This window comes from Artibeus jamaicensis, unplaced genomic scaffold (genome assembly GCF_021234435.1).
Source record: "Artibeus jamaicensis isolate MK-2021 breed Jamaican fruit bat unplaced genomic scaffold, CSHL_Jam_final scaffold_916, whole genome shotgun sequence".
Classification (NCBI taxonomy): Eukaryota; Metazoa; Chordata; class Mammalia; order Chiroptera; family Phyllostomidae; genus Artibeus; species Artibeus jamaicensis.
The window spans coordinates 57559656-57631744 of record NW_026522059.1 but is presented as its reverse complement, the minus strand read 5'-3'; the positions used below and the strand labels follow the sequence as shown (position 1 = coordinate 57631744).

The following is a 72089-nucleotide window of genomic DNA, read 5'->3' as shown; positions in this document are numbered from 1 at the left end:
TGGACTGGTTTGGGGCCTGCTTTAGCCCAGAGAGACTAGCCGGAGTCAGGACTGTGTTGACTGTGCTTATTAGTATCACTGCAGCTCATAACCCCTGCTTCCCTAAAAGAAATTGCTCTCAATCTCAGACCTGTTCAAACAGGAGTTCGCCACAATCCTATCCATATTACTTACGATTGGGACTTTGTGCCACTTCCATGGGAGTCAACCCTCCCCTGTGTGAGACTCCTCTTGTGCTAGGGAAACAGATTATTTTCCCTATTTTTGTTGGCCTACTATAAAATCCCTGCATGACCCACAGCCAAGAACACACAAATTTTGAAAATATCCACACAAGTTGAATGTCTAAAAATAATTTATTTCTTTCATCAGTAAACAAGCATTACTGTTCCTATTAGCTATTTCTCCCATATTATAAAGAAGGGGAAATCATTTTAAAGTTCTGTTTTTTCAAATCAAAAAGTAGTAATGGTTCTGTGATAGAAAATCTAAAAATTGCAGAAGAGTCTAAAGAAGAAAAACACCCATTACATTAATAAAATCTACAAAAACATTAATTATATTTGGTTCAGAGAAAATAAATTTTCATGTAGATGCACACATGTGCATTACAGCATATCTCTCTTGGATTGATTTAGTCCTCATATTGTTTGGTTCTCAATGAATATCTATAAAAAGAGAAAGTTGCTGGGCACATCAAGTTTATTTGGCAAAGTGTCTGAAATAGGAAGACAGAAGATCTGGGCTTAATCACTATCTTGTTGCTCTAATTTACTTCGTGACCTCAGAAAAGTTCTTTGCCATCTCTGGACTCTACTCACCTGTGACATAAGGGAACTGAACTTAATACCCTCTAAGCTCTATGTACATCTAAGAACTAAGATGCTGTAATGGGTCTGTAATTTTCTGAAATGTTAATGTTAAACTGTTAAATGAAAATGTTAGCTGAAGTATAACAAAATAGACACCAGATGCAGAATTGAATTATGAAACAAAGCAGCTTATTAAAAACAAAGTGTGTGAGTAGAATGGTGAGTGGAATTGCCATTTGTTTTCCTAAGATGCAGGGTAAGACCTTGTTTTCTTTCTAATGGCATGAGGAGTATCAAAAAGAATGGGAGATAATACAAGGAAATAAACTGTGCCCTAGTGTGAGAAAGTTCAACTGCTAGGATAAAAATATGTTATTCACTTTGATATGCACTAAACAGTCACTGACTGTTTTTGAGAAGCATATGAACATAACTAAAATACTTACGGAAGATAAATCTAAATTTTTTCACCTTTGTTCTTATTGTAGCTGATGCATTTTATTTTTATTATTGTTGTTGTTATTATTGTTATTGTTGAACCTGGAGTTGCACAAGAATGAACTCTCCTGTGGCTTTCTCAGTTTTTAAGGAGTATTTGCTTGATATTTGTATGTGCACATGTGTGTTGAGTCCTATCTAAGAATCTTTATTCCTAAAATGACCTGAAGCGCTTATTTTAATGCCTTCACTACACAGATCCAGGATTAGTGTTATAATTAGGAATCTAATATAATTCCCTGTTACCATTAAATTTTCCTTTGTTGAATTTTTGTCACTTGTTAATTTCTGTCATATTTTAAAAATTCCAATCAGAATCTAATTCAACTACTTTGGTAGAATGCTATCTATCTCCTTAATTTACTCTTTCAGGAAATCGTTGATAATTAAAATGTATTTTTCTCAAATTTTACATCGCATGCTGCAATTATCAAAGTATAGTTTTTATGTTATGTTTGTCAATTAATAAAGTGATTTCCTCTTTTCATTCATATCTTTAATCCTTAGCTAATAATCTTCTCTTTGAATCCCAAATTAGAAAATCTATATATTTCTGCTTTGTTCCTTGCTGTTTTATTTCCAATGGATGTTTTCAGCAGACCCATGTGAAGTCAGTCATAGTACCTAAAGTTATATGCTGCTTCAGCATCAAGCATACTTGACCCTTGAGTTCATATTTCATGAATGACGTGATTTGTGTGTATAGGGTTGTGGGATGGGAAGGTAAAGAGAAGAAGGAAAGACTATGTGTATATTCACATAAGGAATTGGGCTTCCTTTGGGTTGAAACACCTTATAAACACATTATTGTTAGTAAAATTGAAGACCTGGCTAAACTGGAAAACCAGAGGTAAGAAAGACTTTTTGTTTTTAAATATGGAAACAGAAGAAGCCATAACTGAAAATAAAGTGGGGTTCCTGGATAGTCAGTCTTCTGTGTTTCTGGTTGGTGAAAGTCAATGGCATCCTTTCATAGCAAGCAGAAGCTGGCTCCCGGGGCAGCTGACATTGGAAACACAGCACAGAGCTCATGTTTTGTGGAGTTTATTGACTGCTTCCCAAACAGAAGAAATAAACAGAGGACTGGGTTTTTAATTTTAGGATCTATTTGCACCCTATTAAATTAGAGAACCCAAATGACGTCTGCCCAGAGGAACTCCTGGCGGCATCAGCACTTTCTTTCCTAGCTTGACAAAAGATGATTCAGTTCTAGGTAGGCACATACGGCTCATCCTCTTGGTCAGAAGTACCAGTGGCTGGGATGAAACACAAAGTAATGCTGGTGCCATTGTGTTTGCAATGATGTCACACCTTAGCTCTTCCAGCTACTTGGTTTCAATTCAGTCTTAAGAAGTATATGTAAAAAAAGAGTTACATATTGAAAGTCACTAGCCACCAAGTTTGCTAAACTGTTTTGAATTAGGGGGTCCACAGCTTCCTTCTTAAAATGAGACCAAGGTAGAAAATAGATAGGGAGGGCAAGAATAGTATGGGAAATACAGAATCTAAAGAACTTGAGATACATGGTCATAAACTAAAGGGGGGAATAGTGGGGGCAAGGGGGGCAGGGTGGAGGAGAATGAAGGGGGGAATAGAACAACTGTAAAGGCATAATCAATAAAATAAAAATAATAAAATAAAGAAATTTATGGTTAAAAAAAAGACAGACCTGCCCTTTGCTGTTTTCCGAGGCTTATTGCTATGCCAAGATTCTGGAAAAGATAGTGTGGAATAAAAGACATTAAAAAGGAAAAAAAATGAGACCAAATCAATTTTATTTTGAATTTTGTTTTTTAAAACTTACAGAACACGTTCCAAATGCATTTTCTTCTTATCTAGGTTAAATATTTTGTAAATATATTTATTGTTTGTATTTTAGCACTATAATGGAGCTCAAAGAAAATAAGGACTTTTCTGTATTTTATAGTAACCAGGATACTGTGTAGTACATAGTAATTATCCAATAAACACTTTCATAACACAGAAAAGGGACACATAGACACACATACTTGTGAAAGGTGGTGTGCTTGACTTTTAGCAACAAATTCATTCTTTATTGTCATATTTCTTCCATGAAATTTATTAACTATTTATAAAAATATATAATAAGAAATCTGTAAAAGAGCAGGAGGAAATCAACTGTAGACTTTTTTTAAATCTCATAGCATCTGATTTACATATAATTTCATGGAGTTTTACTAATGAATGCTTCCAAATTATATGAACACCACCTTTGATATCCAATTCTCCTGTGTATAAATAAATCTTAGTCAGAGGACAGGCAATGATGCCTGGGTCTCTTAGTTAAATGTTTTATGCAATGCTGATGTTTCACTATCATTTTCTTTACTTGTGTGGCAAAATAAAAATAAAAAATTACAAAGTAGATTTTAAGAGACTGTTTTATTGTAATGTCAGAAAGACTATATAATTCAGTGAGAAAATGAAATTAGTGTTCAAAATAATGATTCAAAAGTCTTCCTTCTCTTCTCAAGTGAAACTTTTTTAATAAATTATGCTTGTGGAAGTATTTTTATGTTGTAGGGCCAGCTGTTCATTTGTATTTAAATGACTTCTTCCAAGATGCAATTCAAAAATTCACAATGTAGTATGTTTCATACAAAGACTATCATGTATGTGTTATTATATATGTATTAAATGCATATATATTTAGCATATATATAATCACCAAAACCATGAACAACAACAACAAAAAGAACACACAAGTTGGACTTATTTGAAATAAAAATGTTTTGTGCACCAAAAGACATTATCAAGAATATGAAAAATAAATCACAGAATGATAACAAATATTTCCATATATATTCATATATCCAATAAGGGCATAGCATTCAGAATATGTAAGGAACCCATACAACTAAACAAGTATAAGGTACACAACTCAATTAAAATATGGGCAAAGAACTTGAATAGGCATTTTTCCAAGGAAGACATACTAATGACTAACACACACTCAGTATCATTTGTCATTAGGAAAATAAAATCAAAACCACAAGCAGTACCATTTTATGCCCACTAGTATGAATATAGTCAGAAAAAAACAAAAAATAACCAGGATTGGGGAGGCTATGAGAAATTGAAATTCTTGTACTTTGCAGGTGGGAATGTAAAATGCAGTCGCTGTAGTGGAAACATTTTAGCAGTTGTTCAAAAAGTTAGAAAGAAGATTATTATATGACCCACAAATTTTACTCCTAGGTATATACCCAAAAGAATTGAAAACAAGAATCAAACCAATATGCACATACATATGTTCATAGCAACACTGTTGAAGCCACCAAAAGATGGCAACATCCCAAGCATCCTTCGGTGGCTGAATGGACCAACAAATTGTGGTGTCTACACGCAATGGAAAATTATTTAGCCATAAACAAGAATAAAATGCTGATACTAGTTACAGTGTGAATGAACCTTAAAAACAGCATGCTAAGTGAAAGAAGCCAAACATAAAAGGCTACATCTTGCATGATTCCATTTATAAAAACGATCTGGAAGAGGTAAGTTGATAGAGACAGAGAGAGCATTGGTGATTGCCAAAAGATAGGGGTAAGGAATTGGGAGAAAATGTTTAATATGGATGAGGCTTTATTTTAGGGTGATGAAAATGTTTTGAAACTAGATAGAGGTGGTAGGTGCACAACATCATGAATGTATTAAATATTACTGAATTAGTCATTATGAAATGGTTAAATTTATATGAAGCGATTTTCACCCCAATATTTTTTAATTGGTAACTTCAAGCAATTTTTAATTTAAAAATATTTATTGAAAATAGCATTTCTGCATTGTGGTGTGCTCTCATAAATCACCTCTGTTTATAATTTCTTCATATATCAGGCAATTTAAAGGCAAAAACAAAGCATTCTGATTTTTAAATTGCATATACCCTTTATTAAGGAAAAACTACTAGGCTAAGACATTGATTTAAGTTTGGAGTTCAACTTACTATTGTTTAGAAAAAACAGCATTTTTGCATCTCCATATCTTATCCCAAAAAATAGGAATAATATTACCTATTCTATCCATGCCACAAAGTTCATGTAAGGATTAAGCAAAAACTAATTTGTATCAAAGTACTTTTAGAACACTAAAATACTATATTAATAAAAGATAGTATTGTATTCAGTAATACAATTAAGTAGTCATTAAATCCAAGCTTTGGGATAACTTTAAGAAGCAAAACACTTTCAGGAAAAAATGCAGCAACTAGTCAAAATATAATTTAATTAAAAATATTTGATGCTAATATATATCAGACAATATTTAAGTACTTAAAATATGGTGAACAAAACAGAACACTGTCTTCAGGGAGCTTGTATCTTAGTGATGTTTCACGGGGTGTTTGCTTAGAGAGTGTGGGCATCTGTGTCAGAGTTGACAGAGAGAAAACAGATGGTTACTTTAAATACTAAATGTACTGTTTCTTCTCTATGAGAGCTAGCTTAATTCATAGCAAATGGAATATGTAGGTCTGGACTTTCTTACACAGAGATTTGTCTAAGTAGGGGGGAAATGAGTCGAATCTTCAAAACCTTTAAGTCTATTCTGCTTGATTAAATGAATTCATGAGAAGCCATTCTGAGTTGAAGATTGTGTGGAGATAGTTTTACGTTCTAAGATGAGTGTATTTGAGTCTCTTAGTAGAACAGAAAGCCTGAAAAGGAGGATTAGAGGCATAACAAGTTATAGAAGTATAAAGCAACCTGGCTGGTGTTGAAGGCCCTGGGGAAAGATACACAGTGAAAAGTTCAAGTAATGTGATGCCTAAAGGACTGTACACAAGAACTTACAATCAATTACGAATCGCTTTCATTGCTTCCATGTAAATGCTTTCCATTTTCTAGACTAAGAAAACTGCTATACACAAAATTTTTAAGGTTTTCAGAAAATTGAAGAAAAGTGAATCCCACCCCCCCTCACATCTCTACTAGTATGGAGCAACATAAAAATAAAAACAGTTGCAGGAAGTGAGACACTGAGTGAAACTGAATGTTCAGTAGGACCTGAACTGGGTGGGATCCAGAGTCACCATAAAAGCATTAGACATTAGAACACACAGAAATCTAAGTGAAAACTCTGAAATACTACCCCTGACCTTTCTTAGACATATAGAAACAGAATATAGGTCTCTGGGCTTGAGCCAAATTTATTCAAATATCATGTAGATTTAAATGGATGGCTTCAGTCAATATGTTTCTTTATTATTATTCCTACAGGAAAGATTTTCTAAAACCAACAAGCAGAGGTTGAGAGGTGAAAAGCATTCTGCAAATTGTGGAGGTCTAAAGGCACTTTGGTGTCTGAGGCCAGAGTAGTAAATAGGAAGGCTAATTGGAAAGAACTCACTTCTTGGAGACAGAGAGCTTAACATGGATGAAGGAGCTTGGAATACCAAACAGGCAAAAGAGAGCCTTACATTTCTAAGCAGGAAAATGATGGATCAGATTTATGACTTAGTAACACCCCTTGGCATTGTGGATAACACATCTACGAAAGGGACAGGTATATAGTTTAAAGAAGATCCCTCATGATTAGCAACTCTCTGGATATCTAACACCAGAGTGATTTCATTCAAAATTTCCTTCAGAGGCTTAGCATCCCTGCCAGAGTAAAGCACTGAGGAGCAAGAAACTGCTGCCTAGAAAAATGGAAAGTCAGATTGAAGTTAAAAAAGACAAAACCACAGAAAGATGATTTTGGTGTTTTTTTTTTCCAACTAATGAAAATATCAGACATTGCTAATACCCACAGTTTCCAGAAATCTAAGGAAGAAAGAATTGCTTGGCATTGGGGCTTTTCTGCCAAAGTTTTCTTCTCCCCCACTTTTTAAAAGAGAGCCATTGGGGCAACCAGTATTCCATAAATCCAGTATTTGAATAATTATTTGTTTTAGCTTTATAAATTTTGTACAAAAAGTGTATTATATGTGTAAGAAACAGCATTGACAATTGAGAATAAGACATTAAGGTAAATAAAAATATAGTTCAATATATTCAAAAGATAGACAGGAGCATCTTTAAATAGTAATAAATGGGGGGAATCAAAAATTGAACTTAGAGTCACTGAAGGTTAACTTTTTTAATTCCCTAAGAAAAATGTTAATTTATGTTCTCAGAAATGAGACAAACAAGAAATGGAAATGCTCAGTGGTTAAGTTAAAAAAGATCAGAAAGAAGGCAGATTAGTTCAAACACTATTTTTTTTAAAGTTCCATTATCAGGCTGGTTAGCAAAAGCAATTAAGAAAAAAACAGATTCTTCTAGTGTATGAATACAGAATAATTTTTGATATATTTGTGCCATCTTTGTCGATGTTTCCTAGTTTTCAATATACAGATCTTTCACCTCTATGGTTAAATTTATTCTAAAATATTTTTTGATGCTAGAATAAATCACAGTGTTTTCTTAGTTTTTTTTCACAAGGTTCATTGTTAGTGTATAAAACGTCAGTGATTTTTGTGTGTTGATTTTGTATCCTACAACATTACTTTACTTATTAGTTCTCAAACTTTTTTGGTGGTATCTTTATGATGTTCTATATATATAAGATCATGTTGTCTGTGAACAGGAATAATTTCATTCCTTCCTTTTTTATTTGAACACCCTTTATTTCTTTTTTTTGCCTGATTACTCTAGCCAGGATGTCTAGTACTATACTGAATAGAAGTGGTGAGAATGAGCATCTTAGAAGAAAAGCTTTTAGCTTTCATCATTGAGTATGCTGTTAGTGTTGGGCTTGTCATAGATTGCTTTAATTATGTTGTGGTACATTCCTTCTACATTAAGAGTTTTCAATACGTTAAGAGGGTTTTTTATTATGAAAGGGCACTGAATTGTGTCACATGCTTCTTTTGCATTTGACAAAATGCCATGATCATATAATTTTTCCTTCATTATAGCCAATGCAATCTTGAGTGAAAGATACTACAAAGCTGCAATAATCAAAACAGCATAGTACTGGTACAAACACAGACCAATGGGAGAAATGGTCCAGAAAAATATTCACACATTTACAGTTAATTAATCTTCAACAATGGTACCAAGAACACACAATAAATGTTATTGAAAAAACTAAATGTCCACACCAAAGAAAAATAAAACTGAATCCTTATTTCACATTATATACAAAATCAACTCAAAGTGGATTAAAGACTTAAATCCAAGACCAAAAACTGTAAAACTACTAGATGAAAACTTAGGGGGAAAACCTTGATATTGGTCTTGGCAATGATTTTTGCATATGACTTCAAAAGCACAGGAAATAAAATTAAAATTGGATTATGTTAAACTAAAATGCTCCTGCACAGCAAAGGAAATAATCAACACAGTAAAAAGACAACCTACAGAATGGGAGAAAATATTTACAAACCATAAATCTGATAAGGAGTTAGTATCCAAAATATACAGGCAACTCAAATACCTCAACAGCCAAAAAAAGTAAAGTAAATGACTCAACCCCCAAATAGGCAAGATTCTACAATCTACAAGATACATGAATAAATTCCTTGAAAATTACCCTAATGTGTGAAATGACCCTTAAAGTCAATCTAGAGAATTTTTCTTCCCAAAATTAAAACACAGTTTACTAATTCCAGTGCCAAAACTACAACCAGAACAACTTCTTTTTATTTTAATCATTAACTTGGATGTTGAGATAGAAGGTATTAATGTTCAACAGTATATAGTGCCCCTTCCTGGGGAAAGATTATATTTCTCTGCATGCCTTAAATAAACTCAGCCAGTGGCTCTGGATCATAAAATGTGAGCAGAAGTAACATGAGTCACTTTATAAGGAGAAGTGTTAGGAGCAAAAATATTTCACTGTATCCTCTCTTTTCTTTAGCAGAATTAGCAGGTATGTTTCAGACAACACTTTGACAGAGTGAGTCCCAGAGTGAGGGTCAAAACAATGCACAAGAATGGGTGCATCTCTGTCCTTACTCAGGACTTTGATATAAGAAAGACCTCATGAAGATTTTGTGGAATTTTCAGTGTGTATATGATTAATAAGTTGATCTATTATATTAGCTTGTTTTAGAGTCCTTAAGATATTTTTAATACTAGAGATCATAACTCCTCTGAACAAAATTGATATTACTTTTCTTCTGGATATGATGACTAGTACATCTTTTCCTTGCCTTAATTTTATTTTAGTACAACATGCAGAAGAATAAAATTGGATCCTTATATCACACCATATCCAAAAGCCAAATCAAAATGGGCTAAAGACTTATACTTAGGACCTGAAACTGTAAAGCTATAAGATAGAAAACAGCTTCTTGACGTTGGTCTATGGAGTGATTCCTTGGATATGACCCCAGAGGCACTAAACAGTACAACGTTTAACAGAAGTAGTGAGAGCAGATATCATTGCCTTGCCCTTGCCCTCAGGGAAATAGAATGCATTTTTTTACCAAACATATTTTGAATTTCTGAATTTTCTACATAATTAGACCAGTTTTGTTTCATGTATTTTGAAGCATTATTACTAGATGAATATGTATTTATAATTTCTATATTCTTTTCATGAATTGATCCTTCTATCAGTATGAAATGGCTCTTTCATATTATATGAACACCAATATTCTTTGTTCTAAATTCTACTTTATCTGATATTAATGTAGCCATTCTGGCTATCTTTTGATTTGTATGTATATGACATATTTTCCAGGTATTTATCTTTAATAAACCTGTCTATTTACATTTAAGGTGGTGTTCAGTAGATGGTTCACCTTGCTTTTATATCCAATCTCACAATAAATAATTGTATGGCATTTCAAACTACTAGTTGTACCTCTATAGTGTTTTTATCTTTTCCACACTAAATTAGTAAACATTAGGAAATGGGTTTACTAAACATCTAACTAGTCTCTGCCACACATAATAATATTTAGCCAGGCATATTGTCATTCAGAAAAAAATCACATTCCCAGTTTCCATAAGGCTAGGAGATACTATGTGAGAACAATTCAAACTAACAGAATGTGAACAAAAGTAAAAGGGAAAATGTCCTTGTTATGATTTGAAAGACAGAATGCTTATCCTCATCTTTGTTCTTTCCCCAGTAGATGAGAATCCAATAGATGGGTTGAAATATGTTCACATCAGGGACACATACTTAACTGTACAAATGGGGAAACATCCAAGAAAAGAGCAAAAAAAAAAAAAAAAAAAACAAGGACACAACAGGAACCCTGGTCCTTGAATGAAGGAGGCAAGACTACTTCCCTAGACTGACACTCACTACTAATGAAAATGGCATTGATATTGACCCATGCAGTATATTTTTCTCTTTTAAAAACCATATGATTTCTAGCTATAGTGACTTTAAACTGACATGATGCAAAAATCTAAAAATGTAATCTACTCTATTCATTTATACTTACTTTTCAGAACAAAATAAAAACAACATCTACTTTTTAGTTTAGTAACTTCCAAGAATGGCAAATATTCCATACATACTGAATCAAGAGAAACTGAAATTTTGTGGCCTCTCTTATTTAGAAATAGTTTCCATATGATCTAAATTACCAATTTTTTTTCATTCGAAACCAAGCAACAAGATCATGTTACCACTGACCTGGTTTGTTATGCACTAGAAAAAAACTTATATTATTCTTTCAACAAATGTTTAACATTAATTTTCCATTTGTGGACCCTGAGAAAGAATTAACACAAGGAAGGGCTCCATATAGCTAAATGGGCTCAAATTTAAAAAACAAAACCTAGCTGCCATTTCTAAACAGGGGCCACTTAATGCAAACTATGATTCAGAAAGAGGCCTGCACTCAACTGCCTACCTCCCACACTGAATTGCCTGCTTTCATTGTGTTCCTGCCTTCTGAGTCAGCCCCAGCCCTTACAAAGGAGTTCCTGGGATTGTATTTCAACCAATAGGACTGAGATTTTCCCAATCCAATATACACAGCTATATCTCCATCAGTGTGTTCACCAACCAATCAGAGCAGCTCCATTCTGACCAATCAGGACACTGTTTTTTGAGTCAATGAAAGAATCTGGAGTTCTCAATTGCATAAGGACAAACCAATCAATGACTGAGGCAAGGACTTCTGTCTATTAATCAGGTCCTTGCTGGCTTGAGGAGCTCACTTTTCCTTTATACCGAAGGGAAAAGACTGCATTTCCCTAGTGGAAGCCAAAACAACAAAAACATCTCACCTAGACCAGAATAAAGAAGAGAAGGCAGAGGAAAGCAGGACAGAGCAGAGCTAACTGGCATGGAACAGAGCAGGTGGAGCAGGACAGAGAAGAGATCTCTAGCTGAAGGGAAACCCCACTAGAGAGTCACCTAGCCCAGGGCTTCCTCCCCACGAGGCCTCCTCCCCACAGGGCCACCTCAAAGCCATGCTGTTCCACAACCATGCTGCTTTCATAATCCAACTGTAACACTATTGAGCTGTTCTCACAGCCCTGCTAGTCTCATAGCCATGCTGTATCACAGTTGACCTGTTTGCACTGAATAATGTTTTCTTCTTCACCTCACCCCAAATTGGGAATTCCTGTTGGCTCTGAACTGCACCAACAACCATCAGTTAACACATTAATGCAAAATAAATGATTGCAGAAGTTTCATGTCTTATTGTGATGAGACACAATGAAAAAGGGTTAAAAGAAAGAAAAAAGTAAAGAGGGTGAGTAAACACACAATGGTAAACATGTAATGTTCTTTAATTCATAATCTATACCAAATCGAGAAAACCAACAATCCAACTCTAAAGAGGCAAGTAGAAATCTGTCAGGGAGAATGGATAGAGGACACACACGCATATTTTGACAGAGAACTGCCAGACCGCCTTACAGAATGGTTGCAATAGCCAGTCTTTGCACCAAAAGAGGTCCATAATCCCCCTCCTGCCCACATTTATCATTTTCCAGTTTTCTGTTTTTTCCAGTTCAAGAAGTATAAAGTGATATCTCATTATTCTTGTAATGTGTATTACTCGCTTTTAACTTAGAATGTGTCTTCATATTTTTTAATTATTTTATAGTGTTCAGTTACAGTTGCCTGCCCCTCTGCCACTCACCCCCAACCCCAGCCAAACCCACCTCCCTCCCTTGCTTACACCCTCCTCCTTGGTTTTGTCCATGTGTCCTTTATAGTAGCTACTGAAAACCCTTCTCCCCACTGTCCCCTCTCCCCCTCCCCTCTGGCTATTGTTAAGATTGTCCTTAATTTCAATGTCTCTGGTTATATTTTGTTTGCTTTTTGTTGTTGTTGTTTAGGTCCTAGTTAAAGTTGAGATCATATGGTATTTGTCCCTCACTACCTGGCTTATTTCACTTAGCATAATGCTCTCCAGGTCCATCCATGATGTTGCACATTTTTCTTGGCCATTTGGATTTCCTTTTTTGTAAATTTTCCTTATTATTTGCCTGTTTCTGCACTGGGATTGTTGTATTTTATATAATTTGGGGGGGATTCTTGCATATTTTAACTATTAATCTCCATATTAATCATTAATCTCATTTGGATTATTTATTATTAATTTTTCCTATGGAATTTCTTGTTAAACAAAACATTTTAATTTTGGTATGATTGAAATAATTTGGTTTGTGATTTTTAAGTTTTAAGAAGTTCTTTTTCCTTTTGTTATAAAGATATAATCTCTCCTGCAGTTTTCTTATCTTTAATATTTTATCTTTCATATTTCGGACATTAGACATTAATTAATCCACATTCATCTATAGATGTTAGGTTAAACTGGAATGCATTTTTTAATTTTCATATCATAATCCAGTTCCCCTAACACCTTCTAAACAATTCATTTTTTTCTTATTGATTTGTTAGAACTGAGTAATATTTCATTGTCTGGATGTATCACAGTTTACTCACTCATTCACTTACTAAAGGATATTTTGGTTCCTTACAAGTTTGGACAATCATAAATAAATTTGCTACAAACATCCATGTGCTTATTGTGTTGATTATTATGTGGACCTAAGCTTGTACTTCATTGAATTTTGTTCTTTAACATTACTCTTATCTAAACATTTTTTAAACATTGTTGTTCAAGTACACTTGTCTCCATTTTTCCCCCCTGCTCTCCTCTGCCCCAGTGACCCCCACTTCCCACCCTCAGTCCTACCTCCCTTTGGCATGGGTCCTTTATACACTTGACCACCCTTTCAGTGTATGGTGTTTTTAAAAATCCAAGAAAGCAGTGGTAGGTGGCTATGAATTATATATGAATATTTCTCACTTTGACTCATCATTCTAAAATTTTAATTTTTTATTTGTTTGGAAAAGGATTATCAATTCCTTTTCCCCTGTATTTTCCTGAACTTTTCCATTTCTCCTCTTTTACCCAAGCCCAAGTTTTCACATCTATATCTGTTTCTCCTTCCCAGTCAAGTACTTCCAGTGGGCAAGGCTGCCAGTAAGCAAAGATTTACTCAGCATGTGAGGACATGGAAGAATACTTGGCTGGTACATGCCCTGGCTAGCTTTCTCTGGCAGTGCTACACTGAAGACTACTGTCAAACACAACATCATATTGACCAAAAGAGCTGGGGAAGAGCCATTAGAATCAGCAGAAATTATCTGTGGGTTGGTCTAATTTTTTTTTCACTGTAAAGGAACCTTTCTTTTTTTCCTTTAAGATCATTATACTCCTTTAGTTGACACAAGGAAAATGTTCAAATGGTTTAAATAAGATATCTTCTATAAAGAAGGAACAACCATTTAACATATGCAATAAAGTCTATATTTAGCAGTGCTTTATGGTAAAGAGCAAATAAAGGATTTCCTATTCATAGTTGAGTTTTCAAATGTTTGCAAAAGAAATATACTGTAATATATGCTGAATGCCATAATTTTGACATTTATGGAATTGTGAGAAAATAGTGTGTGCAGATAAAGAATAATGAATATCATGTGATACATGTTATTTGTCTTGTGTTCATACATAAATGGATCTTAATATGTATATACTGTGTGTATGTATTCTTGTACATAAATAAAAATGTGCAAGTATTTACTGACACTATCCTATTAATAAAAAATATTTTTCAATGATTAAAATATGGCAGTAGCCAACTAAACCCTGATTTATAATGCAACAGGTTGCTTAAAAACTGTAATACCTTCAAAATAAATCTTCTTTGCAATGAACTAACATTCCCTTAGTAATCTTAGGTGGGTCTACATCAGATCACATTTCTTACTACTTCTTTATATATAGCTGTTAGAAGGCCAGCCAGTTCAACTGCTTATACTATTTCAACAAGAAGAGGAATAATGATAATCTCTCCTACAGCAATGTACACAAACTAAACATTAACACACTTCTGGCTGTCTATCCTACAGAAGTCTCCTGGGCTGTTGTACCATACATTCGTTTATCTTTGACATCACGGGCAGATGAATCTATTCAGACTCAATCTATTCTGGATCCTCACTGTTTTTATTTTTATATTATGTTTACCTTGCTTTATTAACTTTAGATTTGCAGACTCCAGTCTAACTTACCAACCAAAAACTTATGACCACTATTATTTTGATCCCTCATTGGATTCCCCAAATGACCTGAAACTATGAAAGTTCTCAACTCTTAGCTTGTTGTGAGCAGAACTTGATAATTAGCTTAAATATCTCAGCAGTTTTGAGCTTGGTTTGATAAGATTGCCAGGTGTCCCGAGCATTGCAAACAAAATAGTACAGGTGGAGGGGAGAGTCCTTGAGACTGTGCTGAGAAAAGAGACTTTTGTAAAAATCTTACTAAGATTGCCATGTGTGCTGAACATCACTGGCAGGAATTGCACAGGTAATTGCTAGGAAATGGGGGCCTATGCTGGGAAATGGGGACCTGAGTAACAATTTCACTAAAACAAAGAACCTTTACTAACATTCTGAGGGGGAAGGAGGGAAACCTAGAGGTCAGCTAAGATACATAACCCCTGAACCCCAGCAATCAATGTATTTAGATGAGATAAGTACCTGCTTGTAGCCCTGGCTCAAGTATATAGAGCAAACTTATTAACAAATTTACTAATAACTTAATGAGTGCCTGCTTGCAGCTTTGTGCTCATGTGTTTTGTGAATGAACTTGCTATCTTGTTTCCACTATACTGTGTTTGTCTCTTGCTTGAATTTGTCTCTTTCAGCAAGACAAGAACCAAGGCAGAAAAGAAGGCCTCCAGACTTGGGTCTCTCTCCTCATCCATAACAAAAATATTGAAGATTTTTAAAAACATATAATTGAAGTAAGAATAGCCCTTCTAAGCAAGATGACACAAAAGTCAAAAATTATTAAGGAAAAGATTTAATAAATTTAACAACATACAAATACAAAATTTAAAAATAAAAAACTGACCGGTGAAAGTGTTTTAAGTTAATAAGTGTTAATCTTCTAATTAGAGTGGCATAATGGTTAAGAGTTCACATGCATGTCTGTACAAGTTTATAAATACATGTAAAGACATGCATATCTCTGATCATAAGTGCATATAAAGCTTTGTTGAATTTACAATGAATAACTAGGGTCAAAGTAATTTACTTTTCATCATATGTCTTTTGAATTTCTGAAGTTTTGAAGTTGTTACCATGGGTCATGTTACCTTTTATACATAAAATACAATTTTTATAAAAATAAACATTTGTAGCCTTCTGGTTCCAGACATAGTAGAACAGCTTGTTTTCAACTACCCTTTGGCACAAAACAACTCAAAAGATGAAAAAGTCGATGAAACATGAATTTAAAGAATTTGGAAAGCATCCAATGTAGGCCGGGCTTGAAGGCTAAAATCCTGAGAGAATGGAAATATGCAATGTAAGATTCACGTTCTTTCTGGAAGAAAAGACTCCACTGAAGTCACCTACGAGGGGAATGGAGCGGAAGCGGGCAGCGTCAGTGCTGAGAAGACCTGAGGGCTGCCACGCTGGGAAGACGCCAGGAAGAAGGAACCCTCAGAGATGGATATCAAAAATTAGTAAACGGTTCTCCTCTAAATCATCAGCTGACTTCTATCCTAAACTGCACTTATAGGGAAGCCTCAGGAAAAAAATGGAAAGTGTAGAAATGGTATCTGTGAGGTTAGAGTGCTAAAGCAGAGATGGCAGCAGCCACACGGGGCTGGGAGAAAGGTTGGTGTCCAACCCTGCCATGGGGGGGTGACATTGGTAAGTACCCAAGGCTTTGATCTGAGATCCCAGGAGGGCTATGCTCTAATAGTAAGGGTCACACCTTACTAAAAGATAAAAACAACAAAAAGCCAAAGAAAAAAAAGAGAGATCTACAGATGATTGATATATTTTATATACCAGTTAGTTATCAATCAGGCTGACAAGAAATGAAGAGAAAAATTTAAGAACAAAGAAAACAAAATTTTGCTTTGAAATGAGCAAAAATAAAATGTATAGCTTAATGGTCATCAATATTATGGAAGTCAGAAAACAATGGGATATCTTTACAGTCATCCAAAAGATGATTTATCTAGAATTCTCTCTCTGGCAAGATATCCTTCAGAAATGTAGATGAAGTCAAAATCTACCAGATAAACAAAAATTGAGCAAACACATGATCAGCAGGCCTGTATTCATGGACAGTATAAGATAGTTCCTTACAGTAAGTAAATATGACACTCTATGGAAACACAGAGCTTAAGGGGAAAAAGACAAACATTGGAAAAGGTAAAGATAAATGAGAATTGACTACTTCAACAAACAATGTCTTGTAAAGATAGATCAAAAAAGTAGAAATAAAATTCTGGCAAAGGAGCACAAAGTGCAGAAATGGGGTAAAAGGAGTTAAGCTGCTTGAAGAGGCTGACATGGAGAAGCGCCAAATGCGCCCATTTAGGGAGGACAGTAGTATACTAAATATGCATAGTATAGTTTCTAGGCATTGCCAGTGTAAGAAAACTTAAGGAACACAGTCAAAACATTAATGAAAAAGAGAAAAAATGAAATAATTAAATATACCTGATTCATCCAAAGAAGGCAAGAAAAAAGGGATAAAATCAGATGGGCAAAATCATATACCAAGTGCAGGGGCCTCAAGGACGATCAGAGCAGATCAAGGAAAAATATACAAGCACAAGATGGCAGGAGCACACTGAGCTTCATTGGACAATGCTTGGACAGGCTTGCATGGGGGTGCCCCTCACAGCTGAGACTGATGAGAGGCTAAGCTGCAGGAGAGAAAGACAAAGAAATATAACCAAGATGCCAGTGTAACTTGCAGGGGACTTACAAGATCTAGATGATGTTTCTTAGCAGCTTGGTAGGGAGATTATCTGCCTGGTTATTGGAAGCTTCTCTGCATAGGTGACTTCCTCTGTGCATTTGATTCTGACATAAATATCTGCACATTTTGTACCAATTTTGAAAAATATATTTGCATTCCAAGATTAAACTCCCTATATACCAAATGAAAAAAGCAGAGGAACTAAAGGGATAATTTAAGAGTTCAAATCTTGACTCCAGTATTTATTTTCTGGGTGATTCTGAGAAAGTTACTGAACCCCTCTTATCCTCTATAAAATGAATACAACAGTAACAGTACTCTCTTCACTGAACTATTGTGTGGATTGTCAAAGTTTATGTATAAACTGCTTAGACAGTGCCTGGTACAAAATAATTGTGATCTGATAATGGCTATTATTAGTGCTATTTTAGAAAGCGTTTGATTGGCTTCTGAGTATTTCACACAGAAATGCCAGTTGTCTAGTATCTTTTTTTTAAATTTTATTTATTTCTTTATCTTTAGATGGGAAGGAGAGAGGGAGAGAAACATCAATGTATGGTTGCCTTTCATGCATCCCCTACTGGGAACTGGCCTGCAGGGAACCCGCCTGAAACCCAGGAATATGCCCTGACTGGGAATCGAACTGTGATCCTCCGGTTCGCAGGCCTGCGCTCAATCCACTGAGCTACACCAGCCAGGGCTCTAGTATCTTTTAAATGTCTTTCAGCATAAAGATGTTTTTCACTTTTTAAAAGTGTTTCAATGTAACAAACAGACATGTTTCTAAATTCACATATTACTTTAAAGTACTTAATTAGGTTCCCTTCTATTATCATGGTACGTACATGTAGACTGTTAGTAATATAATCACTGGCTTTAACTTTGTAAAATTTGTAAGGATGTATTCAAAGTATTTAGGCAATAAAACGCTAACATTTGGTTTGTGCTTTATTCTGGCTTTATCTCAGGAAAACACAGAAAATATCATTGGAAATCTGAAGAACTTAATTTGAAATTAGTTACAGCTTTTTGTGACTTTGGCCAAGTTAGTGATATTCCATTTTTTCCATCTGCAGAGTGACAGAGTGAATGGTAGTTAGAGAAAAACTAAGATGTTTATCTAACACTCTATCAGTCTGTGAAAAAGTGTAAATTTATACACATACATAAACACACACCAAATAGGCAGAGGTCGTCCAACCATAGTTCTCAAAGGAGCGTTAGATTTTGATTTGTTTTTTCAATTAAACCCATATCAAAGTTATGGGACAATCCCCAGCACATCTGTTCTAGATAACATTCCTATAATTATTTCCTTCCATTGAACATCTTAGCAGTGCCAGGCAAATAAGCCAAGTAAGGAGCACATACCTTATTAAGCAGTAACAACAGTCTCCAATTCTTTTCTTCCTCTGATGTATGGTAATTGAAGTCAGTTAAAGACTTCTGATGGAATTCTTTAAGTTAAAGCAAAGGTTATTTGAACTTAACAACTAAAAATGCACACTCACCTCTCCGCTAAATGCAAACACAGGGTTTGGCTCATTTTTCTAACTGCACGCACGGTCCAGCATGCCACCCAGCAAAGAGTGGTCAGTGGAGGGATGGTCTGGGCCACAGGCTAGGACTTCAGGACCACACACCATGGTGCCAAGGTCCAACCTGACCCATAAGAAAGGTGCCTGTACCCCTGAAGCCAGATCTCAGGAGACCCTTTTTGTCCTGCTATCCATGACAATGTCAGAAAGTCAAATGGTTATAGAAACACTTCCTAGAGCTGAACCCCACAGACAACCTGGGCGTCTTTCCTGCACAGGCCATTAAGGGGATGATGGCTCAAACAACCTCCCCCACTCTGCTCCAGAAGTACATTGGGAGAACCACTTGGTCCCAGAGATGGTCCTTAGGGCAGAGTCAGCACCCGTTTGCACAAGGCCCCACATTTCTGCCACTCCTGGATACCGGAGCGCAGGTGCATCTGGGCTGGAGCCAACTGCTAAATTGCAAACACATACTCTGCTGACTTCCTGGCTTCCTGGCAGACTGACATCCAGGCTTCCTGGGTATGCCCTGGGGTCTGAGCCGAGCCACAGGCCTGGATGTCTCCAGGATACCCCAGAATGCTGCACAGTCCTCCTGTTGTGGAACACAGTTGCTTCTGCTAAAGTCAGATCTCTCAGGATCTCTGCCAGATCTCAGCAGAACTGGGAAGCCATCCCAGATCTGACCAGACCTATGTGGGATGGGAGATACTAGTGAATCAATTGTCAGACAGGCCCAGAGTTCCATTAGATCAGCAGCACCAGATGGGCTCTGAGAGTAATCACCCCTGACTTGGAATTGATGAGGAGTGGGAGGGCTGGCTGGCTCCAAGATTTTCTGGTGGGAGACAGCCTGATGACTTGAGTGTAGGTGGCAGAACTACTGCACTCCCGCTTTCAGAAAAACTCAGCCTCCAGTCTCCCTGTAGTGTGTCCTGGGTCTGGGCCTTGTAGTGATAAATAAATGGGCCTTGAGGCAGGAACTTCTAGGGGACATACCAGGATGCCAAAGTCTATCCCTATATATAAGAGAGATGCCTTTTCCCCTGTAGATCTCCAGGGATCTTTGTGCTGCCATCCAGGATGTGTAGGGAAGTCAGCTGACTAGAGACCCCTTGGAGACCTGACTCCCGCAGAGACCCTGGGTATCTTTTCTGCACAGGCCACAAGGAGTCTGCCCAAAGGATCTTCCCCACTCCACACTAGGAGGGCTGTCGGGGAACCACTGGCACCATGAAAATGAACTGCAAAGATTGTTAAAGTTCAGTAATTTTGATAGGGTCACTTACAGTGTTTGCTTAATACTAATCCATCCACATAAGGTAAACTTCCAAGACACTAAAAGGAGAAGTCTGAGAATAAATTGAACCATTTCCAGAGCTCAGGAAATAATCAAGCTCTTATCAACTGGAGTGGAGATTCCTATATCACTGGGAACACATAAGAGAGAATCCAAATAGACCAGACCTTAGTTAAGAGGCTAAACTATCTCTACACAGTGATAAAGAGAAAAATCTTAAAAGCTGCCAAGGAAAAAACTATCTAGAGATGAATACAAATTGAATGACTGCAAAAGTCTCTTCAAAAAAATAACATAAATCAGAAGTTTTTAAAATTATATCTTTAAAATGCAAAAAGCAAACAAATATCAACATAGAGAATTCTATATCTAGTAAAAAAGCTTCTTGAAAATGAAAGCACAATGAAGACTTTTGAGAACACCTGTAATAACAAATTTTGAGTGAACAAAAACATAATTAAGTGACTGAAAAAATCTATAATTCAAGTACTATCAAGTACTGGAGACTCTTATCAAAGGAAGACAAATACAATATTTTCTCACTTATATGTGGAATCTAATGAACAAAATAAACTGATGAACAAAATAGAAATAGAGGCTTGGAAACATGGAACAGACTGACAGCTGTCAGAGGGGAGGCAGGTGCAGGGATACTGGATTAAAGAAGGGATTGGCAAAGAACATAAGTGCATAACCTACAGACACAGACGACAGTGTGGTGATGGCCTGAGGAAGGGGGAGGAGTGAGGGCTACACAGGCGTGGGCAAAGCCTGGGGGGAGGGATTGGAAAATCTGTAATAATGTCAACAATAAAAAAAATTAATAAAATAAAAATAAAAATGCTAAAAAATCATCTATTGGACCATAATATGTTATCTAAATCTTAATGACTTAATAAGATAGACAATAATTTTACCAAAAATAAAATTGGTACATGGATGCACTTTTAAGTGTCCTCTGAGAACTATAATTATCTAGTGAGGTAAGCAGCATGACATCAGTGTGGCCTGTCTAGTGCATAGAAGTGAAAATAGGTGGCAAAAGAAACCAGAGTAGCAAGACTTGGGACAATTCTATATTCTTTAAAGGCCATTAACTATGGACTTTGAGAGATGCCTTAAATAATATTGAATGGATTATTACTTCAACTGTTACAGCATTGCTTGGTAATTCAAGAAAAGAAACACCAATGTCCAAATTGCCTTTAATATAAACTATTTTTCTTAGCCAAGCACCCTATGCAAGAAAAAAATATTATTGATGCACCATTGTAAGAGTTTTTTATCTACCTTGTCCCCAAAGTCTATGTGCTCTCTTATTCTCACTTGGCACATCTTAATAAAGTTCCCCAGCTTTTGATTAGAAATTTGAGAGGGAAAGGTTAAACCTTCCAGTGGTAAAAGAATGAATTTCTTCATGACTGCTTTGCCACATGGAGAAAATGTTGGATATACAATTCATACCACAATATATAAAGGCATATTACATTTATATTAAAAACCTAAGGGTAAAAAGTAAAACTATACAGCTAATAGACAAAATTATAGAAAAGTATTTTTGCAACCTTGGGGATTGGAGTAACTTCTTAAGCAACTATCAGAAGGTAGAATAGTGATTGTTTTGACTGCATAAATAAAAAGTATTTCTATTTAGATATGATATCATAAGCAAAAATAACAGAAAAATAGATTGAAAAATTATTTAGATACAAGATGGTAGAGGAGTAAGTGGAAGCGACACAAACCTCCTCCCAGAACCAAACTGTAATTACAACTAAATTATAAAGAAACCATCCTGAACGATCGGCTGAACACTAGCTAGAGAGCAGCCTTATAACCAAGGACAGAAAAAACCACTTCACCACAGCGTGACTGGTAGAGAGTGCAGAGGAGGCATGAGAGGGCTGGCTGGGCTCCCACAGGTGGCAGCTGAAGTGCCAGAGGGATATTTCAGTAGCAGAGGGCTTACTGCTGAGAAGTATATGGTCTAAACCCCAAGTTAGGATTCCTAATCTACCAGAGCCAGGAAAGAAACCCAGATAGCATCCAGCTGTGAAAAGCAGAGGATTCTGTCCACCCAGGAAAGATGGCTGGTGATGCAGAGAGTCTTTTAAAGGGCCAATGCACAAAATTCTGTTTGCAGCCAGTTATCTGGATTCTGATAGAGGTGGGGCAGATGGACTAAGATGCATAAGGAGATTCTAGGGCAGGTGACTCTGGGGAGAGAACTGAAGGAACAACCAGGAGGATTCCTGTGCTGAGTCAATCCCATACTGTAGGAGCCATCTTTCACAGGCGGAGCATACCCTGCAAGTGGCACCAGCCTGAGAGGAAGCCATAGTGCCATCCACAGGAATTACTCTGCCCCACCATGTGGAGCTAAGTTGGGCTACTGAGGAGTAGAGCTGGAGATTATTTTGGTGATTAAGTTTAACAACTGAAGCAGATCTTTGGGAGCTCAGGCTTTAGCTGACTTTCCCCCAGGACCAGTGCTGGTAAAAGTCTGCATTGGTGTGCAGCTGGTCTTTCCACACATACCCAGGTCCTGCATAAACAGCCACGTGCTATGGATCACTGATAGTTCCAAATAGGTTGCCCAGGGCCAGTCACAGTCAACATCTGACATAGGTCTGCACCAGAGTCTTTGTGAATTTGCCTAATACATGGAAATAAACACAAAAAAGGCAGCAAAAATGGAAAACAAAGAAACAGGCCCCAAATAGAAAAAACACAATAAAAAAGGGTATCCTCCAGAAAATGAACTAAATAAAAGGGAGGCAAGCAATTTACAAATATAGAAAAATTAGAGTAATTATTCTAAGGATACTCAAAGCATAATTAAAGACATAAATACAATAAAAAAGTACTAGTCAGAAATAAAGAATTCGGTATCTGTAATAAATGATACACTGGAAGAATAAATAATAGTGTAGATGAAGCAGAAGATTCCGTCAATTTTTTGGAAGACAAGGTAAAAAAAATATTCAAGCAAAGTAACAAAAAAGAAAAAAGAATTAAAAAGAATGAGAACTTAATAAACCTCTAGAAGAATATGAAGCATAATAACATCTGCATCATGGGAATACAAGAAGGAGAAGAGAATGAACATGGGATCAAGAACCTATTTGAAGAAATAATGACTGAAACTTTCCCTAGTCTAGTGAAAGAAAAAGAACACAAGCTCAGGAAGTACAAAAAGTCACAAACAAGATGGACCCAAAGAGACCTACACCAAGACACACAATTTACATAGCAAAGCTTAAAGATAAGGAGAGAACCCTAAAAGTTGCAAGAAAAACAGGAAATTAACTTCAAGGGAGCTCCAATTAGGGCTTCATCTGATTTCTCAATAAAAACATTTTAGGCCAGAAGAAAGTGGTGTGAAATATTCAAGTAAATGAAAAGCAAGTACCTCCAACCAGGGCTACTTTACCTAACAATACAATCATCTAAAATCAAAGGATGAATAAAGAGCTTCTCAGACAAGAAAAAGCTAAAGTATTTTGTTAATACCAAACCAGTACTGCAACAGATGTTAAAGGTCTTGCTTTAAGAAGAAGAAAACAGAAAACAGTTTAAAAATAAAATGACATTAAATATGTGTCTTTCAATAACCATATTAAGTGTAAATTGCTTAAATACTCCAACCAAAAGACACAGAGCAGCTGAGTTGATAATAAAACAAGACCCATATATATGCCTTCTCCAGGAGACCCATCTCAGATCAAAAGATACAGACTAAAAGTAAAGGGATGGAAAAATGTATTTCATGCACATGGAAAGAAAATAACATCTGGGGTACCAATGCTTATTTCTGATAAAATAGACTTCAAAACAAAGGCTATATATAGTAAGACACACAGCATAACACTACATAATGAAAAAGGGAACAATATAACAAGAGGAAATAACCATAGTAAACATTTATGCACCTAACTCAGGAGCACCTAAATATGTAAAGCAAATCTTGATGGACATAAAGGGAGAGATAGACAGAAATACAGTCATAGTTAGGGATTTTAACAGCCCACTGATTTCAATGGATAGATCATCCAGACAGAAAATCAATAAGGAGGCAGCAACCCTACATGACACACTAGATCAAATGGACTTAATTAATATGTTCAGAGCATTTCACCTCCAAACAGCAGAATATACATACTTTTCAATGACAAATGGAATGTTTTCTAGGATAGACCACGTATTAGGACACTTGTTTTTTATGCTTTAAAAATTTAGAAGATTAAAATCATATCAAGCATTTTTTCTAACCACATGCTGTGAAACTAGAAATCAATTACTAGAATCCTGAAAAATATGCAAAGACATAGAAGCTAAATACAATGTTATTAAAGTATGAGTGGGTCAATAATGAGATCAAGGGAGAAATGAAAAGATACTTTGAACAAAAGAGAATGAGAACACAAAACTCTAAAATCTGTGAGACATAAGGGAAGTGATCTGAAGAGGGAAATCCATAGCATTATAGGCTTATCTCAAAATACAGAAAAAAGCTCAAATAAACAAACTAACTTTATACTTAAAGAAACCTGAAAAGGAATAACAAACAAAGCCCAGTAGAAGGAGCAGAAGGAGATAACTAAGAGCAGAAGTAAATGAAATATTGTCTTAAAAAATGAAACAAAAGGCCAATGAATCCAAGACCTGGTTCTTTGAAAAGATAAACAAGATCAACAAAGCTTTAACTGGACTCATCAAGAAACAAATAGAGAAGACCAAAAGAAACAAAATGCAAAATAAATGAGGAGAAATAATAACCTCACAACAAAGAAATACCAGAGGGTTGAAAGAAAATATTATGAACAACTGTATACCAAAAAATGGACAACCTGGTTGAAGTAGATAAATTCCTAGAAACATACAACATTCCAAAACTAAATCAGGAAAAATTAGAGAACCTATATAGACAGATTACACCTAGTAAAATTGAAGCGGTAATAAAAAAAATCTCCCAACCAACAAAAGCCCTGGACCAGATGGCTTCATAGATGAATTTTACCAAATATTCCAGGAAGAGCTAACACCCTTCTTTCTCAAACTATTTCAAAAAATTGAAGAGGAGGAAAAGCTTCCAAGCTCATTTTATGAGACCAGCATTATAGCAATTCCAAAACCAGATAAAGACACTATAACCAAAGAAAAGTGTAGGCCAATATAACTAATGAAAATATATGCTAAAATCCTTATCAAAATATACCAAACCAAACACAGCAATACATCAGAAAATCATGCAACGTGATCAACTGCAATTTATTCTGGGAATGCAGGTTGGTACCACACTTGCAAATCACTAAATGTGATTCACCACATAAACAAAGTGAGGGATAAAAACCACACAATCACATCAATAGATACAGAAAATGAATTTGATGTCAGCAAAGTGAAAATGGGGAAACATACCTAAACATAATAAAGGCCATATATGATAAACCCACTGCCAGCATCATACTCAAAGGGCAAAAACTACTGCCCATTGTTCCCCTAAAGATAGGAAACAAGACACAGATGTCTGCTTTCACCTCTCTTATTCAACATGGTACTATAAGTCTTAGACACAGCAATCAGACAAGAAGAAGAAATAAAAGGCATCCAAATTGGAAAAGAATAAGTGAAACTGCCTTTATTTGTGGATGACATAATACTGTACATAGAGAATCCAAAGATTTCACCAATAAAATACTAAAACTAATAAATGAATTCAGTACAGTAGCACACAAAATTAATATCCAGCAATAAGGGGGATTTTATATGCCAGTAATGAACTAACAGAAAAGGAAATTAAGAAAACAATACCATTCACAGTTACTTCAAAAAGAATAAAATGCCTAGGAATAAATCTAACCAACAATATAAAAAACCTGTACTTGGCAAATTACAAGACACTAGTGAAAAAAATTGAAGAAGATACAAATAAGTGGACACACATTCTATGTTCATGGAATAGAATGAATTAGTATCATTAATTTGTCCATACTACATAAGTAAATCTATAGATTGAACAGAATTCCCATCAAGATTCTTTCAAAAATTTATATGGAACCACAAAAGGTCCCACATAGCAACAGTGATTTTGATAAAGAAGAACAAAGTTGGAAGAATTATGTACCTAATATCAAATTTTACTGTAAGGCTATATAGTAATCAAACAACAAGGTACTGGCATATAAACAGACACATAGATCAGTGGGCTAGAATATAGAGCCTAGAAATAAACCCACAGCATTACAGTCAATATTTGACAGAGAAAGCAAGCACATACAGTGGGCTAATGATAGTTTATTCAATATATGGTGTTGGGAAAATTGGACAGATGACATGCAGAAAAATGAAACTAGACCATCTTCTTACACTTCACCATAATAAATTCACAATGGATTAAAGAGTTAAATATCAGATCCCAAATTATAAAAGTCCTAGATTGAGCACAGGCCTGTGATGCAAAGGGTCACAGGTTTGATTCCCAGTCAGGGCACATGCCTGGGTTGTAAGCCAGTTCCCAGCAGGGGATGCACGAGAAGCAACCATACATTCATATTTCTCTCCCTCTGTCCTTCCGTTCCCTTCTAAAGATAAATAAATAAAATTTTAAAAAATGAGTAAATGATTTTAATAGACATTTCTCCAAAGGAAGAAAATAGCCAGTCAAAACCACAATGAGTTAAGATTTTATACCCACTAAGATACTATTATTAGAAATGTAGATAATGGCAAGTGTTGTCAAGAATGTGGAGAAATTAGACTCCTTATACCTTACTGATAGGAATGGAAATTATGCAGCTGGTTTAAAACAACAATTATACTATCTGGAATATGTGGTTCCAGAGATGTAATGTATAGCATGATGATTAGAGTTAAAAATATTATATTGTACACTTGAAATTTGCTAACAGAATAGATCTCAAGTGCTCTCACATGTGCACACAAAACAAAATAGTAACATGAGATATAGATATGTTAACTACTTTGATTTTAGTGATAATTTTGAAATATATGTACATATCAAGACATCAAGTTCTACTCCTTGAATATATATAATTTTTGTCAATTATAATATCCTAATAATGCTAAAAAAGAAAACAAATAATTAAATAAATTGGATATTAACTTATATCATTTACATAATTTAATTATATATACATACAATTCATTTGTTTTTTTCCATAATATGGATCTAGTAGCACTTATTTGTCTGTAACTTCAATCAAAGCAATTTTGTTAGATAATATTGCGCCAGCTGTCATATCAGTGTGCATTTAATAAAAACATCAAAATTGGTCAATTTTTGTGTAGCTATTTAATATTGAACATGGAAGAAAATATGCTTTATTATTTCAAAAAATGTAAAAACACAAGCGAAATGCAAAGGTTTTTGCAGCGTTTGGAGAAGGTGCTGTTATCTCATCAAATGTGTCAAAAGTTGTGAAGGTTTGTGCTGGAGATTTCTCACTGGACAAGGCTCCACAGTTGGGTAGACCAGTTGAAGTGGATAGTGATCAAATAAAGACATTAACTGAAAATAATCAACATTATTCCACACAGGAGAGAGCCAACATACTCAAATTATCCAAATTGATAAATTTATTGCTGAAAGTGAAAACTTTGTCTTTTATCCTATGGAAAAAACTAAATGTACTTTTTGGCCAACCCAATATATTTAATAATTATATAAATTATTAACTATTTATACAAAGTAATATATTTAAAATAATTGATTATATCTATTATAATTATATAAATATGTAAGTACATTACCTATAAATTCAATTTTTTTCAACATTATTGAAATAAAGTGTCCAGAAATACACATACACACACACACACACATATCAGTTGATTTGTAACAGAGTATCATGGTAGTTCAATGGGAAAGGATAGTTTTTTTTTTCTAAAATTGTGCTCGGAAAATTGGATATCCATATGGAAAAAAATAAACTTCCACTCTTACATTATATGATGCATAAAAATAACTCAAATAAATTATACAATTAGTCTTGAAATATATATATATATATGCACTCATGCATATGTATATATGGACAAAGATCTACATAAAATATATTTTAAAATCTTTTACTATTATGAATCAATTATAAAAAAGCAATGAATCTAATTTTAAAATGGGCAGAAATTTTGAATAGACACTTCACAGAGTAGATATATAATGATACATGAAAAGATGTTGAACAGTATTAAGCATCAGGTAAATGCAAAGTGAAACCACAGTGAAATAGCACTACACACATGTTGAATAGTTAAAATTACCTCTAACAAATTTTCTACTTTGTTTTCCATTTCTACATATCTCTTAAAATTACTATTTTTAGACCACACAACAACATTGAAGCTTTCTTTCTTACTTTCTGGAGTTCAATAGCTAACTCTTAGGTATTCTAATCTCTTCTAAGACATGATCCTTTTCTTGTTTTGTTTCTTTTCCATGCTAGCCTGTTCTTGTTTTATGAGTATATCTTCTAAACTCCTCTTGAAGATATTAATGATAATATGTTTAGAGATACACATCTCTGAAATGTCTGTTTTGTCTAGTGTCAACTGAGGTGATATTTGTGCACCTATCTGTGTATATCAGACATATGTCTGATGATCCCATGGTCTATTTGTATATAGGTTTGAAGAACTTGTTGGGTTAACATTAAGTATGTCTTCTTGTCAACCTGTTTGCTGAATGAAAAGGGTCTTACTTAACACTATTTGTGTATGGTGAAATGTTTATAAGTTGGAATCATTTAAGGAAAGATATGTGGGCAGGTCAGGGTTGAAGAGTAAAGAATAAATTTGGAGAAGCCAACTTAATGAAAGCAAGAAAGCTTACTTCCATCACTTTTGTTTATGGCTCTACCATTAGGAGAGGTCCTGCTGTTAGCTACAGCCTTCTCCTGGGCAAGCTCTGAACTGCAGGTCCACGTGCTCCAACTCAGTCATCACTAGGATTCCAACTGTCATCCATTTTCAGGATATTCATGCTTTTATGAGTATATTATATTTCTTCCTCTTTGTTATCTTTTGAATGAATTGGAGGAGGGGAAGTATTTAATCTATTGTTGTGAAACAGTAGTCCACTGGTTCAAAACCTATAGATTATAAATGTCTAGCAGGGGTGATCTAGCAGGAAAAGCATGGGCTTTGAAATTAGGTAAATGGAGACCCTAGACCAACTCAAGACCCTAGACAGTGTTACTTAACCTTTTAGAATCTGTGTTCTAATACGTAAGTTTAGAAAAATAATCTTGTTTCACCATTTCCATACCATTTGCCCCTACACACACCTTCTTCCACCTCCACTCACCCCCCCTACTCCCTGCAGTCACCACACTGTTGTCCTTGCTCACGAGTTCTTTCTCCTTTTTAACTTTCTTGTTTGATCCCTCCACCCACCCAGTCCCCCTCTACAGCTGTCAGCCTGCTCTCCATGAGTCAAATGAACAAATTGAACAAGAAAAATAGAGATAGGCACATAGTCAGAGATCATTTTTGCTATAAGTATATCTACAGTGAACAGCTGGTCCATAAGCAAATTGTAGGAACGCAGCGTTCTGGGGATGAATGAAAGCAGAAAGTTTCAGGAGGGACTATTTGCTTATTTACTTGTTTTTCATTATAGTGTTTCTAACCAAGTTTTTCTCACATAGATTAAAAAATCTTTCTTTTAGGGTGAGTAAAGAGTCCAGTTGGGTTGTGATTTTTATATTTCCAACGTTATTTTAATTATTTCTAACGCTTTTTAGTATTTATCCTTGATTTCCACTTAATTTTTTTAATACATGTTGCTTCTTAAAACTGAGCTTGTCAAATATAGCTTTGTATAGGGTCTCTCTTCTTACCTTCACAGCATAGTCGTAAATGTATTGAAAATGGTTTTTAACTAGAAATTTTTAGTAATTTTATTGAAAATTTTGTTTTCATGACTTAATGGTCTAATGCAAATATGTTTGCTTTTGGCATTGTTTTACACTCTGATTATATGGAACAGGACATAGGCATCGGATGATAAGAAGAAAAGAGTATCTAATTGCTAAGCATAATAATAGAGCTCTAAAAAGTTGGCTTGCTTTTTAAAAATCTGACTGATATGATTTAGCTTTTAATTCTAACGAATTAGTGAAAGAGGATCAGATTATTTGGCTAGACTATTTCCTTAGCTACTGAATATTACGGTGCCAGGGCTGAAATGTCACCTCAGATAAGTATTTCAAATTAACTTAAACAATGTAATTCTTTGTGCAATAAAAATTAGCTTAAATTCCAAATGTGAAGCTTGCTATGTTTGCAAAAAAATAGCTCTGTTTCTTTGCTTAGCCCAACTGTCAAAAGAATTCACATTAAAAAATATTAGATATTAGAAATGCTAGAAACATTCAAGTTTTCAAAATATAATATTGAATTTTAAAAAAGCATATACTATAATTACCAATTATCTAACAGATTAGGAGAAAAAATTTTAGGAAAATTGTTTTGCTTGTAATTCAGATTACTTTTTATTAGATATAAAACATTAAAGAAATAATTACAATGTAGTCTGGTAAACTTGAAAAATAAATTAAAGATTTTAATATTATTTTATAAGTATTGAGGTGGGGAGCACTGGGGGGACTGGGCTGGGATGGGAGTAAAAGACAGAAAACTGTACTTGAGCAATAATTAAATAAAAAATGCTTAAAAAATAAGTATTGACCCCTTCTTAAAATACCCATTTAGAATGTTTATCAATCAACTACTTTCATTAGCTATAATAATGTATCTTTTGCTCTTATAATATGCAAACATATTCACTTATATCATCAAAAATAAAATTAGGTGTTATTGAATATACACTTGGTAATATCGACTCAACACATATGGTAAAAAATTCACTGTGTCTCTGGAGTAGAGAGCTCGATAAAGAAAATTACTATTTTCATGGAGCTTATCCTTAAGTTTAAGGAACTAAACATAATACAAGACAAAGTTTAAAAAATTAATATGGTCAAATTAAAAGGGCTTGAGACCATTATTTAATTATTGCCAAGATAATTGCAGGAAAATTCCCAGAGGATCTCACATTTAGTGAATAACAGGAGAATAATAGATGCACAGTTTCCCCAAGATAAATAACAATTATAATATCAATAAAAACTAACATATTTTGACTACATATTATGTGTTTGATGTTTTTTAAAATACACTATATGTAATATTTCAATTAACTCCTACAACAATCCTATGAGGTATTATTTGTTCCATTTTTCAGGCGAGATAATTGAAGTATTGAAACTTGAGTAGCTCACTCAAGACCACACCTGTGTAGAAGAACATAGAAAAGCAATACATAAGACTACAGAGGTCCTTAAACGCTTTTATAAGATGGTTTGATTTTCTTTCTTTTTTAAAAAAAAGTGGGGGGGATAATTGTGCAGCTCAATAATGTCACCAAAACATTCTTATTAAGTCATTACGCTTTAGATTAACTTTTACAGATACTTTCAGGCTGTACTTAACCATGAGGGATCAAATAAAGCAAAGTCCTCCAGAATTCTCAGAGGTCTCGCGGCAAAATGGGGCTCCATGTGGGAGGAGTGTCTGTGACCACTGAGTTGTCAGTTTGGTTTTCTTGAATACTGTAATGGCAACTTAAAGAAGAGAGTGATTCCAGTGAAACAAATTAAGGATGCATTGAAAATGAATGGAAATGAACAAATATAGGGGGCTCTCCTTGGAGACATTGAAATAGTATGGAAACTTGATGATGAATATCTAAACTAGTGATAATACTAGAATCCTGAGTAAATTGACGAGGCTTCCTTATTGAGGGAAGAAATGAGAAACAGAAGATGAATCTGGCTAAAGTTTAAATTTCTATAGTACTATTTAAGCAGGTATAACCTGTCTTTTGGGGGAAAATGTTCCCACAAATTTGCTTTAAGTTTTAAATTTTAAATGTGTAAGTGCTGAAGTTTTTTTATTACCTACATTTGAACCATTTAATCTCTGGCCAATCTCTGGCTAACTTATCATGATGTTCATTTTTCACAGTTTGTTCTCTAGCAGCTGTTTTGATGAGTGCTTCTTTTCTTTTTTTTTTGTATTAACCATCTGTCTTGCTTTCCCTCATCTCTGAGTGTAATTTACCTCTATTCTTTGCTCCTAAACACCAAATAATTTATTTTCTAAAAAATATTTGAAGTGTCTATTGTCTTGTTGATTCTTTTATAATTAGTTTATATTTTTCAGATTACTTCCTACTAGTTTAGAAACTCATTTCTCTCATTGTATTCAAGTTTTCCCTTAATATAATGCTTCTAAAGTTGTGATTGCTTTCCCTTTCACATACAAGTACCTAAATAGGTTGACTTTGCACACTTTTGGTATTAAGGATGTTATTTATGTTCACATCAATAACCCAAATTAGAAGGCAATAATTTTGTAGATTTAAAATGAATTCTAAATCAAAATAAGAATGCAGCCCTGGCTGGTGTAGCTCAGTGGATTCAGCACGGGCTTGTGAATCACACGATCACGGTTTGATTCCCAGTCAGGGCACACGCCTGGGTTGCAGGCCAGTTCCCCGCAAAGGACTCACGAGAGACAACCATACATTGATATTTCTCTCCTTCTCTCCTTTCCCTTCCCTCTAAAGATAAATAAAAAAAATTTTAAAGTCACTTATAAAAAAATAAGAATGCAATGGAGACTGAAAATAATACTTTGAAACATGATTATTTTAATATGTTTATGGGAAGAGTAAATTCACCAGCAGGAAAAAAAAACAAAACCAAAATTAACATTTTTCAGATATTAGTCTCAAAGCACAATACATTTTTCATAGAAACAAGTACCAGTACATTACCATTATAGGTACCATAATATGGCAACATTTATACACATAGCCATTTACCATTAAGAAAATCAGTGGCAATGGTGATGCAATACATTAGTTTATCTTTGTTAAAAGGTTTGCTATAATACTTCCTGGCCTGCAGGAGTATTTGCCAGGATACAAAAGAGGACTTGACATCAGTGTGAACAGTATGCAGAAAGCTCTGGCCGCCCATGCATACCTCTTTGCTTATTGTATAATCACTAGGAATGCCATCCTACCACCACTCTGACTTCGTTGCAGTTACTATTAAAGCCATTCCTAGAGAATCAAACTTCCTAGAGAATAGATTCATTTGGATATTAAGGAATTACTTTATACAAAATAAAAAGTATAGCATCAGGATATCCCATATACCTAAACTTAACAGAAGAGAAAAACTATACAGGTAATAGGTGAAAGACAATTTGAGATTATTTGGAGTCGATATGGCATAGTATTAAACTGGGGACAATGTAATAACATGGTTTCTTTCATTTTTACAGTTATTATTTTTGTCATTATTGTTTTTGAATATGCCAGATGATTGCCTGAGGGCCATTCACATTCAATGTTTAGATTCATTTTATTAGTGGCATATACAAAGCACCATGTGATATAACATATAAAAGGTAGAAGAGTTATGACTATGTAATTAACTGTAGAAATAACTGCTAAGAAAATATAGCAATATTTAACACAGGATTTCTAAAACCATTACATGTTCATTACTTTTTCCAAAGCTAATAATGTCCCATGTTTTATTTTACAGACTATGTCTATTAAGATTTGTATGTAGCTGGCACTTGGGGGGGGCCTTAAAATAGTTGCTATGTTCTGTACAGTATATTTTACAGTTTTATACAAACTTCAGAAATATGGCATTTGGAATAGTTTTTATGATCCTCTTCCAAGTGTTCTATTTCACACAACAGCAAATACTCTGAATGCCTTTCCTCCTGGAGGATTCTGTAAACTGCAGAAATACAAAAAGCATATCGATGTCATCTCCACGTACAATACCTCACTACGTCATGCTTTCTTATGATATTCAGGAAAGCAGCTCTGTGAATCCAGCTGGCCAATTTTCCTAGGCTACTGTAATTTCTAGTTATTGGAAAGCTTGAGTGAGGATAACAATTAATCTTTTAAATCTTGTTTGTGTGCTGAGCTGCAAGCTCACTAAAGAAACTTAAAGTGCACAGTGGTAAAATTATATTTTATATAAAACTTCACTGACCCCAGATCATGATTTCATATATCACCATCTTTGATTCTAATAGAGCATAGTTAGCAGCTGTGATTCAGTTTCGTTTGGGGCATATGGAGATGCTGCTATTCAGTACTGAGATCTAGGTTTATTGCCTAACTAACATGGTTAAAAGTTAACTGCAAGTGAAAAAAAACAATATTTTAGACTACCAACATCATTTTCTATGCCTGGCAAAATTTATGTTTTTTGCTATCATATTTACTAATATTTTTAATATCTATAGTTTCACAAAAGATCTTAAAAAATTTCATGATCAAATCTGAAAGATCCCAAGAATTTTTCCATTAAAATGAAAACACTCCTCTAAAAAGAGATGCTAAATATAAATCTCTATCTTTTATGAAGATGGCACCCACATAATTACGTGGGAGGCAAGCTAGATACCCTGCAGGGCATACTCTTTAATGTCCTTGAAAGAAATCTTACTATAATGTAAAACTTCCATTGCAATTTGAAGAACTCACTAAATATCTAAAAGCTAGGGAGTTTTCTCCATCTATACAAAATATATGAGACTTAATATGATTTCCACAAGTACCAGTGATTTGAAAAGTCACTATGGGTTCTTTTCTCTTAACTTTTATTAGTACTTGATAAAGTAAGCCAGATGTATTTTCTCAAAATATACACCAAAATATATAGTACTAATGAGACAGATAATATTGAGATAACCTGAAAGAGTTCATTTATGTCATATTAGCCACCCAAAATCCAATCAAAAAGAAACTTTGGTTCTGAGGAAAATCAGACTCATTGTTTTTGTCAAATACTTTGTCAGATAACTGGATTAGAGAATTAGTCAGTGCCTTGCTCACCTAGAAAGAATTACATGTAAAAACTTAATCTGGAAAATTCAAAAGAGGATAAAAGATATTTTTGTATTATAAGATCGATTAACAAAAGAGTGGTTCTGACTTGTAATCCGATTTTCATTTTGATTTTTATAAGCCTGCAGGAGACAGGTACCTCTGGTACTACAACCTCTACCATCCCTGGAAAACCTACTATTACAATCAGCAAGCGAAATACCGGCTCAACCACAGAACCTCAAACCCACACGGAAGTGAGTTTGTTGTAAAGCATGCATAAAAAGACAAAATATAGATATGATTTTAAATTTACCTTTCTGAGGAGACTCCATTCTGAAAAGAAGCAGTGTAAGCCTTTCTTTTGTCCACAGGCATAATGTCAACATAACCACCATGATTTCGAACCACTCCAGCGTGCACTGCCGCTCTGCAGATACTGGACAGCTGAGGGGACAAGAGCAAACCTGCCGTCAGGAAATTCCTGCTGAACTCACCCAGCTTACGCTCCTGCTTCACCAAAGTCCCTGATATGTCTCAGTGTGGATTCTCAGTGAGCAGCTACAGGATGACGTTTTGTGAATAAGGGAATGTTTCAAAAATTGCAAAGGTAAAGCCACTTCTGAGCAAGTGTGAAGGCAGAGCTTAAGGGTCGCTGCAATGCTAAGATTCCCCTTACCATCTAATCTAGCAAACAAACACACGCCGAGCCAAATAGCAGGCTTTTTCTGTTGTTGAAGCAATAAAATGCAATTGGCTCCTTTTATTATTAAGTTTCAGCCTACTGGAGTCACTCTGACCTAATGTTCACTTTTGACTTATAAACAGCTCAGACGTAGTTCTGTATATCCTTATGGTCCTTTTTCCAGAATACAGGTATATATTAAATTGGGAGTTTTCCACCCTGTTAAATAAATATAACCTCCTCAGAGAAAAATTGCTTAAAAGAATAACTCCACCTCCCAAAAAATATGAACAATCATGGCTTCCACTGGGATTTGCAATGTCTATCATCACCCTGGTTTGAATGGTCTCACACGAGGTACTGGCAAATCATGACATTGTGCCAGTTATATAATCTGAATTGAATGGGATTTCTATGGAGGAGAAAAATATTGTTTCAGGTCCAGCACTTTCAAATTTTTAAAACCACTGACTCCTAGAAGTCAACTCTTTCTTCACGGCCCATAAAAGTCTTCTCTGGATTTTAACATTTGATTTCATCTAAATGCTCTGCCAAAATTTGTCAGTAGCTGAGTACAGCCCCAGGAAATTTCATAAAATGAAATAGTAACTGTTTCAGGACCAACTGATCCACCTCATTTCCCCACGGGTCTTTTCTGACCCCACTGGTATGCTCTTTTCTTATTTCCATGCACCTGTGAGTGGCTTAATGTGCTTTTGAAAGATCACATGACCATATGCATCTCACATGACCTTGCTTTTTTTACTATGCTCTGAACCCTGTGGCATCAGTCAGTACTTATTAGATCAGAGAGCCTGAATGCCAAGCTGGTTTACCCTTTTGCCCTATTACAAAATGCCTTATATCTAAGACCTCGTATCTTTATAGTTAGGAGGCATTTTATTCACCAATTAAAGGCTCTTTCTGAATTAATGTTTGCATCCATTATGGTTCATAACAAATGGAAATAAAAATAATTCTATACACATTTCAGTATTTATCTTGCTCCATTATAAAGGCATAGTCAGCATTTTTCCCAAGGAAATAACAGTGCTTAGATATAACTTTCACTAAATTTAAGCACTTAATATGTTTTCAAACTATTGTTTTGCCGATAACTATTCTGTCAGCAGACATTCCTATTCAAGTTCAAAGGTCAGAAGAGATTTTCTGTTCATGCCTACACTTTGTAAGCATTAATATACCATGAAATAAAAGAATTCATCTGTGAAACCAGTGGAACATTTTTAAAGAATGCAGAAATTAACTTTATCTGTCACAAATGGGAAATAAAAGTTAAAGCAATAAAATTGTATACCTTGTAACTCTACAAGTAGAAAGAGAGAGAGGAAAAGAGAGTAAGGTGGGGGATGGAGGGGAGGGAGAGAAAAGGGAGGAAGTTAATGGGTTGGTTCTCATCTGTCCACATCTTCTACTTAAAAAGGTAGTAAGATTGGCAGGCAATAGTTGAATCTCTTTCTCTGCATTTACCAGTGATAGCCAACTCTATATTCCCAATTTATCTTCAAAGGGTCTACATAATAATACATAATTATCTACCCTACCATTTTACTGAAGTAAGAAGACAAAATGATCTCAGTATCAAGCTCTAACAAATCCTTCACTCTAACAAAAGATGGCTAATCAGCACAGAAGTATGTAGGATATGGTGAAAGATTTTCATCAGACATAACTAAAATTAAAAGTTTTGGTGCTTCAAGGGATAATCTGGAAAGAATGATTTCTTTGGAATTCTATGGTGATCTAGATATGCTCATCCATATACACTTATTAATGTTTTTTCCACAAATATTTATGTGCAAAATATTTGTTCGGTTCCTGATATTACTTATGCTCTAAGTTCTGTTAAGTCAGGAAGCCAACCTGTCTTGTTCCCAGCTTGCCACCCACCAAACTGTTGACGAAAAAGTGACACATGAATTGCCCACCTGCTGCCCTCAACAGACTTAAAAAGTAATGAAAGAGATGGGGAAGCAATCACAATACTTAATGGAATCAGCGAAGTGCTAACAGGAGAAAACAAAGAGCTGAATGAAAGGTAACACCATCCTTGGATTAGGAGATCTGGCAATATACTTCACAGAAAGAGTGATGTGAAGAGTGATCATGTTTTTGACCAATAGAAAAGTAGAAAAAGGATGTTTTTAAATAAAAACAATAAGCTATGAACAAATGTGAGAAATAGCAATTTAAGATACCAGCAAGATTAAGCTGCAGATCAGAACATTGCAAAGCTGGACCTTGGGAGAGAGTTAGATTTGGAGAATAGTTTCAATGGTAAGGCTGAACTGAAAGGGAACACCTGGATCTAAATGAACTTAGCAAGAGAAAAAAGGTGTCAGCATACGTATTTCAGGCCGCTCTCCACAATTGTTATATCCATAGTATTCAACTGAATATATGCATCAAGAGTATTATTATCTAACTTTGATTTTCTAACTTGCTGGTTTAGAAATCTGAAAGTTTCTAAATGTTTGCCATATAAAATATAAACTCATCAGCATGCACTATGAGTTTCCAGTGAGATGTTTCAAGAGCTGGGTCTTTCTCCTGGTCCACTAAACTGGCTGCAGGCATGTTGAGTTTGCATCCTCACCAGCTCAGAGATAGCATACTTACATGCTGTGCCCCCTTGCAGCTCAAGTGATCTCCCCTGCAGCCTCCATAGATGCCACTCACCCCCTCCCATTACAGCCCCCCCACCACACCACTACCCTGCCCCCACCATTCCACCTCTAGAATGTGCTTAATTCTCTTTAGGAGCCCATGGTTGACACCTGGCTCAAGAAGCACTAATCCATACTGAAGCTATCACAACTAATGTTCCATGTCCAGTCCCAGGAATGTCATCCATTACAACATCTTCTCAGCTGATTTCCTTTTCTATGTATTCTAATGTATTATCTGTTCATGATTTTGTGATTCTATTTTTCCCTTTTTGTTAAATTTATTGGGGTGACACTGGTTAACAAAAGTATACAGGTTTCAGCTACAAAATTCCACAACACATCATCTGTACATTGTATTGTGTGTTCACCACCCCAAGTCAAGTCTTTTATCAGCATTTATTCCCCCTTTACTCTCCTCCACGCCCCCTCCACTTGGCAGGCCCCACACTGCTGTGTTGGTGTCCATGAGTTCTTTCTCTCCTTTTTTTTTCTTTTTTTTGCTTGTGATTCTATGCTGCTTTAAAAATGCCCCTTTGGCAGTGAAGATACTGTTCATACATTTGACAAATTCTTAATTATCCAGTTTGTACTTAAAATGCTAAAGAACCAAAAGGAAGATTAAAGAAAAGCAACATGCATTTTAGTTCCCAAAATGCTTCCATACTATTAAGTGTTTGATATAAAATATATGGGTAGGGTATAAAGAAAAATTGAATCCAACTATATTATTGTGTACCCATATTTACATATGAATATTCCTTTCTGTTATTATTAATGGTTAACTCTTCTGAGAATTTGTATACCAGCACAGAATCTGTTTCCTTATTCTGTACAGTAGTCCCCCCTTATCCACATGTTCCAAGGCCCTACTGTTCCAAGGCCCCCAGTAGATGCCTGAAAGATCAGACAATACCAAATCTTGTATAATCTATATATTTCCTACATATGCACTATGATAAAGTTAACTTTACAAATGAGGCACAGTGAGAGATCCATAGCAATAATACAGTAGAACAACTATAACAATATACTGTAATGAAAGTTATGTAAATGTGGTTTCTCTCTCCCTCTTCCCTCACCTCTTCAGAATATCTTACTGTACTGTACTGTACTCATCTTTCAGTTAAAGGGAGCTGTTTATGTCTGTAAAGCGAGCTGTTTACTGTAAAGCGAGGGTGATTTGAACAGAAGCACCGCCATGACAGTTGATGTGATAATAGTGACTAATGGGAGGGCGGCATCTACAGCATGGACACGCTGGACAGAGGAATGAGTTGTGTCCAGGATGGGACAGAGCCAGACATGACAAGATTTTATCGTGCTACTCCAAATAGCGTTCAATTTGAAACTTATGAATTGTTTATTTCTGAAATTTTTCATTTAATATTTTCAGCCCATGGTTGGCTGCAGGTAACTAAAACCATGTAAAGTAAAACCCTGGATTAGCTAGGGGGCAGAGGGGCTACTGCATATAAATATACCTATACATTTAAATGCGTGTGTATGGAACCTATGGAATCTACGATACATACATATGCACGTTCACACACAAATGCTGAGAACTGCATACATTAGAATACTTACATCAGAATAAACTCGAGTCCCAATTACACGAGCGTAATGTGGATTTGCCTGCATACAGTTGCGAGGGCAGTATACTCTGAAAAATAAATATATATTTATAAATACCGAGTAGCTGGTTATTTCAACCTTTCTTATTAGTAAGACTACAGACATGTGAACACAAAAGTAAATACTCAGCATTCTAAACCTTACTAACTTTTTTCTTCTCAACTAGGTCAATTGTAAAAGGCACAGGCTGGACAGAATTTCTTCTGCTTGTACTATCCACTTCCAGCAAAAATGTGTTTCCTTTTAACCAGAAAGCTTTCTAATGTAGAGATTCAAAGCAGAAAGAGGCAGCAGAAAGTATTCTGAGTATCTGGGTATTTACCTCTCAGTCAGAGGTAATCTCTGGTGAGAGGTCACCTCTCTGCCAGGTATTACAGTCACATTGGTCTGATGGTTACGCCTCAGGGTCTTTACACTTATCCTTCTCTCTGCACAGAATGTTGTTTCTCCAGTTATTCTACAGCCTGCTTTACTGATAACTGATTGGCTTCGTCACTTTTAAAAAGGGCCCAGAGCCTTTTTATTTAAACATAGGGTCCAATTATCAGTGTTTAGTCAATTACATGATATTAAAAAAAATCACTCCCAGAGTTTAAAAAACTTTCAAGTGGCACTTTCTTTTTTTAGTTGATTGGGTCTTCTGAGTTTACTTTCACTTCCCTTCCTTTCTTTCTCTCACTCTGTCTCTCTTTCATACAAAAAAGCTGGAAAAAACACTTTACATATCAGCAAAATGACTAAAACCATTCTTTGATGAAGACATTGATGATTTTCCAAAAACTATTCTAAAAAATCCAATGCTGCTACCTTTTCTAATTGAAGCATTTTAGAAATAATTACATTTCTTATTTAAAATTATTTATTTTTTAATTTTAATTGTTCCAGTACAGTTTTCTGCCTTTTAATTCCATCCCAGTCCTCCCCACCTCCCTCCCATTTCCACCCCCTTTGTTTTTGTCCATGTGTCCGTTATGCTTATTCCTGCAAACCCTTCCCTTTTTTCCCTGAAATTCCCTTCCCTCTTCCTTCTGATCAGTCAGTTCTTTATTTCAGTGTGTTTGGTTATATTTTGCTTGTTTGTTTTGTTAAAAAAATTCTTATTTCTAAAACGTATAACACTGTACAATCTAGAGTGAATATACTTTCTATAAATCTAAACCAGAACCATTTACCTATAAGTAATAAATAAGTTTGAGTTTTTGTAAGTTTGAACTAAAGGTTTGATTTGTGTAAGGATACTATTGGGTGTCCCTGTAGGATGAAGGGTGTCCCCACTGACTGTAAAATTTTCTCATATTTAAGAACTGTTGGGTGTTCAGTGACCACCTTATGGTTGTAAAACTATCTGCTCTTCTCTTAGGATCATGCTGTGTGGGATCTACCTTGACCTTATTTAGTTCTTGGTTTATGGAACGTCAAGGTCAATAGCTCCAAACTGGATTAGTTTTTACTTTTGTGATTTCTAATCAAAGAAATAGGGGAGGAAGTTCTTGCTTGTTTGTGTTCTAATCTGCGATTTTAACACCTTGATGCTACTTAGAATGTAGATAATGATCAAGTAAAAATGTTCCTTTATCTACAAATTACTTGTAAGTTTTAAATGAACATGCTGACAAATTTTAATAACTGATTTTACATCATGAACATGCAACAGGTTTTAAAAATCTAATTGTGTATGTGTATATATATATATATATATATATGTATATACATCTATACATATATATATATGGATAAGATTGCCAATGACACACACACAAGCACACACATTTTCTCCAAGGTCATGGTACTAAATATGAGAGACAGTTTATTTTGGGCTGATCTGCTAGCTATAGAACCTCTCAAGGACATGTTGTCCAGGTAAATCTTGTTTCTTTGTGCTCAATTTTAGTTAATATCCTTTAATTTATCTTTTCTTGGCATTTTCCCCCTAAATAGATTTATTCTTCAACTCATTAAGTGCTGTAAAATTCTAAAACAAATGCGCCATCAATATGATTCCTTAAAAGTCATAAAATGTCACACAAATAATACCATTATAAACTAATTTGTGAAACTATTAAAAATTTAGATGGGGGGAAGAAAACTTTTGTTTCACTGGGAGGGGGGAGCTTTCCAGTCTAATTAAGGTCAAAATTATGGATAAATCATTATTTCTGCAGATTTATTAAATTGGTGACAGTGAAAGTTAATTTTTAAAAAATTATATCATTTCCCTTATGGAAAGTAGGTCCTTATATTTCTCTTCCTGAAATAAGGAAATAAATAGAAAACTTATTTATTAATATTTTACTTGAACAATCTGTTCCTTTTGAAACACAATTGCCATTATTGCATAGATATGTTCCAGGGTGATTCTTACTATTTAGTCCTCATAAACCTTGTCACATGATTGAGATAGAGTCTAGCATAATACTGGAATGTAGTAGATACTTAATGAACATATAAATGAAAATTTCTTTTGCTTTTTTTTCATTGTATCACAATGCTGAAATTTCCAGGGTTCACTTATCAATGTTTTTTTCTCTATAAAAATACAATCTGTAAATATAGGGGTTTGAGATACCTGAAAATTTTTCCACAAAATTTGCTAAGATTATAAAACACACCACGAGTTTAATTAAATTTGTAAACCTAGTAAGAGCATAGTGAGTGAAGCTCTGGGAAGAGATTATACTTCTATAACAAAGATATTTGGTCTGTGCTTATAGCAGCCCGAGCAGATGAACTCAGAACTTTCACAGCCTATACGAACATACAGATTATAGGCATGAGCCCAGCCACCTCAGAGCAGCAGAAGGTACTTGGCGTGTGGAGAAAGAACACTAAGCATGCCGGGACTGCATGGAGCTTGTGACGGCCCATGACTCCCTGCTGCTTAACAGTTTGAGATCACACCCCTTTGAGCCCTAGAGACACCAGAATTTCAGTTAGAACCAATTACAACAGGACGAGAGCACCATGTGTGTTCACAGGTAAAAGACAATGGGGACATTCAGAAACATTACCTTGGGCAGTGTGAAGCAGGCTTATGGAACGGGCAGAGCTGCTCCACTGTTGTCTCACAGGTGACAGCCTGAACTGCAGAATTCAAGCACAAAACAAGGAGCAAATTCTTTGGAAACAGTAACATGCAACACAGGAGTAAGAAAGTAAGATGAAAAAAAGTGCTAACCTGTTACTTTAGAGACGGTGAAGGAATTAGCAGAATGATATTTGCTGAGGATGAGAATAAAAAATGTCAATCACTTTTTTATAAGTATCACCATCTACATAACTTCTACATAACATCACAGGACCAGATGATTTACTTTTTCACAGTAGTAAATACAAGGTACTATTGTAAAAATACTAAATAATAAGTACCTTATAGTAGTGTGCATTATTTAATTCCCCTAGTAGGCAGTAAAATGTCTACAATGAATGAGTGAACTCTTCATTACATGCATTAGTAAAAACTAGGAAAATAAGAATAGGTATACCATTAAATATCAAAAATTTCACTGGTTTATCTATATCCAGATTTTCAGAAATCATCTGTTGCACAAGATAAGGATTATTTGTGGTGGTACTTTAATATTATACACATTTCTAATTTCAAGAGAATTTACATAATGAACATAATAAAAAAGTAAGTTAAGTGAAAAAAATGAGATAAATGTTTTCACCAAAATCCAGTATTTGGCTTACTGAAACTGATCATTAATATTTATTATCTATTCAAGGAAGTTAATAAATATTTGCTGAATGAATAAGTTAATAAATGTTCCTATGAAGCTTTTGAGAATGATGGCTAATGATTGAAAACTATACATCAAGCCTTTCATCAAAATTGTATGTAAGGGAGATCATTCCACAAATTTGGAATAATTTTTAATAAATTCTTATAATTATGAGTTCTGGCTTTACTGTGAATTTTCATGTAATTATATATTTACTGAAGAAAGAAACTATGTTCTAAGAAAAGGCATTCCCTATGCAGTTCAGTAATTTTTTCACAGAAGAGACACTACAAAATATTTCCAAAACCCTAATTTTTCTACTTTTTATAGAGTATATATAAAACATATACTCTATAAAATATCTAGTATATTTAACGTGAGAAACATTTTAAAGGCAATCAATGCTTTCATGTTGGATTCAATTACATTTAAATGAACAAAAGAAATCTGATGTATTACATACTTATCAGCTTTTCAAAATGCTCTTTTACTCTCTAATCTAAGTTTATTAACAAAGTTACTGTTGCAGGAAATAACCTATTCTCCCTTATTAGGGCAGGGAGGATATGCAAATCAGTTTTCCTTGCAGTATTTTCTGTTGCAGTAGAAAAGTTTATTGGCTCCCATTGGAAATAACTGTAAGTTTGTACATTCTTGAGGAAACTCTAAAAAAATTGGAGTTTCAGCAAGCTGTTTAAAAGCAAAAGGGTTCAACTTTAATTTAGATGATTTTTCTTCTTTTGCCTATGGAAATCTTGCAGCCAAAATGAACCTCAAAAATTACCACCTTCTCTCTTCATAAATTCTATGCTTTGCCCCAATAGAATCTACCCCATTGTTACCATTTGAAATCACCTTGTCCAAAAGAGCATTTGGGTACTTACCCAATTGTTTGAACACCATTTCTGTTGGATTTGATGAAATAATGTTTTCTTCCTTGTCTGGTGATATCTACCCAACCACCATCATTGTCCACTATACCATAATGAATTGCAGCTCTACAAATACTGGATTGCTTAGTGAAAAAGAGGGAGGAAAAGATATTAAAATATTAGAGTTCACATAAAATACAACTAGTTTCTATTTATATGACTTTAAATTAGACAAACTTTTATGAGCAAAATACCTATACTTAAATTATTTTTCAAATTAAAAAAAAATCAAGGATTATATGAAATAACTCTACCCCTAATCAATTGTATTTACAATACTTACCATTTCATAATATACACTGCCAATAACTTTAGCTTTACTATCCAAACAGCCAGCAGGGCATTCATATCTAAGTGAAAGAAAATGGGGACATTCTCTGAATGTCAGTATACACTGAAAATATTTCTTACATTTTGTCAGTTAATTTTGAGAATAATAATAGATATTACCGATTGCAAGTTGTTCCTTTGCACTGATCTCTTAATCTTACTTCACAGGAAACAATTTGGGCTAAAAGAAAACAAATTAACTTAGAGAATGTAAAAGCTGCTCTAATTCTTCACATTCAGTCTAGTGCCAGGCTTTTACCGATCTAAAACTATGAAAGGTAATAAAATATCAATGGATATGCCACCTCTGTAAGCCTTAGCATTTTCGTAAATAATGCAGACATCTTACACATTTGTTGAGTGCTTATGACTTCATTTGTATTAGTATCATCTGCTCTCGTCCGAACATGGGTGTCGTGGACTTCTGACTGCTGCCGTTCGATTTCATTGGTTTCTTCTTCTCGAGGAGTGTAGTACCTGTCTGATCCTTCTGTTAGACAGAACGGGGTTAAGAAATATGAATCCCATTTAAATGTGCACGAATTACCAAATAGTGCTAAATCTTTACATGCCTGTTTAACACTTAAAAATAGAAAAATCAAAATTGTTTTTGGCACCAGTTTTGATTTAAGGAAGTGCTCTTAATGCACTACATTGGAGTAAGTGAAACACACATAAAAGCCTTGAATCCTTGATTTATTGATGCTACTTTTTGGCCAATGTTAAATGGAGTCATTTCTAAACTTTGCTTATATTTAAACATGTAATCAGTGATTGGTTTTCATAATAACAACATGATGTCTACACAGTGATCTAATCAAGTCAGGATTTAGTGAATTTGAATTTGTTTTCCCAAATTAAATCATATCATTAATATTTGGGGGGGAATCACATTTAAAATTCTCCTGTAAGGAAATTTGGCCTAAAGAAGGGTTGATATGCCCTTGTTATTTATTACAGTATTGGTTTTCCTGAAAATGTTCTTCCCTTTCAGAAGGAAATTTAATGCTCAGAAATTTAAACTTGACAATGAAAACTAATGTCAGACTTTGAATTTAATATTTTTCTAGTTGGATTATATCAAGGATTTGACACTGGCACATTTTGGGTGGTTATTTTCATATTTGTCTAAGGATGCAGAACCTAGAGAAAGAAAGTCAAATACAGTCAGGCTTAAGTAAAACGCAGGGGCTAGTGGTGAAGAGGCAAACAAGTTGGAGGTTTGGGAGTAAAGAGGACAGAAACAGACAGAATGACACACAATGAAAAATGCTTCCAGGAATTAGAAGTGGCTCATGTAAGAGAGTGAAATATATCACAGACAAGATCACTTCTTGTCTTAATGAGCACTGAGTCACTAAAGGGAGATACAAAGGCCCATTCCCTTATGAGTCCTGAAAAGGGAATGCATGTATTCATAGATTTTTCTAATACACTTAGTCTGCATTAATCTTCACTTAGATATCATTAACAAAAAAGCATAAGAAAGTAAAAAATGCTCATATGGATGGATACCCACCAAAAGCTTGATGACTTTCACAAAGCTCTGTCATATACATTTTATCTTCCTACTATATAAGTAGGACACCATATTTGTATCTACCTTTAAGACATCAAATATGTTTGAGAGCACTATTTTTACAATAGTTTTACAACACTATTATACTTTTTTATTATTGTAGCATGAAATATTGTATACCCTACAGTGAGAAGCAGGAAATCAGTACAATTCATTCAGCATGGTTCAAGTAAGAATTATAATATTTGGGGGAAAACTTTTAAAGTACTAAAAATAAATTGTGTCAAATTGTTAACTCCTTCAAAAATGATTAGTTTTAGAAATGACTCCAATCAACAATATATGAAGATGGCTTTTAAGAAGGTAAATATAGCTATCACTTTGGGATACATTTCAACTACAGTTAGAAGTTACCTGGAATAATCATGAAATTTTCCTTTAAATACATATTGGTCCAAAAGGTATTAATATTATAAATATATTTGGAAATATTCTAAATGGTTTCTTCAGAATATTTAAAATACAGCTCTAGAAACTTTTCAGGTAATTAAATACAGATTCATTTTTTTAAGAGAACTTAATGTGTGAATTAGATTAAAATATCAATCAAACTAAATAGCCTTGCACAAGAGCACATACCTTTGTAGCACAGATTTTCTCTACAGCCCCCTCCAAAACTGGGTGGACAAGCGGAACAGGGTCGTCCGTGTTTGTAGGGAGCGTGGCCCCACCAGTTCCCCCTGAAAATAAAAACAGTACTCTTTTAAGAGGTAATCTAATAGCATCATTTATAAGACATTGCAAACTATTACTGTATAAGAACCTCCTAGCCCTGGCTGGTGTAGCTCAGTGGATTGAGCATGGGCCTGTGAACCAGAGGATCACGGTTCGATTCCCAGTCAGGGCACATGCCTGGGTTGCAGGCAGGTTCCCTGCAGGCCAGTTCCCTGCAGGGGATGCACTAGAGGCAACCATACATTGATATTTCTCTCCCTCTCTCCTTCCCTTCCCCTCTAAAGATAAATAAATAACTCTTTAAAAAAAAAGAACCTCCTAAGTGATGATTTTGAGGTGCAGATTTAAGACATTTATATCTTTTATCTTTTGTTTACTAGGTTTTAGTATAAAATGTTGCCTCATTCTTTTGAAATATACTAATTTGTTATGCATATCGTTAAAAATTATCAGACCAAACTTTTGCAGAACACCAAACTCTGTTTTGGGATATTCATCCAGACCTGATTTGTTTTAATAAGAACGGATTTTAGACTTAGCTTTGACCCTACATATGATTTCATAATATTTTCAATGTATTAATTTGAATGGACTTTACATAGGTAAATGCATTTCTCAGTTAATCTGTAGTTGTGTGTATCTAGTAAATCAAAATTATTGGATATTTACATAATATAATAGTTCATTGGGCAAAACTGAAGGCATAAATATTATTATCCCTGTCTTTATATAAATCATATTTTCAACTTTTAATTCCTTTTAAGTACTGATTTTATGCATCTAGAAATCATAATTATTGTCATATTAAGAAAGATAGGTCAAAACAATATACTTCATTAAAAAATGCAGACTAAAAATTAGAAATGTTAAGTAATTTTTATATTATTAAGAAAAATTTACATATGAAAGTAGTGTTTTGTGCACTTACTTTGGGGAATAATTACACACCAAGTAGATAGCCTTGGGCCATATCTGCCCCCAGATGTTCATGTTATGACACAAATTAATGGCACAACCTATTCTGCTACTTGTTGCCCACACAACCTACATTAGAGAAAAGAAAGGCTCAAAAAACAGAATTTGAGATGAAGACACAACATATCAAAGAGAAAAATATATAAACAAAACAAGTTAAGGAATAAACATTTGTCATTCAAAATGAAATGAAGCAATGTCAAAGATATTTTTCCTGAGGCTTTGAGAAGTGCTTAATTCAATTAAAATAATAGATCTACAGCTCAATAACTCAATCTGACTATAAAATGTAAGCATCTTCAAAATACAGATTTATTCAATAATTCAAAGTTATCTCCTCACAAACCTAAATTCTCTATTAATATTTCCATGACAAAATGTGCCTAACAAAAGAATAGAATTTCTCATCTTAAACAACTGAACCTAAAAAAAATTACAAACAAAAGCAAACTAAGCAAACAACTAGAACAGCAACAGAATTGAAGAAATGGAGATCACATGGAGGGTTATCAGTGGGGGAGGAGGAGAGCGGGGGAAAAGGTACAGAGAAGAGTAGCGTAAATGGTAGATAGAAAATAGACAGAGGGATGGTGTTAATATAGGAAATGTAGAAGCTAAAGAAATTATATGTATGACCCATGGACATGTACTAAAGTGAGGGTATGTGGGTGGGAGGGGGTGTGCAGGGCAGGGTGGAGAATCCAGGGGGAAAAACGGGACAACTGTAACAGCATAATCAATAAAACATATTTTAAAATAATGAGAAGTGCTTTTTTTGCACACATGTAAATACCAAATATGACTGGTAAATAAAACGATATTTTCAGTTTTTGAAAATAAAAAATAGTGATACCTGATTTTGAAGATAGTGCATTTCTCTCCACATGCATTTATTGGGACCATATTAAAAGTGTTTCATAGGTAAAATCATTGCAATAATGTCTTTTTAAGTATATGTTTGGACATTTTTTTCTGATCGTTACTTTTATTGTTTACTGAAATTTCTACGCTCATTCTACAAAGATCAACAATTAAATAATTAGTAAGCATAGCAAAGGACATAAGAAAGACACAAGTTCAGTAGGCCAAGTTCCCCCTTAGTTATACAAAGTCAACTTAGGGAAATGAAATATAATAAACCCCAAACATACCTGTGTATAATGAGTGCATACAGGACCAGAACATCTGAATGGGCAATACGGGTTGCATTCGTGGTCATATGGGTAGCTAAAGTCCCTTACTTCATCATACCATGCTTGTACGTGAAATGTCGGGGGCCTATACCTGTTGGGAATAAAATAACCACAAGGAGCAAGTAAAATTGGAGAAGATTTAAAACCAAATATTGCAAATAGATTGATAAAGAAGGAGAGAGATATTTTTGTCTAAGTTACTAATCTTAAATAGTCATGCCCATTGTATTACTATTATAGTAGTAATGTAAAACAAAAATAAGTCTAATGCTGCTTATCATTCTTGCATATGTATTTTTTATTATTCATATTGTTGTGATTGCTTGTTTTCCTTTCAGGTACTAAGCCCTTGAAAATGAGCAACATGAGTAAATAAGCATTTCATTTCAAACATGTTTTCAGAAACAAAATGTTACATTTTAAGCTACCTTCCCCAATGTGCTCCCAAATTCTGTCCTATTGATGGAAGCAAACTTGCAGGCCCATGTTCCCACAAACAGGTTTCGGCCCAGGACTCTGCCGATCTCTCCAGCTCGACATCCCATGTCTATAGTTTAAAACAAAAACAATATATAGATATAAACGTTTAATGTACGTGTATAGGTTGGACATTTCTTCAAAATACAGTGCTTCTCAGTTCCTATCTTTTTCTCCCTCCTTACCTATTTATAAAGTGAACATCTTAGTCTGGGTTCTCACCATCTCTCGCCAAGATTTTTAGACTTAGCCTCCTACTTAATCTCTTTGCTTCATCTCTCATCCCTTCCAATCTGCTCTAACACATGTTTGGAATTGTCTGAGTGAACACAAACACACTTAAGTGACTCTTCCGTCTGAATACACGCAACAAATCCCTGTACATGTGAATTCCAGGATCCGTAAACCCACTGTTCCCTGTCACAAACCCTGCTATTTCCTGTTCTCAGTGGCATTGTTTCCTTTGCCTAAAACAACTTCCCCGTTATTTGTCAAACAGACCTCTACTCTTCCTTCACAATCCAGCTTTCTGTGACACATTCTTGAGACATTTTCAATTCTCTCAAATGCCAACTATTCCCTTCCTGGGGCTCCTGAAGCTTCGTTATACTCCTTTGTTTAGTAACGATTACACTGCAATGTTAGTATTTGTGCATATGTTTCTCTCTTCTTGAGCTGTGAGTTGCTTCAAGAAGTTACTTAAGTCATGCTGGTGTCTTTGTCCATTTTCTGTGTCATATGGACAAGTTGGTTAATAAATGTTGAATGCATGAATGATTAATGAGTCTGAATCTTGTAAAATATATATGCATTTTCTATACAAAAGTCAATGAAGGTGATTAAGCTACACTTTAAATAATTTGCAAAGGAATATTTAAAATTATAAATTATTACTGGAATGATTTTTGCCTGCCTTGGGTTTAATATTTAATTTGTTAATTTGATAAAGAGACAGTGTATTGAGTGTGGTGGCAAAAACACAGGTAGAACGGGGTTCTGTCTCTGCACAATACCAGGTGTTGGGCACGTAAAGAGGAAAGGAAAAGAGTCCTGGAACAAGAACATGTGAACACAACCTCAGATGACAGCAAGGAGATGGACAGGCAGACAGACTAAACTGATGTTTAGGAATTTAAAATCCTAGAACTTGATGAACGACAGAACTTGCTAGATGATGAGGGGGAATGAAGTGTAGACTTATGAGGTTACCAAGTGGAGAAAAAGAGAATACATTAAGAGAAATAGGTTGTGGTAGTGGAAATGTATGTCTATTTCTATGCACATTTTAAGGGTGAGGGGTGAAGTGTCTGTGCTACATGCACTATACATATCACATAGAGAGTAGAAACATACTACTGGGTTTGGGAATTAAAATATTCTCAGAACATACAAATTTTAAAGTTATTCATTCAGAGATAAGTTTCTTCAGGAAGATGATATAGAATGAGAAAAGAAAAGAAAATTCTGGAATTTCCAAATTGAAGGGGAGTAAAAACAATGAGTTAGTAAAATAAAGTAGGAAAAATGGGATCAGAAAAGTTTGGGGAAAACTGAAAAAGGATTAAATTATAGAAGTGAAGGGAAAGGAGATTCCAGAAAAAGTTAGTCTCAGGGTCAGTGCCAGAGAGGGGTCAAGAAACATGAGGTCTGCCAAGTACTAATCCATGATTAAGAGCAACTTCCCCTTCATGCTAAATAGGGAAACAGGAACACAGAGGGTTAAAAGAACAAGAAAGAGAAAGTGGGGAAAGCAAGTGTGGTGTGTTTGTTAATAATATTTTAGAGAAAAAGAAAGGAGAGGGGGCAGAAGCTGAAAAAGATAAGATGCCAGGTTTAGGGAGAATGTGTTTCCTGGCTTTCAATTTTAGAGGATGGCAGAAGCCTAGTGATGACTAAGCTGAAAGGAAAAGACACTCGAGAGAGAAAGAAAGAATGTGTGGAAGTTTTTTCATTCACTCATACAAATTTGTATGAACACTCCTACTCATTCAATTGTGAATCTGAAATATATAAATTTATGTTTTTAAAGCCAAAATTAGAATAAGGATATTTTTTAATACCGTACACCTTATTATCTAGCAAAAATACAAAAATATATATTTACATGTAACTAAAAAGTTAAGAGCAGCGAAATGCAAATATTCATAAAAGCTTTAATTTTACTTTGAATTAATATCAAATATTCAAGATGAAGGCTTTGTGATATAAGCAGTTCTTTATTTTCCAACCATGGGCATATTATTTCTTAAATTCATTATATATAATTAAATACTTTATGTAGTTATACAAAGATATAATTCAAGTTGCAGTCATTATTACCCAAATATATTAGTTAAGAAAAAAAAGAATTTAGCTATATAATCCCAGAAAGTGAGCAAGATGTTGATTTCCTGTTGTATCCAGTAGGCTGTAGAGAGACTCATCCCTCAAAAGTAAGCAAGTTTCCAGGTAAAATTTTCTGAAAAGTAGTCTATCATTAAGAGAGAAACAAATTCTTGTATTAAATCTTGGAAATCAGGTTCTTGTATAGTACTTTGGTTATAGGTACAGTGAAACTACTCTTATCCATGGGCTTCTAATCTAGCAACTGCATATTCAAAGAGCAGCCAAGAACAAGAAAAACAAACAGTTCCTAGATGGCTTTAAGAAAATGCCTTGAGAGCACTGTGACGATCTTCAAGCACAAAAGGTGGAGCTGAATCACCTCCCCTTCCTTTCAACTTGAGCTGGACAGTGACTACCTTGTACTGAATAGACGGACACTGAGAGGCTTCTCAGGCTGGATTAGAAAACACAGCCTCTATCTGTCTGGTTCTTCCTCTTTTAAGACACATATCTTGGCAAAATGGAGCCAAAAAATTAGGAGCCCAGCTGCCCTGCAGAAGTGTCTGGAAAGATCACGTGGAGAGACCACCCAGAGACAGAGAGATGCAGGAGGAGTCCCTTGTTTGTGTTTGCCCAGCCCAGGCATGAGACCTCTAGTGAGCAGGCCCAGCTCACTGCAAACATGCGAAAGACCCAGTGAGAACCACCCAGCTGAGACCGGGGAAGAAAACTTAAGACCCGTATTCAAACTCACTTTATTCTTTTCTATACATGATGCTACAAACTTAGATGTCAGTTTTTCCTATGAAGTTGAAGATGGATCCTTTTTGGAGAGGATATGCATTCGGCTAGTCCCAAATTCACAAAACATGTTATATTTAAAAATGTGTTTACATATCTGCTGTATAGAAATTAAAATAAAATCTAAAACATTATTGAAATCCTTTAGGCTAAGTTTTCTTACCTGTAAAATGTATCAGTTAAAATAGTAGATAACTCAGGCCCCTTTGAGGACTAAAATTCAATACTTACATATTGTACATAAGCTGTTTTTATGGCATAACAAGTTTTACAACTAACCCATTAGAAACAAGGAGGAAAATACATCAAATGAACTATAATAAGGCTAAAACAGGGGCATACGTTAATGGAAGTACTGAGGCAGGGAAGACTATAACTAGAATTTACTATCAATATTTAATAAATATACATTGGTGGCAATTTTAAAAGTAGTTATCTACTTAAAGTCTAATTAAGTATACGTGCTTAGGTCAATTTTAAGACTACAAATTAAGAAGTTCCTTTAAAAAACATACTAAAAGTATAACTGTCCTAGAAAAAATATCACCATAACATGACTGCATGGAATGTATATTTTATGCTACAACATTATATTTCAGGTTTTAAGACCACTAGTAATTCATACCAATCCCATTTAAATGTAGGTTAGTCTCTATACATTTCTATTTAAATTCAGGTTTGTAAATTAAATCAAGATGGCCTGAAGGGCTTCTTTTTATCCACTCTGAACTGTTCACCCAGCAGCAATTTAAAGCCAAACCACAGTTAAAATTGTCATTGCTTCTTAAGACGGATCCTTGAGGTGCATCGAAATAAAAAGTACTCTATTTTCCACCTACATCCTAAGATGTTCCTTCTTAGAGCACAGTAAAGCATTCAATGAAGTTGTATTACTGAAATAAACAGAAAGTGATTGACATTCTTTGTCTTCAATGATATTTTTAAGCCAGTTCCACATGGAGGCTCTGTCATTGTGTGTGTGTGTGTGTGTGTGTATGTGTATAAGAATTCTTAAATATTACCAAGGAACTTTCAAAAGTAAATCTGGAAATATACAGTAATTTTAGTACTGAAATATGATACGTATGGAAATTGTAAATTGTGTAGTTATCTAGAAATGTACAGACAATTCCACTGACTGCTATACTTTGGAAAGTGTGAATGAGTATGTACAGTTCTTATTCCTATCCAAATACCTGCTATATTGTTTTAATTAATAACAGACAATCTGTCATGGCTGGAAATCACTCAACAATGTAGTTTGAAAGAGAATTAATATGAAAAGGGACTGAAATAAAAATGGAATTTACTTGATAAAAATTGTGTATTAACCCATATCCTTACGCTTTTAAACTCCCTCTCCATCTGATGCAATACACCTATCCAGAGGTTTGTCCACTGCTCAAAACAGTTTTTGAACTCATTGATTTTGATGCCTTTAGTGCTCTTGCCATTTTTCGTTTTACCTCTTCCACACTGTCAAAATGTTTCCCTTTAAGGACTTTTTTCATTCAGGGAAACAAAAATAAGTCTCTCTGAGGGTGATATCAGGTGGACAGGGAGTGTGGGATGTGGGGAAATACCATTTTTGGTCAAAAACTGTTGAACACTAAGCATAGTGTGGGCAGATGCACTCATAACTCATCCATCATGAAATAGGCAAATGTGCTGAGTCTTCAAAAAAAATTCACTGAAGCTGAACACAGCCTCTCACAGAACACCAGCTGGTACACTGATACAGATGCGTTCCTAGAACCCTCACCTGTTAGGGGAAGCCTGGACTACAAGGGGCCCACCCTCCAAAAGACAATTCCATTTTCGCCCCTCCCCCACACTGCCGGTTTACTAGTACAGTACGTAAAACCAGTCCTCTGCTTGGGGCGATGGGAGCGCTATGCAGTGTGGAGGTGATGTTTTATTGAGTTGCATACTTGAAACCTGTACCCCAATAAACCCAATAAAAAAACAGTACTATGCACTAGGCAAAACAGCCATTAGTAATATTAACTTTTCTTTCTCTCTGACATGGCAATAGTTTTTTTCTCTTAAAAATGATTAAGCATTTTCAAATACCTCTTCTCCACCACAGTAAATTTACAGCCATTTCCAAATTTATATCATTTGAAAATTCATGTCCTGGGAACTGTTTAATCTTTATAGCTTCAAAATTATTATAGTGCATTAAATAAGAGTCGAAAGCCAATATCATGTAGTCATTAAGGATTTGTCTAAAGATGAACATTTTCTTATAATTTATGCTTCAAAATATTAGTAAAAACTACAGTGAAACGTAGGCTATTTGCAAATAAAAATCAACATTAATTCACATAACAGTTAATGTTAAAAATGCTTTGTAATCATTATCATTTTAGACTGTATTAAAGCACATGATGTACAGTTTTGTGAGATTAGGTGTTTGATGCACAGTCATGTAATTAAGACTTCATATATAAACCATCCCAGTGGGGTGATTTGGGAAAAGATAACAAGTATCAATTATTCCAAAAAGTTACTGGGAAGCACTTTATAGTGAAGATATCATGATAAGTAGTCTAACAAAAAGACTAGCCCAGTGAGTATGACAGTGAGGTTGTTAAATAGCTTATTTTATAGTTAGATTCACCAATGAAAAATATATAAATGAATAAGGAAATTTTAATAGGAAATTGCCTGTCATGGTCTGACATGTTTAAATGCACACAGAAATAATGTATTGAATGAAAACTCTCAAATAATTACATAATTTAAATGTCATTCTAAGTAAGGAAATATAGAATTGCAAGACTTTTACCATTCTAGGAAACCCACTTAAGTGGATGAAACTACCATAGGTCTTTCCAAGACATGCTGAGAAAAATTGTCTTTAAATAATTAAGATATACTTTTTAAAAAATGGAAACTAGTAATTAATATAATTAATTATCTAACAATTTGAAAGAATATCTAAATAATATAGAAATAAAGTTTGAATTTATTATATCTTTTTGCAAAACTGATATAATGTTAATGGATTTCTAAGATAAATAAAAAAATTATTGGTTTTTGGCTATCATATCACTAGGCAGCCTAATTAAATTTCTGGCAACACTAGTTCCATGATATAATTTGCTATTTAATGTGGACTTTTAAAATATGCACTGCTCTCTGGCAAAGTAATAACATGTAATAACAGTGGTGTTAGAAAGGCGATTTCTCTGGAAATCCAAGTCTAGACTGGAAGCTTTGGTCTTACCTTCCTACTACTGAAAACTACAAGTGGCGTCATTTGTAGGTGAGGTCATTAGTGATAAATTGTTCTCTCCTTTTCTTATGTAGGCAGAAATAACAGTATGCTTGCAGTTGCTCAATTTATGGATAGATACATGATACACCCTGGAAGAGCTCTTTTTTCATTACTATCACAATTGTATATTTTCAAATTTATGTCAATGATTCTGTCAAGTTTGGCTCGTTTCCTTATCTGTAACACTAGGAAGCAGGAAAAAAAATCCCTTCAACTTCTTTTAGCTTTAAAATTCTATTATTTGTACTCAGAGTCTCTTATTAAATGTCCCACATTGCTTATAAAACAATGCAAACTGTAAAATAATCTTTCTTTTGATAATTAAGAACATTTATTAACTAAGAAGCAAAAGCTGTTCTGTGGTTTTCAGGACTGTAAAACCAAGAACATTTCGCATCCTCCAGTTACATGTTTAGAGCAGAGCTTGACTGTTTCTGAACCACCTCTATCTGAGAAGGTTTTAGTGTTATCAGTTTATCAGTTTTATCCAAACTGATAAGGTTTATCAGTTTTATCCAAAACTGATAAAAACAATGGAATGTAACTGAATAAGACAAGAAAATATTCTCAGTAAACAAACAATACCAAGCCCCTCTTCAGTTTAGTCCTAAAAACCCAATGGAAAAATCTTTGAAATAAAGCAGTTTTCTACATTTGGGGGAAAGTAATTTCCCCCCACACCTAAAAAGAACAGCAGAAATTTTCAGCCAAGTCATGAACAGAAGTAGTTGGACAAAATCAGACATACAGAGTCATCTTTCTAAATACCACCCTTAAAAAATCATTCTGCTGGGACACCACTTCTGGAAAAACAGGTTTGCAAATTACCCACTCTATGTTAAAATGAAAACATATCCCAAATCACTGTTGTGATTTAAATCACTATTTAAATTAGAAAGTGTAATTCAAAAATCAAATGGAATAAGTGTCAGTGTGATCCCTCCAACAGCAATAACTTGACCTTCATGAATCAATTTGTTATTTTATGGAAGCAACACATTTGATAGTTCGTGAGATTTCAGATTTAAATTTTAAATACACCACCTCATTATAAAATATTTAAAGACAACTTCTTTTCTCTCTGTTGTGGCATTATAGAACTATAAAGAAACTGACATCAACGGAATAAGTCCATCCACGCTGCCAGCGTGCTTGATGATTTTGTGCACCAAGTCATCTGGTATGAAAAGCATCACGGAAAACAGCAGCGATACATTCCTGACGACTCAGAAATGACCTCAGGTGTTTAACTACTCTGCTTCACCTGTTTTGAACAGTTTTTGTTGTCACAGGGAAAATGCACCAGACTCATATTTCAAAGGGGACACCTGTGTTACTGGGCAGACAGGACTTGCCAGGTACTGAGAAAGTAGCATTACCTGGGGCAATGCACTTATTAGGGTCTCCTGGAAGTTAGAGGTGTGAGGCAGATGTGGCAGTACTGTACCTAAAATCCTCTTTTAAACAAGGCCTAAAAATCATAAAAATGTAGCAACCTAAAATTTTAAGAAACTTCCTCTTCATTTTATTAAAATTAAAACAATTCTTTAAATGGAAATTTATACGTACACTCACAAGATGATTTCAGTTAAGCCCACTGTTTCAATGTTATACAGACAAACTAAATGCAGGGTATAGGGTAGGTTGTCCTAGTGAGGCAGCAGTCATTAACTGGACACAATCCTTACAAGTCTACTGAATGTCTGCTAATTCGTCCCATCTCACCTCATCACCAAGGCCTGTTGAGACTGGCCATAACTTACATCCCCCCTTCCCCAATCTGCCTCTCTAGACCTTTAAAGAGCTGACAAATCACCAGGAGATCTTTTTAAAGTGCAGATTCTGATTTGGTAGGTCAGCAGAGAAATTCAAGCTATGACATTTCTAAGACCAGATGCTGGAACTATACACTGCATGACCATGCCCTGAGAAATGAGGTTCTAGCACTGTCCATTCATATTTCTTGGCCACTATATCATCCATCAGAGACATTCCCCTAGGGTCTAAAGGGACTGTTCTTTCTCTCTGCTCTTCAGTTACTTAAACTATATCCTTTCACCAGAGTCCTATTCCAATGACAACACCCCACTTATCCCACCCCTCCCTCAGCCTTCTTAATCACATAAGTTACCAATTACAAGACAGATCTGTCTCTAATGCACTGGGTCTTAATTCCCAAAGTACAGAAACCCCTGAAAAGCTGAACTTGGATTATTTTTATAAATGCCATATCTTTGTGTTGACTTTGTCAAAAATTCAGTGTCATGATGTCATCATTATTTTTCTTGTCATTTAAAATAGAAGTACTTAGTAATCTTCCAGACTATGTTCTGAATGCTTGAGAAGGCCACAGTATTTAAGGAAATCCTTTGGGAATTGAGTAAGTACTATCTATCAGTTCTTTATTCATTGGCTTAATCTATTAGAATGAACACCTGTATTTTAGTTTATTGGTAGCCCATTAATTGTAGATATAGATTCAAGATTAAGACAACGGTCAAGTGCAGAAAAATATATGGAAAGGAAAGATAAACTCTTAAAATAAATAACCCTACAGTATCTAATTATGTATTAGCTTATATTTTATATTTGAATATCAAAATAATAACAAACTTGTGTGTCGAGAGTAGATGAAGTATTAATTGCTTTTATTTATTGTGCTTAGGAATGCTTTTCTAATTTTCAAGAAGAAAAAAGGATGGGTTAGCAAATATATAACTTCTTAGACAAATTAGTACAAAAAAGTTTAAGAACACACAGAAACTGAAACCTACAATTTGACACAATAACCTCAATTTAAACCAAGGTCTAATATACAAAAAACATTAAAATGCATATGTTCACATACTTTTAATAAAACTGCTATATTGACCTGCTCATTTGCTCCTATATTGAGAAATCTGTGTTAAGTTTTCACTAATCATTCCTGTTTCAAGAATGACAAATTGTTATGCTTCCAAACAGTCATGAACACTGTAAGCCATTTGGTTTCCTGTTTTCCCCTGCTGCTAGGAAGCTCAAAGCTGGTTTAATAACCATGCATTCTCAATTAGATTTTTAGGCATCCCTTAGCTTTGTGTTCTTCAACAATTAAACAATAACTAAGGTGATAGTTTTAAAATATATAGTTTTCAAAAGTCCTTATTTGAAAATCTGAGAAAAATTATTGTGTTGAATATTCTTTGTTTGTTCGCACATAGTCCTTCTCAGCCCCTATTCTCTCTGTCCCAAAAAGGCTGCACAATATGTACTGAGCTCTGAACCCTGGATTCCAGTTGCATTTGGCCAATGGAAAACACTGACAGGAAGTCAGAGGGTGGGAGGGGAATTTAAGTGTGTACTCCCCCATTTTCAATCCCACTCATCTCCTTTGAGTACAGATGCTCCTCAGTTTAGGATGAGCTTATTTAGATCCCAATGAACCCATTGTAAGTTGAAAATGCTGTTGTCAAAAATGTATTTAACACAACTAACCTACTGACATCAGAGCTGAGTGTTGCCTACCTTAAGTGGAATATGGGAATTACTGAACAGAAATTGGGCCACTGTCCTGTTCTGTTTCTCAAGCTAACGTTCTCATCTTCTGTCACTTATGGAGGCAGTAAAGGTAGACCAGTTTGTAGGAGGGAAAGGAAGGGCACATCACAGGAGGAAATAGCAGGAATCCTTATTCTGGGAAGGAGGCAGAGGTTGGTTTCAACTCCTCTGATCTCTTGAAACTGGGTTGGCAAAAGAGTTATCAAGAGGGTGATTTCTAAATGCTACCTAACTATTCTTAAATCTAAGTTGAAAGATCTAGAATCTTCCCCACTGATATTTAAACCAGAGTGGAAACTTCTGCCAGTTTTCCAAAAAAATGCAGCCAGGGTTCAGGTGGATTTAGACTTGTACCAGACTGGGAACTCCCAGGCTGTGGGCTTCTGGCTGACACAGTCAATTTCATGAGTCCTGCAGCAAGGTGTTCTTGAATTTTCCAAGGTTGACGTTGCAGTTATAAAGAGGAGTAGGTGTGTATTCACCCTCTTGCCACTTCTCATCACCTCTACAGCCACTACTACACTCCTAGCCACCATCAGGCGTTAAATGGATTATTGCAATAGCCTGTCTCCTTACTCGCATCTGTGCCCCATCTTCCATCACCTAAAGTCTGTTCTCAACAAATCCAGAGTGATTCTGAATAAGATCATGCTACTTGTCCATGCAAATGGCTTAAACATCATTTTACCACTCAGTGAAACTTTACAGAGATCTACATCTGTCCTCCTCACTTAAATCCCTGCTGGTGTTTCCTACATCACGTCAAACCTTCACTCCCTGTCAGCCACGTGGCCCCCTTGCTGAGTTTGGAGATTCAAAGTCTTTCACACTATTCCAGGCAACGAATAGTGTTTCGCTGTATACTACTAGGCCCTAGTTGGTGTCTGGAGTATGGTAATCTCCTCATGCTTGGACAGAGTAAGTAACGGTAACAATTTCCAAATTCTGTAGCATTTTTCTGGCTCTGAGTGTTCCATTCTCCTGTTAAAACTCCTTTTTTTCCTGCCTTGCTAAGACCCTAGATCTATTTGCTGTTTACATTTGGGAGCAATTTTTAATATCCCGGGACTCCAGGGTAATTACTAAATTCCATAGAATCGGACTATAATGTCACTTCCTTTATAGGTACTGTCACCTACGGTGCAACATTCAAAAAGAAAAATGCATTCATTTGAAGTGTTAGTGTCTTGTAAAAATAACTATCTACTCCAATTAAGGTTTTGTATACTTTTGAATCTTTAGACCAAGATACTTAAAACATAACTATTTTATCTAAACCATATTATGAAAATGAAATCATATTAGGAAAATTAGATAAGCTCTTTTAAATAAGGAATTTTAAAAGCTTTAATAATTTTAAATAATGATAATATTCTTTAGACTCAGAGAGATATGTCACATATTTTTCAGTGAAGGTAAATTATATTGTATAGCAATAGATAGGTGCAGATATCTTTGACATTTTTGAATTATTTAAAATTACCAGGCATATGACAGTATACAGAGAGAAAACTATCATTTTAGAAATCAAATTGCAATAAAATCTTAGCTGCAGTGAATTCCTGCCACTTTTAGCAAGATAAGAAATGTGTAAACACTGAACACTAAGTAAATGAGTTATGAGACCATCATTTCATTATCTGCATTTATTCTGAATATATGCTATTAGTGACAAATATCCTCAGAAGGTACAGTTTTACGTGAGTAAATAGAGAAATTCATATGCTAAGGAATACATTTTTAGGCTTGGAGTCAGGCTAGAGAGAGTTGGAAATAAGGCAAAACCCAGACTAGCATCACCCTGTTCAGCAAACAAGGTTGTCCCGTGTCCAGCTTCTGGAATTATCTGCTGTGCTGAAGCCCAGAAGAAGAAACTTGATTTCCAGTGTTAAGCATGGCCTTAGAAGGAATGTGACAAACTGGAACCAAGCCATCAACATGTATCACAGACCAAGAGGACTACTGGTTGGTTAGCTCAGGGTATCTGGTTGGCTCACAGCCTCCAGTTTCCAAGCAGAAGGAGAGGTACCCATCTGTATTTTGTTCTGCATTTGGAAATGTAGAACAAATGTACACCAAGGTTTTCCCTAGTCTCACCCATATGTGAGGGGAGAGCAAGCAGGCACAGGCATCCACCCCGCCTCACAGTCTACCAACAATTCTCTAAAAGACATGGAAATAGTTATAACAGTGGAAAATGGCTCATATAATTGGCCCATGTGTCATTTTTAAGTTAGGGGTCCTGGTTGCTAACACACATTCTAGACATAGGTGTGTTGTATATCACAGTGAACTATTTTGCATTCTAGTCATCTATGTTAAAAACTTGTAGCAAGAAGTAAATACCCATTAATTCATTGTATTATTTAAATTCCAGAACATTTGAATATTTTTACTATTATCTCAGTGGCTGTACTATGGTATTCATAGTATACCATGAATATTTTAGTAAGTAGAAAAAATTCTGAATTATAGGTAGCATTCATTCCTTCATCTCTGGTGTCTCCAAATTCCTTGTATCTCTAATGTTGGTAATATCCTACCTTTTAGACCTTTTATGATACTCTTCTTTCTTACCTGTCCCCTATATTTATCTCATATAATCTCACCTGTTGTTCCATCCACCACTTCATTCAACACATTTATTGAGCATTTGACAAAATGTAATCAACAAATATTTATTGAGTACTTCTTCTATGAATCAGGCATATGTTTATAAGGATAAATAAGGCACAATCCTTACCTTTCTAGGAATTCAAAGACTTGAAGAGGAAAGCAGTCATGTAAATATTTAACTGCAACAAAATTTTAATACTAAATAGGCTTGAATAAAATACATTAGGAACACAGAAGGAGTGGGGCAGGGGAGTGGGTGCATCAGAGAAAGTCTTACATAAAGATGTTTGTTCTTAGTGTTGAGGAAGTGTTTGGAAAGAGACACGACGCACAGGCACTCTGGGCACAGAGGACGCCGGGCAAGGAGGCACAGGGCATAAAGAACACCACCATCTTTAAGATTGGTGAGTATTTCAGTGTGAACACAGCTTCACGTATATGCAAGGGTACTGATATAAAGGAATAGTGGACTGGCCATGCTTCTTTTTCTAAGCCAATCAGCATGGGCTTTCCTGGTGAGCAGCAAGGAGCTAACACAAGGTTTGCGCATCTGTGTAACCATCACAGATTTGTTTGAGGGAAAACAAAGATTTAGTAACAGTGAGGAAAGTGGACTAAAGTAGAATACAAAGTAGAAATAGACAGGTATGGTCTGCTAGATGGAAGCCATGGCATCAATCCCGGGGTGAGCAAAAGTTAGGATGAAATAGGAGAAATGAATTCAAAATATATTTCTGAGACAAAATCTACAGAATTTGTTGGGAACCGCCCTGCCTGGTTTCAGGAGCTGTAACACCCCCATGGCTATGACTAAGTAAGAGACCTTGGGACCATACGCCAGTAAGGAGACAAAGCTTATCTTTCTGGCAGGGGTGATGTCTCTGCCCCCTTTCCTTCACTGTGCCTGGCCCCCAGTGCATGACAGGTTAGCCAATGACTGGTAAAATTCCTCAAGGCAGGGATGATCTAAGACAGGTGCAGTCACAGGGAACCCTCAGGAAAGGACTTGGGGGACTATAGTAAAAGGGGGTGATGGACCCTCACCCCTCAGCTTTGACATAGCCTGAGTCCTCATTCTGTCTTCAAGAAGTCTCCTAACCTTTTGGCTGCCTTACTTCCCCTGCCTGGCTTAAGCCTGAAACAATGACAGAGGGCGGTGCAGCCCTGTGCTGGAAAGGGCAGGTTCCCCAGGGTGCTCAGGCCTAAGAAAGAATGCATAAAATCCTGTGAAACCTGCTTTGCTAAGTAAGAATGCTCTCAATTTTCTGATAAGGGTCTAATCAGGAAATGAGTTTGTTCCCCAAAGTTTTATAGCCCTTTAGCTAACTGACCCTGACTCAGAATAAGCCCTCATAGTTCTTTTTTTTTTTTTGCTCATAGTTCTTATATGTCATCTATTGTTTGATCCTTACTGCCTGACAATGATTGATGAGCTTTACCTGTATTCCTGTGCAAACTGAACCCAGTAAAAGTCCTTTGAGGAAAAGGCTCTTGGCCCTTCTCATTTGAGAGATCAGCCACCTTTCCTCCCCAAGCAAATCATGTCTTGGTAGACTTATACTCATCTGTGGCCAGGGAGGACCCTGTGGGCAGAGCCCCCCTTCCCAAATAATTGGCAAGTAATTGTGTACTTATGCTTGTGTGTGTATGTTGTGTGAAAGTAGGTGGAGAGAAAGCAGGAGTTGAAGATGTGCCTGATTTTTCCGGGTTGCTGTAGTTGTTGTTTGCTTAGAGGAGACTGTCTGAGCAGATGTGGATGACAGAGAATTCATGAAGGGGAATATAATAACAAGCAGGGGCAGAGGAAAAGGGTAAGACAGTCATTCATTTTCTTCTTAGACATCTTAAGCTTCCAGTAACTATTGGGTAGTATTACACAGAGACGACCCAGCAGTATGAATCTCAGAGAGATTGTTAAATGGAGACACAGACTCTAAGGCCATCAATATGTGAATGGTATTTACAATCAAAAGAGTAGATAAGGTCCCAAAAGGAAGGGAGAAGCCAAGAGAGAAAACCGGGGGAACAAAGTTTTAAGAAATAAGCAAAAAACAAGGATATGCTGAAAAATTAACCAGAAAAAAATAAAAGAACCAAGTGATGAGGTCTTAAAACCCACGGAAAGGAAAGGTTTGAAGAAAGAAAGTATGCTTCACAGCTCAAATGTGTTATCTCAGTACAGCACATGGGGCTTTATATCCTTACACCAATTTTACCTACGAGGAAAGCAAAGCCCAGAATGATCACTGACTGTCAGAGTTCTCATGTCAGTAAGGGGCACAGACAAAAGGTGAGCAAACTACTATCCTAAGACAGTCTTTTTTCCTCTAAATCTATTGATTCTTCAGCCACACTCCATTTGATGACCTAAAAGCTTCAATTTCTAAATTTACCCTAAATAAAATGCAAGTAATTCCTCCCCTTAGGATCCATAATCAATAACTCATTCATCCCTTCCTGATTCTGCCACAATCTAACCGCTTCTATTTCTTGACAACCAGCCTGCCACCCCAAGTCTGTCTGTTCCTCATGCTCTACCTGAGATATGCCCTCCACCCGCTTCCACAGTTTGTGTTCCTGACCACCTTCCAGGAACTACATATGCATATACATGTACGTATACATATACATATACATATACATATACATATACATATACATATACATACATACACTATATATATATATATATATATATATATATATATATATATAATTTCCCCATTGATTAACTCTGACCATTAGGAATATTCCGTTGTTCTGGGCTCTCTTGCCATTATTCATACAGATACAAAGAATTTAGTTTTCTTTGTTTACTTGAAAACTTTCAAATGTACCTATTCTTTCTTCTCAATCAGCCTGTAAGTTTTTCAAAGAAAGATGTGGCTTTGCAGAGTATGTAAGAGTATGAGTGGGTGTGATGTTAAAAAGTGTGAGTGTGACTGGGCTACCATAGGTTCAAGGATAAAGAATAGATCAAAATAAGCACCAAATGTAAATAAGGTTATTAGCTACTGAAACTTTTAATGTAGTATAACACATAGAGTAAAAGTGGCCAACATATTTCACAGGGAACGGCTCTTTAGCCAGTTTTTTTTATTTTTCTCAGAATAAATTCACTTTAAATAACTATTTAAATAAATTATGTTTTTAAAAGGTTGATAAACATCTGCATTTATATTATCATGTAATACGCATATCAGCAGTATATTGCATAAAATGTTATTGTTCTTTTAACTTCTCCTTCAATATGTATTCTAGAAAACAGGTGCCAGTGTTACAGGTGGCACTGAACTGCCCTGCAGCCCAGTTCATTGCCAAGTCACAGTTCCCTGGCTGCTTTCTGAACCTGCATTTCAAGGATAGAAGGAAACCAGTGAAACTAAAAAGAAAGTCAGATACACAGCCCAGACCAGACATCAGACAATAGGCAGTTATTTTCTTTGGACGTCAGGCATGAAAACGAGTCACAGAACTGTTCTTTCATTATTTCCATACTACTACAACACACATAAATATTCTCAGATTCCTTCTTGTGGGGAAATTTACTTATTTTAAGTAAACAGCAACTGAATACCTATCCACATGAAATGAGCATATGGTGGCTGACTTGGAAAGGGTCCACAGTTAGCTCTTTCTGTTTGAAAGCTCATGGATGAAGTCATAGAATATTTTTTTTACCTTGGACAAACACTTTAAAATCTACCAAAAGCAGAAATACGAGACATTACCAATGTCATTTCCTGCACAGAATTTTGGAAAGAGCTAATGATTTCCTCAGATATTCTATTTAAACTGTATGTGGAGACATAAAATTAGTTGTATGTCTTATTTACATTTCATGAGACTCTACAATATGCCTGATCATGAGATAAACTTTCCACGAGTTATCTCATTCAACCCTCACAACAACCCTGCAAGTGAGTACACGGGTTACTTTAGACTGACATGAGGAAACAAAAGGAGAGAAAAATTATTAAACTGTCCACAGTCATATAGCTAATGGGTAACAGTGCCAGAATTTAAATCCAGACAGCCTGATTGCCACCTGCTTTCTTTAAGGTAAAATATTTTTCCAGTGAAAGCTAAAATAATATAATGCCATATTTTGTAATGAGTAATGTGAAGTTTAAACTCCTATGTTCAATGAAACTAACCTAAACAGGGAACCCTTCTGAACAAAAGTAAATGCAGAAAGAAAGAAACAACTAGGACCCACTGAAATTAACTGCACCTTGCAATGTTTCCAAGAAGAAATGCTACTCCCAATATTCACTAAATAAGTTTGCCATCACCAGTGATTGTTTATCAGTCTTTGACAACACTTTCCTAATTCATGCAAGTAGTGTTAACAGATTTTTTAAAAATTATCTAAATATTTAGGGTATGAAGTAGTGTATTAGTGAGTTATATACTAGTAACCTTAAAAAATAGTTTATTTACCAAACTTGCTATTTTACTGTAAAAGTAAATAGGTTATTAAGAATATGTCACATACTTTTATTTAATCCATTGCCTAAGCTGATTTTCACATTTTGAAGTTCACAAATAAATCCAGAAGAAAAAAACCCACTGCTAAGCACTCAACATAAATCCACCAGAGAAATGTACCCTTTACAATATGTCATTTACAAATTTGTAAGAAGCGAAGACTCATTTGAAAAAATTACATGTATATACCCACACACGCATACATACATACATACCTACAGAGTGGAGCAGAAGTATGTTTACAGTTGTGAGTATGCAAAATGCAAAGCTTATTCTTGTATCATTATTTATTAATTATTGTTTTATTTTCTATACAAACAACTGTAAATCTACTTTCCCCCACTTTATATAACCAGCCATTCTGAAATATTCTTCAAGTTACTGGTCTCTGAATTTTCAGATCCACCATTCATAAGAAGGTTCCATTAGTTAAGCATTAAAAAGCAATTGTTCTCTAAGTCATTTAAATGCAAATACACCAGCTGTTCACATTTTCAAAATTGGAATGTTCTTGGTAATGGTAGAATTTAGAGCACTTAGGATGAGCATTGACATCTAAAGGTATTTAATTCTACTCTGAAATTCAAAAAGTGCTTAGAATAAAGTAAACACTAATAAAAGAATGTGAATAGGGCTCTGGCTGGTGTAGCTCAGTGGATTGAGTATGGATGGGCCTGTGAAGCAAAGGGTCACCGGTTCGATTCCCAGTCAGGGCACATGCCTGGGTTGCAGGCCAGGTCCCCAGTTGGGGGCATGGCAGAGGCAACCACACATTGATGTTTCTCTCCCACTCTTTCTCCTTCCCTTCCCTTCTCTCTAAAAAAAACAAATAAGTAAAATATTTTAAAAAGAATATGAATAGGAAGATACTACTAAAGAAAATATTTTCTTTTAATTTCACACGGGATAAATGGTAAAAGATTAAATAATAGCATGAGGAAATTTAACTAAGTAGGCTGAAAGCATTAAAAAATATTTTTTTCTACTTATCATTAGAAAAATTTCCTTACCATGTACTCCATATTCGATGCTGTAGGGTACACCTGACTTCGTAATTTATTATGAAGGTCCAAGATACTCTGCATGTCATTGTCTGTGATGGCCCTTTTCCCTCTTTGCTTGGCGGTCCACCACTCGCCATCCTCGTCCATGTACTTTTCCAAAAGTTTTTCCAATAAAGTGGCATTAGGAACTACCATGGCTGGAATGGCTGTAGCCATGAATAGCAGCACTGTGGTCGCTCTGAGCCACTCCCGTACCGTATGCTTCATAATGAATGACCTCAGGATCTCCCTGGGAAAATCTCCAAGACAGGCTCTTCCACTCCTTTGGGCTAGAATGACATGCAGTGTAATTAATGTGACAATCTAGGCAGATATTAATTTTCTGGTAATAAAAGTAAAACAGTTACAAAGGGAATGTGCCAGTTTGCTTTGTCTATGTACAATGCCAGTGAATAAACATGTACTTTGGAAACAATTAATGCCCCTTTTTCCTCCAGAGGACGGAATACAATGTGCTGTTTCCACAAAAAGGGACAATATAGTTTCCAAGATAATAGGCATGAGGTCAAAAAGAAATGGCAAAAGTAGCTCCAAAGTGTCAATGCTTGAAAATAATTCCTCAATTACAAGACTTTAAATGGCTATAACTACAAACTGCCTGCAAAGGGCCTTACCTGCCTAGAACGTTTTATAGCAATCAGAGGTCCATGTTACTCTGTGTTCTAAAGCATTATATTTATCCCAGCGTCCTATCTCCAGGTCACAGACATTCAGAATGTCCGCACCACTCTGAAATTCAGGTGACTATTTTAAAGAAGTACAAAATGTTATTCGTACACACACCCATTGGTTGGTAAGACCAGGGAGCACAGGGAACGAATGCGAAGGAGTGGTTCGGTCCCTGGAGGAATTCCCCTCTTTCCCAGACACAAGCCAAAAAGAACTCGATCATTTTTCCTAGGAAGTGTGCCTAATTTGTCGGCCCGCACCCGACAGAATGGACAATTCACCCGCAAACTTCAGAGCTTTTCCGGCCACAAGCCACAAGCGCACACACTGCTCACTTTACTCAAAAAGAAGCGCGTGTCAGAAGACCGGAGTGAAACTCAGCCACTTACAAGAACCAGCTCCCCGTAGTCTCCATCACAGCTGCTTTCCAAGCAGCTCACCCACCCTCGAGTCTGACCCTGCTCTGCAAACCGCTTTTATTTTAAAGCAAGGGTTAAGGAAAAAGAAGGTAGCTGAGAAAAGGAGGATGCGTGAGGACTCAGCGATGAGTTTTAGAAATGTCTACCTCTCCAGTGTGGAGTTCCCCTTCGAAAGCAGAGTCCAAGGAGCCTAGCCGACCGTCCTCCTGCCCCGGCTCCACAAGCCACCGCACACAGTCCTTCGGGAAGGACCCGACACAGCGTGTCCAGGGCGACCAGGGCGCCGACTGCAGTGAGATTCGAGCCTGGGCCTCTGCGCTTCCCTAGGACCTGCACGGAGTGGCAGGCAAAGCGCTTCAAAGTTGGATGGAGCCTGCCGTTGGAGAGCAGAGTAGGCCTCCTACTTAGCTGGACTGTGTGCGCTGTAGCCTCTCCGAGCACTTTCTGCAGGAGCTGGGGGCGGGGACAGCATCAGACCCCGGGCAGGCCAGCGGCGACCTGAAGCTCGCGCGCGGTTAGTCTATGGTGCGCGGAGCCAGGCGCCCAGAGCTTCCGCCGCTGCTCCTGCCCAGGGTATTTATTAAGGTCCCTGAGCGCGCACGTGACTCGGACGCCCTCCTGTCCCACCCCCAATTCTCCTTGTCCTGGACCTGCTTGCTCTGAGAGAGCGTGGAGCAGCCACCTGCCTCTCCAGGGTCTGGCAAAGCCAGGACGCATGGCTTCTGTGGGGACCCTGTGGGAGGTGTGTGCAGAAAGAGCCCCAACTTCTCCCTCTCCTCGCGACTCCCCGCCTCCCGGCTACTTCCAGATGAGATGCTAAAATGGCTTTAAGAACCGTTAGAGAAAGGGGCTGCTCCCGTGGTGCTGGCGGAGCGCTTGCGGCGAGGTGGCTTTAGCCCTTTCCTGTTTGCAGACGCGGAAGGGAGCTCGGGGTGAGAGTGAGGAACGGTGAGAGGGAGAGGGGAATGGGGAGAAGAGGACTTTTCCTTTGATTTTCCCCAAGGGATCACTTTTGTTTCCAAGAGCTATTGTGTAAAATTCAAAAGTTGTCGTTTTTGGCTTCTTTAGACCTTGATGGTGACCAGATGGGGAAGGATTTTCATAGAAAGAGGGGTGATCTGTGACCCAGGATTGTCTGGCAATTGAGGGCCCCACTTCATCCATAAAGCATAATGGCATTAGCTTCCCAAGGTGAGCACTGCGCTTTTTCCTTTTCCGATGATAGAGGCATTCATGGAGTCGAAATACAGTGTATCCTCAATCTATTTTTCACGGCTATGTGGACAGGAGTTCAAAACCCAAACCCAGAATTGATGGTGAAATGAGCGAATGAGTTTCCTTCTTTTTCATGCTATAATTGAAGTAGCAAAATTACTCACTTGAAATTTACAAAGACTCACCCTACTGAGTGCGGTATGGCTTCTACGGGCACATTTTTAAAAATTAACACACATTTAATTAATTTGCCTTTGCTTCCATTCTGTAGTAAGCCATGATCTGAATTTTTTTTATCTCTAAGTGCTAGAATGTGATCAAATATGCACCGTGAGAGTAACTCCCAAATCATTCCAAACTGCTGCCTGTCTCCACCATCCAATTATACTTTCATCAAACCTAAAAATTCAGATCTAAGCATCTGGTGACTATGAAAACTTACTTCTGAAAATCAAGAAAAGTGTAATGTCACCTAAGAGAAGGGCTCAGATGTAAAAGGTTTTGGTGACATAGTATTTTCACAAAAAGTGTAATTTTAAAATTTCATAGAAGCTTAAGCACAAGAAGACTTGTTTGTATTTCACAAATAATTATTAATAGCCATCTTGCACAGGGTTCAGAAAACTGGCTTTTTCTCTTGAAAAGTGATGGAAGACCCCAAAGTTTATGATATAAGAGCTATCATTTATCATAGAAGATGAAGAACATGTTTCTATACTGCAGTTTTAATAGGTATTTTAAAGTATACTGAGTATCAAAACCATTAAAAGTTAGTAACACTACTTAAAACACTTTCAAATAGGATATAATATAGGAAGAAGGCAATTAAGATGATGAACAAATGAAATTAAGTGCATTGACTCATGAATGTTTCCATTATCAACTTTGTATATATTTTATACACATTATATATCAGACACCTACAGGCTTACGTTAATGAAAATAAGTTTTGGTTAATTCTAAACCTTTTCCTAGGCAAGCATTAAAAAAGTTTGTATTTCTTGTCGTAGTGTTCCTGTTTGATTCCAATACGGTACTGCAGGTCATACGTTTAAGTGAAAAAATGATTTAAACATTCACCACATTAATCATTGACATATCTGATTTAATATATATTCAGAAAATGCCATTTTAAAGAGTAATCAAACAATATTCTCAAATACTCAAAGATGATACCACTCACACTTTTATGTGCTGTTGAGGAATATGTATGCAGACAGAAGAAAACATTTCCACACAGAAATGTGAAAGTGGCACTTTGGTTTGTGGTGAAGGCTGCTAGTTGCAAAGTCAGGGTTGTTTTTAGCATTACTTACTACTTTCTTGTGGCACACACTGGTTGGTTGCCTAACCAGAACCAGCCTTCCGCAGTTTTCGTCTAAGCCCATAGTCCCCAATTTACTGGGGGTGTACACCCTTGCACGGGCCTTCAAACTGGCATCCATAGAAGGTG

General features: G+C 35.6%; 1 protein-coding gene across 2 annotated transcripts; it reads right to left on the bottom strand.

Annotated features, from left to right (window-relative positions):
- Positions 1-33976: 33976 nt before the first annotated feature.
- Positions 33977-69909, bottom strand: CRISPLD1 (cysteine rich secretory protein LCCL domain containing 1). Of its 2 annotated transcripts, XM_037155259.2 has the most exons (15): positions 69568-69909; positions 68280-68602; positions 50168-50286; positions 49698-49830; positions 48500-48615; positions 47476-47576; positions 45667-45807; positions 45438-45498; positions 45271-45337; positions 44940-45070; positions 43509-43552; positions 43342-43414; positions 40286-40361; positions 35643-35773; positions 33977-34223 (listed from the first exon to the last, which is right to left on the bottom strand). In XM_037155259.2, the coding sequence occupies exons 2-15, from the start codon at positions 68538-68540 to the stop codon at positions 34172-34174; spliced, it is 1506 nt and encodes a 501-aa protein (XP_037011154.1). In that variant the 5' UTR covers positions 68541-68602; positions 69568-69909; the 3' UTR covers positions 33977-34171. The 2 variants fall into 2 exon arrangements, with proteins under 2 accessions (XP_037011154.1, XP_037011155.1); XM_037155260.2 differs by lacking the exons at positions 48500-48615; positions 50168-50286; positions 68280-68602; positions 69568-69909 and having other exon boundaries at positions 49698-49765.
- Positions 69910-72089: the final 2180 nt, after the last annotated feature.

Coding starts and splice junctions, on each gene's coding strand:
- CRISPLD1 (XM_037155259.2), bottom strand. CDS start 68,540: ATGAAGCATACGGTACGGGAGTGGCTCAGAGCGACCACAGTGCTGCTA. Junction 50,287..68,279: donor CATCGAATATGGAGTACATG/GTAAGGAAATTT, acceptor TTTAAACTATAG/ACATGGGATGTCGAGCTGGA. Junction 40,362..43,341: donor CCTGCTTCACACTGCCCAAG/GTAATGTTTCTG, acceptor TTTATTTTTCAG/AGTATACTGCCCTCGCAACT.